This window comes from Kogia breviceps, chromosome 13 (assembly GCF_026419965.1).
Source record: "Kogia breviceps isolate mKogBre1 chromosome 13, mKogBre1 haplotype 1, whole genome shotgun sequence".
Lineage (NCBI taxonomy): Eukaryota > Metazoa > Chordata > Mammalia > Artiodactyla > Physeteridae > Kogia > Kogia breviceps.
Genome location: NC_081322.1, coordinates 62072339 through 62144427, shown reverse-complemented (window position 1 = coordinate 62144427; position 72089 = coordinate 62072339). Strand labels below are relative to the sequence as shown.

General features: G+C 38.5%; 1 pseudogene; it reads right to left on the bottom strand.

Annotated features, from left to right (window-relative positions):
* Positions 1-25525: 25525 nt before the first annotated feature.
* On the bottom strand, positions 25526-63097 carry LOC131767819 (ADP-ribosylhydrolase ARH3 pseudogene; annotated as a pseudogene).
* Between the last annotated feature and the right edge of the window lie 8992 nt (positions 63098-72089).

Here is a 72089-nt window from a genome sequence, read left to right as displayed (position 1 = left end):
GGCCCTACATTCTCCCCAGGTGGGTAATGGAGGAATGGAGTCCCTTTTGTGCCATCTGCCTGGTCACCTCTGACAGCTGGCTCTCCTTTTCTGAGCATCAAAATGTTTGGGGACAGTCTCTGGGGACATGGCAGTAAGACAGGGAAGCTCTGTGACCATCCCAGGGGGCAGGGAAGGGGGAAAGGAGGCAAAGGCTCAAGACTGCATACCTCTGTACCTGCCAACTGGTGTGTCACAGACGGGCTAAAATTACTGACTAGTCAATTATCTGATTAAAGAGACTCTTTCATTTGAGGCTTTTTTTTAACAATCCAGACTGAAACTTAAACCTTATAGAAAGTTACCCCCCCTCCAATTTTTTTTAACTTGGGCATAATCGACATTTGAGGGGGAAATGATAAAAAGGTACAGGGAGAAACACTTTGTTACTGGCTACAGGCCATAAATTGTTCTGGGATTTTCTTTCTCTCCTTTTTTTTTTTTTCCTCTTGGGTCCGACAGCCATGTTATGAACTTACTTGAAACTACTGGCATCAGATTTAATCTGACTTATCTTCACACACACACACACACACACACACACACACACACACACACACACACAGCTACCAGGCTGATGGTATTTTTAAATGCATAGCATCAAATGGTTTTAAAAATTACCAGTGTTCCCCCAAAGCATTTCATTTTTTATTCGTTTTACAATTGCCTTGAAATCCCTTTAAATTACAGAGTTCATGAATTATGTCTGTGTCAGGCAGCATCAGACCTATGTCTTTATGGCTCTTGCATTCCACAGAGGCTGCTGTGGTTTGAAAACAACAGAACAATGTGCTGCTGCTTCACCTGCCGGTAAATGACTTGCCCCGTGGTTAAAGGCCCCAAACCGCACAGCACAAGCTGGGCTGAGCCACTCTGGCCAGGGCTGCCCAGCGGAACCACACAACAATAGGGAAAACATTCCGCATTCATAATTCAACATGCGCTGATCCGACTTCTTGAATTTTTATTAATAATTTCTCCATAGTTTACGCTGTCCTGTTTGCTTTATAAAAAGAAAAATAATACACACCATAACGTTGTGGAGTTAGCAAACAGCCATGCACAGGAAAAAGTTAAAAGACCAGACCTAAACCCCCCCAAAGCATTCTTAATCTCTAAACTGAAGACCAATGGGGGAAAGGGGCGACGCTCAAAAAACAATTGTGCCCCTTTGTTAGAAGAAGGAAAAGAAGAGAAAGAACAGGAGGAAGAGGAGGAGAGAGAGGGAGGGAGGGAGAGCGGACCCAAGAGAAAATCTCACCTCTCCAGTGTCTGTTTCTCAATTCATCAATACATGACCTGCTCTTCACATTAAGCGTCAATGAAGGATTTACACTGAAGAATACGATAGTCACTAATACACATGTCCCCAGAACCTTAGAGAACTGGGTGAAGACAGATGCTGACAAAAGTACATTTTAGTCATTTCATATGTTGTTCCTACCCTACAATCCCCAAGAAGATACACATCTGCAACTTTATTTGTTGTAATTTAATGTCACACCCTCATGACTTGGTTATAGAACAAACGTTAATGTTTACATCTTACTCTGTCTCTGGGACCCCTTTTCCTACACAAAGTACACGGCAACAGCCTGCCTGATGTGTGCCACGCTGGATCGTGAACCATTGCAGTTAGAACCAGAGATACACCTGCGGAACATATTTCTGCTACAGTGTCTGAACATGACTTTGATGTAAACGTATCCTACTGTTACTCATCTACCGACTTTGTCCCCCTTTGTAAAACCTAAGAGATGGCAAAGGAGGAAAGATGTAAAGTATACGTGTAGAGTGGCAGTGTGTTTGTGGGTGTGTGTCCGTGTGTGTCGGAGGGAGCCTCGGCTTTACCGAACCACTAAAAGTATCCTGAGTGCGTTATCACTGAAAAGAAAATGGGTCTTCATTACTAAAGGAGAACATTGTGCTGGAGACCCTGCCTATGCTTCTTAGAGGAAGTAAACAAAAGTACTGTCCTAGATTCTACCTCTGCTCCAAAGGCCTTGGCAGCCCTGACTGTTGTTTTACTGCTCTTACAGGTGGGCACACTGATCCTGCCCATACTCCCAGCAGCCAGCAACTGGCTGTTATTGTCACAGCCTGTGGATGATCATTTGAACTGTCAGGAAAGTCATGTCTTCTGTGAGCTCAAACTTACCACCCTGTGACTACCCCCATTCATTTTTAGTCCTGGAACGCTGCAGAAGAATCGACCTCATCTTCTGTAGAACAGCCTTTGACATTTTTAACACAACTTGTCATTTTCTCGGGTTAAATCAACACATTCTTCCGGTTGTTCCTTATGCGACATAGTTTCCAGACCCTTCACCATCTCTCCTTTGAACGCAGTCCAGTTTGCTGTCAACTTCTCCGCTAAAATGTGGTGTCCAGGACTCCATACAGCACTTCCTGTGTGACTGGCAGCAAAGGACGTTAGACTAATAGTTACCTTGATGTGGATGCTATGTTGCAATTAATAGAGGATACGACTGAGTTAGGTGTTTAGCACGAAGCCACACTCTTGCGTTACATGAGCTTTCATTAAAACCTAAAATATTTTTACACTTACTAGCAAATGATTTGCACCATTGTACACACAAGGAATTGATGATTTGAATCTAAATGTAAGGGGTTATTTTGTTTGTACCATTATATTTCAACTTCTTCGTTCCAACCAATCTGTCTACCTTATAAAATACGTTTGGTGCATTCGTTTTGTTTTCCAATTCTCTAGCTTATCTTTCTAATGTTGTGTCACTTGTCAATTTTGATAAAACTTCCTTCTTTGTCCAAGGCATTGAACAATACAGAAAAGAACAAGTGCCTTTACAGATGAAGGATTCAATGAAGTACTTGATACCTAACGTTCAAAAAATGTTAGTTATTATCGTTAAAACTCTTCAGAGCCCTTCCTCTGGTGGGTATCAATTCTCTCTCTCATGACTGTAACTAATAAAGGCTTGTAAAAAAAAAAGAAAGAAAGAAAGAAACACACACAGAAAACAGAAAAACAGAAATATTATAGAGGAAAGAGAGAGACCATAATATGAAAATAAAGATGCACCCAATTCACTTATCTTGGGAAAGCCACATTGATGTTCCCATGGCAAGTTCCTGGTAGCAGCAATTGCTTCTTTGCTTTATACCATTTCGGCTTAGGGATACAGTTTCAAATAGTGGGGAAAGCTGTATTTATTTATGGTTTAGGTAAATAACAGGATTTGTATTGTGATAACAAACTACAGGATGTTTCCTGCTTCTTAAGCATTTGCATCTTTTTTATTTTTTTATGGTACGCGGGCCTCTCACTGCTGTGGCCTCTCCCATTGCTGAGCACAGGCTCCGGACGCACAGGCCCAGTGGCCATGGCTCACGGGCCCAGCCGCTCCGCGGCATGTGGGATCCTCCCAGACCGGGGCACGAACCCGTGTCCCCTGCATCTGCAGGCGGGCTCTCAACCACTGCGCCACCAGGGAAGCCCTAAGCATTTGCATCTTAAGCATTTACTTGAAGCAAATTCCCTACATGTCAAACATTTAATACTGTACATTTTGGAAAATATTTTAAAATATTATCAAAACAAATGAAAACAACAGTTCTGAAATCTGGTAAATGCTGTAACTTTTTAATTATTTGTTCCTTCAATATGTCTGCTTTTATTTTTATTTATACACAACGTGTATAAATTGCCTTTATAATGTGTGCTTCGGGTATGCATTAAATAAGTCCAAATAAAGGAGGGTTTTATAAACCAATGTACCATCTTTTCTTGTCTGTGTTCCCTATTGCCTATATATGTTGTAGAGAGAGGCAAAGATAATATTCATTTTGTGGAAATTAGAATTCATACTATAGAAGGAATATAGATTTTATATTTATAAGCTTTAGACCTCTTTTTAAAAGTCTCAAATTATATAGCAAAACTAATTTAATCAGCACCCTAGAAGCAAACTGAAAGGGTAGATGATATTTAAGTATCCGAAAATAAATATAAAACTTACACTTCTACCAATTTCTTGTATTTTTCCACTGCTGTAAGGTACTCAAGAGCCTGATTTCTAAGAGACTGTCTGATTTTCTGCCCATAACCATATTTTCCATGTAAAAATAATTTTTATATAAAACAAGGTTCTAATTATGCAACATTTGAATTCATCAAAGTGGCTTCTTAGCTTATGAGAAACATAAATGGACATGAATTCACACCCTCAGGTATAATAGAATAATATTAAAGATTAGTAAAAATACTGGGCCGTGATATTTTTCAAGAGTCCCACAGCTGAGAGATATGGTAGAAAAGGCTCTTTATTATATCATGGCCCCATGTCATCTATGTCATGGTGGAATCTCCACTTTTTCAATCACCTTAAGCAAGCCATGTACCTGTTCTCTGTGTACCTCTGTAGTTGGAGACTGACCAGGCTCCCCCCTGTCACTGGAAGTTCCTTAATCCTGAACCACTGCCTTGTTCACCCACCCTGGGTCCTGAAATTGCTAAGGCTTTAGTAATGGCAGTGAGTGGAAAACAGGAGTCTTCATTGACCTAGGTTCCTCCTCTCCATGACGACTCCCTTCTGGGCCACCTTGGAGATAAAGCACATGGGGTCCCTCTACTTCACTGTTTTCTGCCTTCACCTACTGATGCTTTTGTGACTCTGGTTATTGAGCCTTTTAACGTGAGGTGACATTAGAACTTTTAATATCTGCCCATGCAATGATGGCTGAGAAAACCAATAAGAAAGAAATTCTTCCTAGTTAAGATAGCTGACAAAAAAAGAATAGCTTTAAGTAGATATCATTGCACTAGGGGACAGTTTTGATTTTGTAAACTCTTTGAGGGAACAAAGGGACCAGCTTTTGTTATCCCCACTTTTGTAAATGTGTTTCAGCCTCATTGGTAAGCCATTTTTTTCTGACTTCTGTGTAAATACTTCCTGGAGAATTAATTATTTACGTGTTTCTTTATGAAGATAAAAGGATTTGATTTGTTCATGACTTGATTTTTACTAATTCCTGTATTCTAAACATCTGTTAATCTAGAATTCAAAAATCTCTCCTAGAATCCTTATAAATGTTTCCCATTTGCTTTCTTTTCTTTTATTCATTTGAATATTCCCTTATTTTCATTTGATAAAAAAGTCGACCCACCCAACCTCCAAAAACAGAATAAACAGGTTACTTTTTTGAGAGCTTACAGAGCACAGAAGTGAATATTTTCATTTATTACTGACAATCCTGTAACAAAGTTACTATGTTTATATTCCCATTACAGAATAGGATACTGTGCTTTTCTAAGATTGTATAGCTAAAATTTATGGTACTAGAAGACAAAGTATAGTGCTGTTTAGAGTAACACTGATTCCCTTCTATGTTTCCTTCCCTCAAACCAGCCTTTCAAACTCCAGCATGAACCCATATTTAACACCAGCCTTCCTTAGTGCATAAAGAAGTCCAATTCAACAGTCACAACCCTCAGTGATCATCTCCCATAGGAGACATGCCCGTACTTTCCACTGATGTGCTCAGGGGTGTGGGGTGTGTGTGTGTGTGTGTGTGTGTGTGTGTGACAGAGACAGAGACAGAAAGACAGAGAGACAGAGGGAGAGGGAACTTATTTTTATACTTTTCGAGTGTACACGCAGGGATGGTTATTTACATTTAAAAAGCACCAAAAGAGATGGGGGGAAAAAAAAGATCTCTTTTTCTTTATTGCCAGAAGAAAAAATAAAACATCCATGTTACCTTAAAGCCTGTATGAACATTACAATGTCAAACTCACTGCCCTTTTTCTAACATGCATTCCATTAGGCCATCTTAAAATTTATTCTAACTATAGCACTATACTTTTATGCATTATTGTGTATTTGTAATTAAAGGGTTTACTGCTTTGGCAATTATAGGGAGAATTTAAGCAAAAAACTAAAGTATATTCTACAGAGGACCCAAATTATAGTAGTGACCAGTTGTACATTGATTTAATCTAGACCTCAGGAACAGCAACAGACCTTAAAATATCAACCTTTTATTTGCATAGTAAGGAAGATCAAATATGCACTGTATACAATAAAATCTGAGAAGATGTTGGCATAATGTTGGCAAAATATAGTTATGACAGTGACAGGGTAAAGCAACTATTTAAAAGAATAGGTTCTCTGAATGCTATTGGGTCTTATGCAGCTTGTCATCTGTAGAGTATCAGTAAATGGTAAGAAAATGATATCTTGCCATGTAATAAGGTGTCATTCTAAATTCTACTCATTGCTAGATGGAGTTCTTTAGCAATAGAAGGCATTTAATAGCATTTCTTTGATCTGTACGTAAGAAAACATGGCCTTGAGTGGCTCATCCAAGCAAACATAGATAAAAAAGGTCTGAGCCAGACCTAAACGAGGACTTCTGATTCTAAATCCAGTGTTTCCCACTGCAGCAGGCTCATGTAAAACTCCAAGACACACATTTCAAACAGGATATGCAATTTGGGAAATTTACTTTGAATTATAACCTTGTGCTCTGATTATTTTCCATCAGTGTTTATCTTTGTATGTTTCTCTGTCCCAAGGGTTGTCTCTTTTGGATCACTGTTTTCTGATTTTTCTAAGCGTTCTTGTGTGTCTTTCACTCTATCTCCATAACTGCTTTCCACTTTTAGACCTATCTCTACTTTTGTTTTATTCTAAGTTTTTTTTTCTCTTTTGATTTTCTGAAAATATAAAGTAGCATGACTTCATTATCAAGAACTTGGATGCTTCTTATATATTCCAGATACTTATAGTTATCTTTGATTTCCTTTTTATAATTTTTATCGTTACCTAAGCCCTTTCATCCTTTTGAATATCTGTTTTGAAATTTGCTTTGTAGACTATGAGACTCCTGTAGATTAAAAAAAAAAAAAATAGGTTGAGCGTGGTTAGCATAAAAACAAGACTCTAGTGTATAATCAATAGGATTCAGTGGATAAGTAGAATTTCCAATTGTTATATCAGTTTTAAGCCAAACTATGCATTTTCTAATTCTGGAAGCTTGATTCTTCCAACATGTTTGAACTATTCTCTGGCAGAGAATTAAGTGCTTTGAGAACAGAACAAAAACCAACAGTGTTTATGGTGTGGTGGTGTCTCAGATCCTCAGATATTCTGACACAAACACAGGGCACTTAAAAAGCAAAAGATTTGCTCCACTGGATATATTATGCTTATAAATACACTGTTACCGTGCAAAGTTAGCCAGTGTTTTAGATTTTGATAATTTTACCTAGTTTAGAATTAGGGACAGTGAAGAATTTCGAAAGAGACGAAGCTGAGTTCAAATTCTACTAGAGTCATCCCTTACTAGCCTTGTGTCCTTCAAGCTTCATTTAATTTTCTGAGCCTCCTCTGTAAACACTGCAGGGTTGTTTTGACAAAATAATATACACAAAGTGCCTGGCCCATAATGGGTTCCCAGTGAATGATATGATGATTGATGATGACAATGACAATGACGATGATGACGTTACTGAGATCTCTCATTGATTAAAGGAGAGGAGGAGAAAACCAAACTTTGGGGTAAATCTTAATAGCAGATATAACTAATACAAAATAACATTTGTGAAAATTGTAAAGGGTAACAGCAATTTAGAAAAGAGATTGGTGTTTCATTAAATAAGTTTTCTAAGGGAAAAAATAAAACTTTACCCTTAAAACAAGACCCACAGACACTAATCTGATAAATCTATAAATATGTATATTCAGCCTTGATGTAATAAATAATTTAAAAAAGCAATTTATGGAATTTTACAGACTTATTAATTTGTTAAAATGTTTTCCCCAAAGTCTTTCATTTTGCACTACATGATTAAAAAAACATAAAATCTCTTTTTTAATAGTTCACCATTTGAAGTAAATGGGAATAAAGCAGAGAGTTTGAAGCATTTGAAATTTACTGCACAATGTAGTTTCCAGAAAGTTATTTGTCAAGTTTCATTCTACCATGTTGTATTTGTTTCATGACTTTAAACAGCAGATACTCCAGGGAGAATCTGAGCCCTGGTAAGAAAAGACACGCACATATTCTATGTGTTATGATCCATACATAGAAATGCTTATCCTCAGAGACAATTTTAGAATAAGCAAAAAATCAGACTAAGGCAAGCAGGATAGCAAGCTCTTGTGGGAGAGCAAACTGGTGAAACTATCCGGAAAAACTTTTTTAGATTTTTGGTTATCAAGCAAAGTTCTCCACTGTTGCAATGGGTGCCTTGTTTTGTTTATTTTATTTAGCTCTAAGCCAAAGGTAACCTTGCCAGCAGCCAGTCGTCTCTCTATGTGTTCAACGCTTTACTCGCTTCCCAAGGGAGAAGGGCCCTGGGACCAGGGAGTCACAGCTGGGAAATGGGGACCCTTTTGTGTCCCTCATTGATTCAACTCAGAATGGCTCTCCCCGCGGTTGACGCTAAAAAGGACAATAGATGACCCCTTCTGTTTGTTAAACCCAATGCTGTTATTCCTATTATTCTATTTTTTTTATTTTAAAATTTTAAAATAATTATTTGAATCAAACAACATACCCCTAAAACCGGAAGTAGGGGACATTTTAATACAAACTTCAGTAGAGACATTGTACTCTAGCTCCTTCACATGGGTCTTAAGTGTTGAATAACAGCCTCCAAATAATTATTTCCTCTACCCCACGCGCTTCTCTCTCTTGGTGCGCTGCCCAGGTAGGCAGCCAGTACTAAGTATCTGATAACATGCCTTGTCGGGCCATGTAGAATAATATTTTGTCCCAAGCCCTGTAATCTTTCTCCTTCACATCTAAGGCTCCATGCCCAGCACATCTCGTCTCTTGGGAAAGCCACAGAGCCTCTGTGGCCAAGGGTTATGCTATTTCTACCTCTTCCAAACCAAGATGAAGATGATGTGAAATTTATATTTGCTTATTGCCCACTGAACATATTCACACATTGCAGAAATTCTGAAGAAAATGCAAAGATGCAGTCTTCTCTGAATTAAAAGCCAAATGTCTCCTCAAAGCTAATTTTTTTTAACATCTTTATTGGAGTATAATTGCTTTTACAATGTTGTTGTAGTTTCTGCTGTATAACAAAGTGAATCAGCTATGTGTATACATATATCCCCATATCCACTCCCTGTTGCATCTCCCTCCCACCCTCCCTATCCCACCCCTCTAGGTGGTCACAAAGCACCCAGCTGATCTCCCTGTGCTATGCGGCTGCTTCCCACTAGCTATCTATTTTACATTTGGTAGTGTATATATGTCCACGCCACTCTTTCACTTCATCCCAGGTTACCCTTCCCCTCCCTGTGTCCTCAAGTCCATTCTCTACATCTGCTTCTTTATTCCTGTCCTACCCCTAGGTTCATCAGAAACATTTTTTTTTAGATTCCATATATATGTGTTCACATACGGCATTTGTTTTTCTCTTTCTGACTTACTTCACTCTGTATGACAGACTCTATGTCCATACACCTCACTACAAATAACTCAATTTCATTTCTTTTTATGGCTGAGTAATATTCCCTTGTATATATGTGCCACATCTTCTTTATCCATTCATCTGTTGATGGACACTTAGGTTGCTTCCATGTCCTGGCTATTGTAAATAGAGCTGCAATGAACATTGTGGTACATGACTCTTTTTGAATTATGGTTTTCTCAGGGTATATGCCCAGTAGTAGGATTTCTGGGTCATAGGGTAGTTCTATTTTTAGTTTTTTAAGGAACCTCCATACTCTTCTCCATAGTGACTGTATCAATTTACATTCCCACCACGAGTGCAAGAGGGTTCCCTTTTCTCCACACCTCTCCAGCATTTATTGTTTGTAGATTTTTTGATGATGGCCATTCTGACCAGTGTGAGGTGATACCTCATTGTAGTTTTGATTTGCATTTCTCTAATGACTAGTGATGTTGAGCATTCTTTCATGTGTTTGTTGGCAATCTGTATATCTTCTTTGGAGAAATGTCTATTTAGGTCTTCTGCCCATTTTTGGATTGGGCTGTTTGTTTTTTTGATATTGAGCTGCATGAGCTGCTTGTATATTTTGGAGATTAATCCTTTGTCAGTTGCTTTGTTTGCAAATATTTTCTCCCATTCTGAGGGTTGTCTTTTCATCTTGTTATGGTTTCCTTTGCTGTGCAAAAGCTTTTAAGTTTCATTAGGTCCCATTTGCTTATTTTTGTTTTTATTCCCATTTCTCTAGGAGGTGGGGCAAAAAGGATCTTGTTGTGATTTATATCATAGTGTCTCAAAGCTAATTTTATTGGGTTGTTATGTTACATGTGTTTGTAAAGACTGTATTATGGGAATTAATTTTACTCACCTCTGCTGTCAAATTCAGTAGGTGTTATATTTCTTATATGGACAGATGCAGAACCTTAAATTTATTTGCATATTCTCTGCTACGTATCTTGGTTTTACACATATATTGAATTCTCTTCTTTACATTTAGCCAGACACTCTTAGTCTTATTTTAGAGATGAAAATGGAAGCCCAGAAAAATGTTACTCAAAATACAGTTTGGCTTGGATGCTAAGAAAGATGTTTTAAATGTGATCTTTGATGATGTCTCACCCTAAAACTGCTTTTTTTGTTCTTTTTCTTCAATTGCCAGTGACTTCTCATAAGTGATACACAGGTAAAGGTCATGTTTTTTGGATAACTGAGTTCTTGAGGGATAGGTGGGGAGTGGAAAACTACTGTATTGCTTTCTTCTTCATAGGCTAGCTGCAGAGTGAAAAAGGAGAGGTGAAAATTACCATTATCTTGGTATGCAGACCAGTATTTGATAGTTTCATGGTTCCACCGTACAGAATTCAGGGGAAACTGAGCATCTCAAGTACTGGTCCAACCAACTCAATAAACTCAATATCTTCCCCACCTTTGTTCAACTGCTCTCTTTATGTCATTTACAAATTCATTTATAAAATTATTACTGTATAAATTTATTTCCATATTATCTTCTAGGTACCTTTATGCAAGGTATACCTCACTCTGTGACTTAGAGCAGCAGTCCCCAATATTTTTGGCACGAGGGACTGGTTTCATGGAAGACAATTTTTCCACAGACAGGGAGGATTGTTCAGGCGGTAATGCAAGTGATGGGGAGCGAGGCTGGGCAGCAGATGAAGCTTCGCTCATTAGCCCACTGTTCACCTCCTGCTGTGCAGCCGAGTTCCTAACAGGCTGTGGACCTCCACGGCCCAGGAGTTGGGGACCCCTGACTTAGAGTAGTCTGAGACAGACCTCCCTGAAGATTACATTTGAATGAACCAAATCACATTTATTATCCTGCAGCAAATACAACTTAAAAGGACAGATTTCTCAGCACTCTGATTAAGCATTCTCTAATTTACAAACCTAAAAAATCAAGATGTTGGTACAATTGATTGTCTTCTGGTGCAGAGCACATGTGTTTGCTTCCATCGTACTCCAGTGCTTGAGAGATTAAGAAAAGACCAGGAGCCACTGAGAAGGCTCCTTCAGGAGCTTCCCAAGTGAAGAGAAGACAGGCAGAGAGAGAGGATGGAGTGCTCGAGCAACTGAAGGCCTGGGGGTCAGGAGGGAAGGGGGAGGGGCCAGGGTTAGGTCTTGGATAGAGTCCTGCTGCATTCAGAAACAGTCTCCAACACAGCCGTTTTATCTCAGTCGAAATTTCTGAATCTCCGAGCTTCCTAAGTCACCGGTGGATGAAATGAAGATAGATAGTAGACAAACTAGGGTGAGAAATAACCTTTAAAGTTTCTTTCAACCTAGGGGCAGGACAGGAATAAAGACGCAGGTGTAGAGAATGGACTTGAGGATACGGGGATGGGGAAGGGGAAGCTGGGATGAAGTGAGAGAGTGGCATGGACATACATACACTACAAAGCGTAGGGTGGATAGCTAGCAGAAAGCAGCCACACAGCACAGGGAGATCAGCTCAGTGCTTTGTGACCACCTAGAGGGGTGAGATAGGGAGGGTGGGAGGGAGGGAGACGCAAGAGGGAAGAGATATGGGGACAGATGTATATGTATAACTGATTCACTTTGTTATCCAGCAGAAACTAACACACCATTGTAAAGCAATTGTACTCCAATAAAGATGTTAAATGAAATAAATAAATAATAGTTTCTTTCAATTTTTGCAAATTTTAGATATCCATAACTTTTTTTCTTCCCCTATTCAACTCAATAAACACCGTGTCTCCCAGATGACATATGTAAATCACATTCATGATGCCCCCAAACATTTATATATAACAGGTCTCCAGTTTGACAGCCAGTAGTGAAGTTGACAGTAAAAGGTTGGTTTTATTTCTCTGCTCATGATGCAAGCCTGTGTGAGGTGATAAGACTCCTTATCCCATCCTCCTTCAGCTTCCAGGAATGCAAGGATAGCAGAGCTGACTTCAGCACACTGACCACTAGAAGTTAGCTGTGGGGAAGGAGAGGGCTGGGAGAGGAGACAGGAAAGGTAGTGAATGGCTCTCCTGTCCCACAGTCTACACTCTAACTTGTAGGGAAAGGCCTTTGCAGTCAGTCTCCTAGGGCATTGCTTAATTCCTCTTCCCAGTTTCAATTGTTCATGGGTCAGCAATTGACCTTCTCTACACAAAACAGGATTGAGAAATCACCTTGTGAGATGCAGACTGGGCAAGGCTCCATATCGATGGTCCTGTCCTGAAGCAGTGGGACACAGGGAGAGGGACAGAAAACTCAAGTCACTGGTTCCAGGTCACTAAGACCATCATGACTTCTGCATATCTTGAGAATCAGAAAGTCTGCATTGTATTTTATTGATGGGAGGAACTCTCAAGTTTACCAGTAAAATAAATACAATTTTTCTACTTTCCAGCTGTCTACAGCAAAGTAAGGATTTTTCATTTGTAGGACCAAAGTATGGAAATGGCATCTGATGTAGGACTTCTTTATTTTTCTGCAACTTTTAATTCAGAAGCTCAACTCGTTTCAAACGATTTTAAGGCTAAAACAATACAGCAGTTACAGCTCTCTGACATATTGTTTGTAACCAGAAAAATCAGCAAAGCCAGAAGCTTTCTGCTGTGAGCGCTTTTGTTTCTCCTCTTTTGTTTTATTAACCTCTCCACAGCTGGTGCAGTTGAAAACACTCTTTCATCACATACTTAGCAGAAGTTCAAGTGTAGCTGAGAATGCAGCCAAGAATCTGTCTGCTGGATTCACTGTCAGAATGTCATGTTTCACTTCTAACCTAACTCCTATCTGACACAGCTGACGGAAACAGACAAAGAAAATCCACAACAGGAAAAGCTCTCCGTGGACCCTCTCAAACTGATTATTCCCGAGAAATTGAGGACAAGTTAAGTCTAGCAAAATAGTAATATTTTCACATTCATATATGAATTCAGGATTCACGGGGTTTTTTGCTTGTCCAGTCTTTTATTGATGTAGTAAATAAATAGTCTACAAATCACAGAGCTGCTGGATTATGAAGCAATAATGCACTCTTGTCTGATACTACTTAGAATTTACAAAACAAAATAAAAATTAAAATAGAATAAAAAGCATACCAGATTTCTTGTTTCTGTTTTATTTTAATAAAGTACTTTATATTCCTAATCTTTGTCCTTAAATATCTTTTTGTAATCTAGGGAGTGTTCATGATGATTGAATAATTTAGGTAAATACATTTGTTATTGCTGCAAGGTGATTATATTGGCTGCTAGAATGTTTTCTATAAATGAGATAAGTACTCAAGTTCCTTTTCTTGGAGAAAGGATACATTTTCAGCAGCATTTCCCAAACTGCATAATTCAGGTAAAAAATTGCTTCTGTTATAAGGGAAGTATTTTACATTCTTCTCTAATATCTTTATAGCTTTTTAAATACTTCAATTTTAGTGAATTATTGAAGGGATCATCTCCCAAATCTAGGTACATATACTACTTCTGTTGTGATATTCATAAGTACAATGATAGAAATTAAATACCTCCTAGACTTACTTCCCTGGTGGTCCAGTTGTTAAGACTGCGCTTCCAATGCAAGAAGTGTGGGTTCAATCCCTGGTCAGGGAACAAAGATCCCACATGCTATGTGGCGTGCCCCCCCGCCAAAAAAAAAATAGTGAGAGAAATTAAATATCTCCTAACACTTGAGAAATGGTGATACCAAAGTGAAAAATCATAACACTCTGGCTTATGATGCTTATCTGGTTTATTCATTCAATCAAAAGATAAATATTTGTTAAAAGCCTACTATGTGCTGGGCACTGTTCTAGGGGTTCCTGGGGATACTGTCATGAATAAGGGAGATAAATCTCCAGTGTTCTGCTTAATTTAAGTGGGAAGAGTGAGACAGAAGCTAAAAATACAAACACAATGTGTAGCAAGGAGTTCCAGGCAGAGAATTAAAACAGGGAGGTGAGAGAGAGAATAGCTGGCAAAGCTCCTTAATGTTGAGCGGTCAAAAGAGTTGCCCTCTACAAAGGAGTGAGGTTACAGCTCAGTTCTTCCCCAAGATAAGAAAAAAGCAGCCACATGAGGATTCGAGAAGAAATATCTAGTTCAAAGACTGTGAGTTGAGGAATCCAAAAAGATCTGGAAGGCTGAAAAGTTTTGGCTTTTATTATAAGGGTAATGGAAAGTCCTTTGGGGCATTCCAAATAAGGGAATAACATGATCTGATTATTGTATTTAAATCATCACTCTAGAAATTAGGAGGATAGTGGAAACTAAGAGGCCCTGGGAGCAATGATGGTAGCTTAGACTGAGTGGCAGCTGATATTTGGCTGTCACACACAGATAAAGTCATGATACAATGTGCGGTTGTTAAGATATGGAATATTTCCCTACGGGCTGATAAGTAGCCTTTGTCCTGTGTCCCCTGAATGCTGCCGCCTTCCTGTCGCAAACTTTCTACCCTGTCTCAGGACCTGCAAATTGCCTCATGATGGAGTAATGGAAGAATGAAGATCTGACGTAGCAGAGAACTTACAGACTTCAGTATTCCTGCTAATGGTCCAAACTCCTGCCATATATACTGTTACATATTTTGAATATAACTGCTTGTGTAGGAATGGAAACACTCATTTTACAAGTATTTGTTGAGCACCTATGAAATAATAGATAATCTCCTAGACCCTAGGAATGCTAGCCCTAAATGAAATAACCAAAACGTTTATACTGCAAAGAAGTTGACAGATTCTGGTTGTTTTAGAAATAAAGTCAATAAATTGCCAATGAACTTGATGTGGGGAAAAGAAAAGGAGAGAAATCCTTCCAGGTTTGTTCCTCAAGCAACTGGTAGATGATGGTGCTGTTTATTTAGATGGGGAAAGTGAGAAGGAGGTTTACGAAGAAAAACCTTTTCTCATGCTTCAGAGCAGACCTCAATTCACAGAACATATACAGAAAGGCCAACGGGAAATCTTTGAAAAGAACATTGAATCACTTATCCAGCTATGTTCCAATTCTTCATCTGTAAACCTGGAACACTAACCTCTACCACACATACATACTTCAGAGGGTTGTGATCATGATACAACGTGTTAAAAGATATGAAGGTTTCTATTTTCTCCAGAAAACTGTGGATCACTATCACTAAAACATCATGAAGAACTTCACACAGATTTCTGAGAATCACCATTCTTGGTTTTTCCATTCTCTCCCCGGATAGGAATGTAGGAGACAGGAGACTCCAAGGATGGGCATAGAAGAGCTAGCACGCTGGTAGGTAAGACCAGCAATTAAAAGCTCCTAAAAGTTAAGAGATGGTCTGTGTATTAATTTTTACCACTTCAGGAGTGGCTTCTCAATGAATCATTTTCTTATCATAATGAAAAGCTCTACCAATTTTGATCTCATTTTATATTGGATTGCAATTAAACACTCTTATCTGATGTAGTTGTAAAAATCAAGATGAGGAAAAAAAGTAATGTAATTCACATGCTTCATTCATGCTTTGTACATTTTAAATCTGCGTCTGTAAGGCATGGATCATCTATGCGCTACTTACCTTCCAGAGTTGTGGAAGGAATCAAATGAAATAGTGCATGTGAGTATGCTCTTCAAATGTTTGTTGTTACTAGACCAACAGGACATATAGTATATAGTGGAAAAACTATTTGCAGGCTACAAAGAGTTGGTTATTTGTTTTATATCTTCTTACCTCACCCCATGGAAACCACAGCATCTTGTATTTATTCCAAAGCATTTACTATCCTTCACTGGATTAAATGAATTATTATTGAAGACAGCAGATGACAAGAATATCATGTGTCTAATTTACTGTACCTAGAGGTTTAAGTTCAAAGCTTTGGCACAATTCCTAAGGTACTCTGCACCCTCCACACCAAACCAAACAACCCTTAAAAATTTCAGTAGTTCAAATTCTCCGCCAGTATTTCTCAGCTGCTTCTTTTTCCCTCTCTTAGGCAATGAATAACATAACTTTCTGAAGCTTAATAAAAATTAGATAATATGGTATCGTAGTGCTTAAAAACATAAAAATTGGAGTCAGGCTACTGGGGGTTGGAAACCTAGTTGTGTGACTGACCTTGGACAAATTATTTAAGCATTTTTGTGCCCATGAAAGATGGGAAAATTGATAATACCCATCTCTAGGGTTGTCACGAAGAATAAATAAGTTGTTAGATGTAAACTTCTTATAACAGTGTTTGGCCATAGTATGAATTCAATGAATGTTAGATATTATTATGTCCTCAGAATATGACATGGCATCTACAATAGCAAAAAAGAAAAAAAAAAGAAATTGGGGTAGAAATATCCATGTAACCATATCTTAATACTAGTGTGTAGAAAAATACTATAAAGGATCTTTGTCACTGAATCAATTAAGATCTAGAGCTTGATTAGAAAGCTGATGTATAAAACTCATTGATGAAACAAACATTGTGATATATACACCGTGTACCAGGGACTGTGATCACGCAGGGAGTATAAATGCAAACATATGCACACCCTTCCTCAAGTAATTCACACTGTGGTGAGAAAATCTGATTAAAAGTGAGTGAGGGGCCTCCCTGGTGGCGCAGTGGTTGAGAGTCTGCCTGCCGATGCAGAGGACACGGGTTTGTGCCCTGGTCCGGGAGGATCCCACATGCCTCGGAGCGGCTGGGCCCGTGAGCCATGGTCGCTGAGCCTGCGCGTCCGGAGCCTGTGCTCCGCAACGGGAGAGACCACAGCAGCGAGAGGCCCGCGAACCGCAAAAGAAAAAAAAAAAAGTGAGTGAGGACATCATTTGTTGATGCCCACCTAGTTCCCTAGTTCCAAACTTCTGTATATAACAACACAATGTGAAAGATGCTAGAACAGAGAGAAGCACAGAGTATACTGTTGTAGAATTGTGAGCAGGTTGTATAGCTGGGGGAAGCCTTTGTACAGGGCCCTGAAAAAAGGAGGGGCTTGAAACTGACTTGTGATAGCAGACAAAATAGATCAGAAAGCACTTCTAAGAAGATATGATGCTAAATCTGAGTCAAAGGATAAGAAGGAGCTAAGTAGGTAGACAGAATTGGGGAGGAAGGGATAGGTATTTTCAGGCACATAAAGTAGATACATGGAAGCATGAGATAACATGACCTAATCTGGGAATTTGTGTAATTAAATATGGCCAAAATGAAGAGTGCTTCTGGTGGCACTGAAGGAGTTGAGAATGGAGAGTTTGTCACCGGTCAAACCTTACAGGGTGTGGTGTATGAGGCTTAGAAGTTCTATCTTGGTGCTGAAGGTAATGGCGTGGCTTTGAAGGGTTTGAACAAAGGAACATCAAAATCAGATGTGTTTTCAAAATATCTGACTGACAACATCCCCATCTCACCCCTAGCATTTCTATTCCTTTGTCCTCCATGGCGCTTATCACCACCTGACATATTATTTGATTTGTGGGTTGTCCGTCTCCCCCTGCCATAATGTAAGCTCCATAAGGACAGATAGATAAGTTACTGTCTTGCCTTAAACAATCATTAAATAAAGAGCAGATAGAGCAAACGTCACACAACTTCTCACTTTCAAACTCGTACATTTATTTGTTGCCTTTTCTTCAAGAACCTCTTTTGGTGGAGTAGCCAACATCCTATAAAAATGATTAAAACATTTAATAAAGATTCTCCTTGTGCTTCCTTTCACTTGGCATGAAGGAAAGCCACTTAAACACTAATGATCCATTCTGACTTCTTTTTCATTTAAAGAGGCTTAGCATCTAGAATTATGCAAAATAGATGTCCAAGTCCAAGTGCTTTTATAAACAGGTAGAAATAGCACAATAAAATAGCTTTATTTGACAACATTTTAGTTACTGCCCCAAAATAATACTTATGAAAGCTTATCTTTTCTATGAATATTTTTTTACTTTAAGGAGTTCAGGAAGAAATGTAACACAATGAATACTAAATTAGTACATCTTACAGTAAGAGTGTTTTAATCGTCTGTAACTTTAATTCCTTAAATTTATATTAAACTCTTTAAAACAGATGAATATTTGCATATTCAAATAATTAGTTAATTATACTTTGTAAAGTGTTAACCTGGGCAATTCAGGGGGCCCAACCAAGACCCACCAAGTTTTCCAGAATTAGGCATGCTCTCACTTGTTTCATCAATGTTTCCTTGCCAGTTGGGAAACAATTAGTTGGGTTTCACTGTGCATGATGGGTCCGAGCTGCATTGGGACCTTTATTTACTTCCTGCCCTTGATCATCACTCTTATCTCCTGACTCATTTTGAGTTGGAAAGTTCCATGCTTGACTCTGTCAACCCACATCCTGCTGTCTAAAAACACAGGATGTAGTTTTCTCTTGCTGTCTCAGAGCATTTTATTCTGCTCATCTCTCACTCTTTGATGGCTTCCAAGACCCTCTCTTTGGTTGTATCGTTTGAAAGAATACATCCGGGCCCTTCCTGACCAGCCATGTTGACTGATCCTGGTGTCCACTGTACCTGTATCTACTAGGTTTCATTTTCCCAAGTCGAAATTTTGTAAACCACAGTGAGCTGCTCTCCATCATCGGTTCAAAGCAATCCCCTATTAGTTATTGCTGTCATTGGCTTAATATTTAGGGAGGTACATGGGCTTCTATTCCTTGGGAAATATCTTGGCTGGAATGTGATCTTCAGAGTTTAAAATTCAATCCATTGTTTACTGTGACTCAGAAGCAATTACTATTCCCACCCAAAAGAAAACTCGTCTGAAATAACTATCCTTTAAAAAAAAAAAAAAAAAAATTAGGAAAAGTTGTTATTTTTAAAAGCCAAACATTTAAACATTATTACTGAAGGACTTTAAAACATATTATATGTCTTTAATGTTGAATGAGATAATTAAGTGCTTAAATTCCATCCTGCAAACTAAAAATGATGAAAGAAAAAAAAAAGAAAAAGAAGAGAAAAGAGTAAAAGGAAAAGATTAGGGTTAAAAGTAGAACTCCAAAAAATAAATGAAGAGTGCTTTGTATCTTAAACGATATTAAATGGCTGTGCTGATGTCACCTTTTGAAATGTCAGGAACTGTGAAAAGTCTGAGACGTTTACTTGTAAGTTAACAGGTTAGAGGGTCACAGTTTCATATATGCTGTCAGAAGACATGAGACTCCTGGGTCAAAGACAGAAGACTTCATTACTCAGAGCACAGCAGGTAGCATGAATCTCATGTTCATGTTAGTTCACCTTTTACCCTAAGTCCCATGGGAGTGATGTAGGTGGGTCTAGGTGGGTGCTGCATGCATAGTGAGTATGTATCACAACTGAGGAATTCTAAGCTTAGGAAAACCCCAGTCTTATCAGGAGTTGCTAACAAATCTACCCAACCTTTTCTAGAGGGAGTTCTTATCTTTATTATCCTAGTTAGAAAACAATTCTGCCCTCTATTCCAAAAGGATCTCTCTTTGTTCACGGTAGTATGGAACAAAAGCTGTCACAAGACTTGTAGAAATGCCATGGAGAGTTGACCTGAACAATATCCATCCCTTGATGTAGTCTTTAAAAATATAAACATATTTAAGGACTATCACTCAACTCTATAAAACATATTGCAGAGTTCAGCAACAAACACAACCACTATTAATTCAACAAATATTTTGACCTCAAAACCAGCAAATAGTCATTATCAGCAATAAAAAGTTTGACATGTTAAGCACTGTTTTGCATGTGCCGCAATGTAAATTTGTTCCATAAGACAAGATGTTCAAGTAGTTTATATGATCTTACATCAAGGTAAAGCATTCCTATGAATGGATATAAAGTAAAGAAATAATAATGACAATAGTGAAGATTTTACAATTATATACATTTCTAGGAGTCAGTGTTTTTTTATCTTTATACAGGAAATTGAAGGGAAAAACTATTACATTAAAAATGTAAAACAGAATATGTAATGACTGTCTTATACCTTTCCATTTTCCTTATAATTCAAATACCATTTGCTTGCTCCTCACTCTTAGCTAACTCTTCTCTTATTTCACAGAGAAAATAGAACAAATGACAAGAAAATTATCTCATTTACAGCCACCAAATTTACCAACCTACTTACCCATGCCCGTCCTCTTTGTCTTCCCTCCTGTTAAACTGAATTAACTCCTCCTTTTTTTCTTCTAAGATTCTTTTTACCCTGGATTTTTCCTCTTCCAGCTTCTTCAGAGATTTTTTTTCTTGCAATTTTCCCCTTTCTCTATCCTGTACCATGAATACACTTCTTGTTATTGGCTTATTCTTATCAGCATGTGAAACATGCTTCAAAAACTCTTAAGAAAAACCTCCCTGTACTTCATGTCCTCCTTCAGTTGTCTCCCTATTCCCCCACTTCCTCAAAAGAGGTCTCTAAGTAATCTTTGTCTCCACTTCCTCACTTTCCTGTCTCCTCAGTCAATCATCCTTTCCTCCCCACCACTCCACTGAGACAGCTATTGTCTAGGTCAACATTTGTAGGTACCATATAGATACAATTTCAATTCATGATGCTAGATTAGTATGAAGTAGACAAAATTCTACTTAAAAACACAACAATCAGCTACCTAATTTGTGAAATGCAAACAATATCTGTCTTCCCTAGCTCACAGGGTTGTTGTGAATCAAATGACATAATGCAAGTGAATATTTCTGTAAGCCACAATGCATCACACACGTAAGTATGATTTTCTAGGCTATGAATCAAAGGCATGGTTTTTGGTAGTTTTTATCTAGTCTTAGTGAAACTCAAAGAACTAGAATAGAGTAGATTGCCCACAGTCACTTGTTGAACAAATAAATGCATGAACAAATGAATAAATGAAAATGCTTGGTTTGGTGGAGACTCTGAGTGGAAGCACCCAGCTAGAGTGGCACTAAAGGACAGAGCAGGGTCTAGAAGATATAAGCAGAAAAGTCATTCCTGGAAATTATATATATATATATATATATATATATATATATATATATATATATATGTTCATATATATATGGATCACTTTGCTGTACACCAGAAACGAACACAACATTGTAAATCAAGTATACTTCAATAAAAAGAAAATCATTCCTTCCATAATGACATGCAGAATCCCATCTTCCACCAAAATTATCTAAGAGCTTGAAAAACTATTAAGGCTTCATTTTGTTCAAGAAGTTGTCTGACCTTTCAAAGGATCCTTCTTGTCTAAGTTTGTGTTTAACTGAGGAGCTATCTCATACAGCCACACACAAGTAAAGAAAACAAATATATACATATAAAACATGCCTTTTCTGCTTAGCCAAGACTAAAACATCAAGACTAATCAACACCATCAATTAAAATGTAAAATGTGACAAATGATAAAAATATATATTTTGTATTATCTGGAGCACCATTGCTTTAGGATACAGTTCAAATAAGCTAATGAAGACACTGAGACCCTGAGCTAGATAAACAAGAGCCAACTTTGCAAAGTAACTCTTAAATTATGATGGTCTCCTCTCTAGAAAATGTTTAAATTTTGGCAACTCAGGTTATGATGTTCTCCCAGATTTTGAAAGCTTTTCCACACAGTCTAATGAGGAAGTTTGAGGCATGACTTATCAGTATTAAATCAAAAATAAATGTGCTGTTTTCAGATATTTCCTTCGGGGTTGGCCGAAATCATTCTACCATGTAACAGTTTATGGGGGAAAGCAAGAAAGCTTGACTTACATACAGCGCTGCCACCAGAGTAAACAGTGCCTCAAACCAAGGAAATTTAAAGCACATGCCTTACTGGCAGGTTTAACTTGCTTTACAAACCTGAACAGCCATCCCTGTTATGAAAACCCATTTCTGCTTTGGTAACTAACATTTAATCATAAAGACGAAATAAATATATTTGTGCACGTAAACATATGGTAATTATAATTTTTGTCAAAGAACTCAACTTTCCAGTGTTCCGTATGGGAAATCATTGAAGAAGTGATGATCATGACAGAGAACCATCATAGAGAAATGTTAACAAAGCAGTATCAGTAAAGAACTAAGACACATGCTACTTTCTAGACTAGAGATACACATATATGGACCTGAAATATAAGGTGTATTGTTTTGTCAACATATTTGCTCTTTCTACATATCTTATATACTGCCCTCCTAACTTATACTATACAAATCTTTGGCTGAATACAGACTTGGAGCATCAAGGAGACTTGGATTCAAATCTTAAACCTGCCACTTGCTAAAAGGCATGTTCTCTCGCAGGAACATTTTGAAGATGGCGTCTGGCATTCTTGGAAACTCCTGCCACCCAATCTCTTGGTTCTGACTTTATCCTATCAGGGTGCTATCACGTTGAATGCCTGTTGGTGGTGTAATTGTTTGTTTTTGGCCATTAGGCTGCAAGCTGTGTAAGGGCAGGAAGCCTGTCTATCTCGTGTAACACCATGTCCTCAACATCTGTATAATCCCTGGTTCTTTCTAGCTACTTACTTGTTGAATGAATTAATGGATGAATGAGTGACACATAGCATTGCTTCTCAGCCTTTTCATTCCTTTCAAGCCCACTTAAAATCATCTTTACATGAATTTTTTTCTATACTGACATTTCCACTGTATTTTATTGTTCCAAATTACTTGGAGCTCATTATTGGATTATTGATTTGGACCCTTGGTCTTATCCATGTTCGTCATCCTACTTGAGTAGGAAAATCAGGTTTTATAAACTTATTTCCTATTGACCTTGAAAATAAGGGGCAGAGCATTTAAAAATGACGTGCAAAAAAAAATCATTTCACTATCAAGTCAGGAAAAGAAACTGAAAAAAAGATAGTATACTATCTTTAGTAAAGATACTCCCAGACATTTTCAAAGTTCTTCTTCTTGAATTTTATGTCAATCTCCAGTGTTGCTGATGATGTGAAGAAATAACACCTTGATCCACAATGGACAGAGTCCATGAATGTGATAATTATGGTAAGTAACTCTGTAATCTCTATTAAAAGCCTTACCAATGTTCACCCTCTTTACCCAGCAATGTCACTTCCTTGACTTATCCTAAGAATCAGAGATGCCCCAAAGACTTCTGTGTGGGGATGTTATATGTGAGAGTGTTAATTGAAAATAAAGTAAAAGTATAATAACATGGGGGGGTTGACTTAGTACAATGGAATGCCAGGCATTTATCAAAATTCATGTTACAGAGGGATAATTATACCTGAAAATTATCAAAGAGAAAAAAATCACAAAGAAACATGTTAAGTGAAAATTACCCCAATTATAAATATATATTTGTATAGAAATGTACATATTTTAAATAATATATTTATATTATATTCATTATTCATCCATATGTATATAAAAAAACTAGAATAAAATACACTATAAGTTAGGTTTTATGAGGTTATGCTGCAGTAACAAATAATCCTAAAATTTAGTGCCATAACAATAAAGGTGGGACTTCCCTGGTGGTCCAGTGGTTATGACTTAGCCTTCCAATGCAGGGGGTGCAGGTTCGATGCCTGGTCAGGGAGCTAAGATCCCACATGGCTTGAAGCCAAAAAACCAAAACATAAAACAGAAGCAATATTGTAACAAATTCAATAAAGACTAAAAAAAAGGTCCACATTTAAAAAAAAATTTTTTTAAACAATAAAGGTTACATTTCATGCCAGCAGAGAGTCAGTATAGCTCTCCTTCATGTGTCCTCTTTGTCCTACTATTTATTCTTAAAGAACATCCCTTCTTTAGTACTTTGTTTTTCTCGTGGCAGAGAGAAAGGGCCAAGGAGAAACCATGTGATGATTTTAAAGATTCTACCTAGAAGTAGCTCATATTTCATTGGCCAAAGCAAACCCTAGGGACAAGACTGGCTTCACTGAGGCCAGAGGAATAATCTCTCTCAGAGAAGACCCTGCAAATCACATGGGAAAGCAGTGAAGGTTAGAAAAAATATATAATTTACCACAATAACCACTGTCTCCTGGTGGTGATAATACGGCTAATTTTTGTTTTCTTCTTCATACTCCTATATATGTTTTTTTTTTTCAGAAACAGACTCGTGTTACTTTTAAAAGTAGAAAATAAGTCACACACAGAAAGAAATCTGTTGTATCACACCACGTGGTTCACCTCCCACTTCACTGCCTCCTGATTGAGTTATATACCGTCATCTGTGGTCAAGTGAGTTCTGATGTATTATTGGCTATGGGTGTTGATCTAGTTGGTCTGCCATTCTTTCTCGATGAGTCATATGTAGACTTCCTTTCAACACATTATGGCCCTATAAAATATATCTATAAACAATATCAATTACATTACTGAAGAGTGACTATTGGTAGGGTATGTAACCCAGTGGTTCTCAGCCAGAAACAGTTCTGCCCCCCAGAGGATATTTGGCAATGTCAGAAGACATTTTTGGTTGCCACAACTTGGTGGGGTCAGGGGGAGGGTGGTCTTCTGGCATCTAGAGGGTAGGCGAGGGGTGTTGCTAAGGGAAGTCCCCTTCACCCGTCCCCCCCCCCCGCCAAATTACCTGCCTCAAAATGTTAATAAGTACCAAGATTGAGAAACCTTGTGATCCCATGATTCATACTTTAAAGGGAAGACTGGGAACCTTGCAAGTGCTTTGATATGTAAGTCTTACAGCTCAGCCTTCAGACGTGGATGGTGGTTTCTTATGGGTTGACAATCACATAAATATAATCTATGATTGATGATAGTGCTGTGAATCAGGTTTATTGACCAATCAACATACACATTCATGTATCTTACCATCAGGACTTATGGTCTAAATTAATATTTACAATAATTTAGAAATAATGTCTGGGTGATGACTGTGAGCCCGAGTCTTGGGAGAAATTGTTCTGCTATTTTGCACAGGAAATCCTTGCTGACTTGAGGAGGAGTATTTGGAAAAAAAGCAAGGAATGTTGTGATGGTTTGTCAGTCATGAGTAACTTCAACTCCTACAGTTATTACCATCATTTGTGTACATGTCTGTCACTTTACCACTTTACCTTCATCTGTTATGTATTTGGGAGATGAAGGAGAACAAGAGTGACATCACCACAATATTCAGATATATCTTGTAAAATTTGTCTTACACATTCTGTTGTCAAGGGTTATTAATTGACTACAATTTTTTTTTTTGGGGGGGGAGATTTAAAAAACTGTTTATTGCTCTTTGACTTCGTCTGGAAGCTGTTAACAAGACCCATGACAGCCAAGGGCCAGGTGTGCATCTAGATCAGCTAGATTCACATGTCCACCTCCTGATCTGTATACACTTGGCACTCAGGGGCCCTGTGCAGTCAAAGGCAGGCTTCCTGGCAAATTGGTTAAATCCCAACAAGGAGAAGTGATGCTGCAGATCATTTCCACCTCCCCAAATCCCATGTCCTAGATAATAAAGGAAAACGCCACAAGTACTGCTCCAAAATAAAACCAGGCCCCGTCCCTTATGTCTGACAGAAGAGCCAGGAGCACCGAGTCTCTGCAGAAGCCAGGAACCCAGCACCAGAAGGCACCCGTTCCTCCCTCACTGTTCAGTGACCTCCCCAAAGGAGTCCCCAGCCCCAAGGGGGCACTCCGGCCACACTGCAGGAAGGCCGAGGCAGGGAGCCAAGCCTAAGGGAGCCCAGGGTTTCCAATCGGAGCTGTAGTTGGTCCTGCTGGGTATGGCGGAGCCCCAGCAGCTGTGGCCCTCACAGACTCTTCGGGAAGACCCGGTGCAGGCTCTGGGCCAGGACATCAGTCTCCTCATAGCCCTCACAGCTTTGCTGCCAGTGCTCAGGCATAGTTCCATGCCATAGTAGATGCCAGCAATGGCCCCGGCCATGGTGGCAATGGCGTCTATGTCCCCACCAAGTGAGATGGAATAGATGAGAGTCCTTTGGAGGCAGAGGGGATCTCGGGGTCGGGCTCCATGCAGCGCAGGAAGCAATAGATGGTGATGGGCACAGATTCAAAGGCAGCGATGCCATTCCCTAGCTCGGACACCACCTCCTCTCTGGTCACTGCGTTCTGCTCTAGAAGCTCTCCAATCTTCTTCAGTTGGCTGGAGTACGATGCTCCTCCATGCCCAACTCCCGGGCATCTGACACGGACTGGGTGTCACTCTCCAGCTCCTCCATATGGGCCAGGAGTTGTCCAAGGAAGTGCTCACTGGACGACTCACCCTGCAAAGCCAGGTGCACAACCAGGGCCTGCAGGATGGCACCCTTGTAACCCAGGGAGGAGGCGTGTGTCAGCTGGGCCGAGAGCTGGGCAAACTTCTGCATATCCTGGACGCTGTTATAGGCCAGGGAGATGCCGGCCCCCCGCGTGGCGCCCCCGTTGCCGTTGGAGCCTTTGCCATTAAACTGGGCCGGGATGGCTCAAAGCCATCACGGCACTTGGGGCTCAGGAGCCTCCTGAAGACGAGGATCACTGGAGCACCATAACCCCCGTCAGGGTCTTTCTTGTACTCCTGAGCAAACCTGTGAGCCATGTCCACCTCGTCGAAGGCCCCCTTGGCCAGCAGGGGCTGCACCAGCGCCCGGGCCACGGCCGTGCCGTCGGTGTAGCAGAGTGCTTCTGGCCGCGCGCTCCCCGGCAAGCCTGGGTCCGGCTCCAGGTCCTGGACCTGACGCAGGACTGAAGTCAGGTCGGCGGTGTCGCGCACCTCGTTGACGGCGCCCACGCAGTAGTCCCCGAGCAGCGCGCCCGCCAGGCAGCCTCGGAAGCTGCAAAGGGAACGGGCCGCCGCCGCCATCCGCGCGGACCGGCCGCCGTTTGACTACAAACTTGATTCTAAATTTAAAACAAATGTTACACGAAGGTCTCAGTTTAAGAGATGATTTAATAATAGGTTTCATGTATAAAATTATTTTTATACACGATACGATAAGATACGACCTGTGCTGTCTTTACTTCATCTTGCCACATCTTTCCCTATTCCCTATCCTAGAAATTTCATCCCACCAAAACTCAGAGCCTTCTTTTTGCCATCTGCCTTATGCTGGACTTCCAAATCCTCACAGAACAGTCACTCCTTCCTCCCTAGTATGTGTATCAGCACGGCCGTGCCTGCAACACCTCCCATTACATCACAGTGTCTAAGCTTGCCTTTCAACTAGATGGGCTTCTAAGAAAAAGCAAAGAGAGACTGCTTACATCTATCTTTGAAACCAAGAGATTTACATAACGTCCGGTTCATGGCAGGTGTCAATCAACGGTAATGTGTTAATGAATTCCCCCAGTGACCAGGTTTAATTCTAGAGAGGGAAGAATATATTAGCGCTATTTTTATATTAGGGGATGAATGACTAGCTTTTCAAAAGAGCACATAGGCTGACTCAAAGGAATGACTATCTGGTGGTGACATTGTGCTAGGGAGACAGTAGAATAGAAGAGATAGTTTGAGGCAAGAGAGGCTTCCTAGGTTCCTCAATTCATTACTCAACGGCAATGACCTACTCCAACATGACCAGGTCCTGCTGTGCTCTAAAGAAAGAAAGTATATCTAGGACATTGTCCTTGACGATGTGAGTTCTTCAAACTGGAAAATATTTTTCTTAGAATTATTGCTGATGAAATTCTAACACATGTTGCAATCACATGGCTGAAAAAATATTTGACCACATCTTAACAATACCAGTTTGATTTAAGAAATTATTATTGATACTTTTAGCATACACCTGTAGCTATAGAACCTAATTACCAAACATAGGGTGAGAATTCTTCTAAATTTCAGTTTATTAAGTTATAGTTTTAAAAATACTATAAAATATTGATTGTCCCTTTTATATTTTTCAGCTCCAACATTCCTTTAACTCCCCAAAAATACATATTCTGGCAATAATTTCTCTTTGTCCCTTGTTGCTCTTAGATCTTAATGGCTACACTGTACACTTGGAGATCTTGGTAGTATTCGATTTAGTGTTTTATTTCTTTTGTTTTGGTTTTTTTCCGGTACGCGGGCCTCTCACTGTTGTGGCCTCTCCCATTGCGGAGCACAGGCTCCGGACGCGCAGGCGCAGCGGCCGTGGCTCACGGGCCCAGCCGCCCCGCGGCACGTGGGATCCTCCCGGACCGGGGCACGAACCCGCGTCCCCTGCATCCGCAGGCGGACTCTCAACCACTGCGCCACCGGGGAAGCCCCGATTTAGTGTTTTATCATACTCTTCCTTCTATTGATCACTAACACTGTCTTCTATATGCCGTATCTCCCAATGAAAGTTCCTTGAAAGAGGGGTTGAGTTGCAGACAGCCATTCTTAATTTACAAATGGGTTGTATTCCCAAAGTCATACATGTTTTCAACATATATTTATTGATCACCTATTCCCATTCCAGACTCTGTGTTAAATATAGTGAATAAACACAGCCTACTCAATTGGAAGCTGATTTTTTAAAAATTTAGAATGCATTATTCCACAGAAGCGGTACTTTTAAAGGAGGTTAGCTTCCCAGATGAACCCCAGAAATCAATTTATATATCATATAGTTCTATTACTTTTATTCTTTGTTCCTAGTTCCCAATCCTGTACTGCAAAAGTACTAACTTCCCAGTACTAACTTCATTCTCTCCAATAAGAATAAAATTTAAGTTGTGGCACACAAAAATATTTTCCACAAATGGCAGCAAACAAATAGTATTTCAATACTGCAATGAACAAAACAGGAGCTGAGACTCGGCCTAGCTCCTACGGTAGATCTCAACTACTCAAGAGTCCCTGAGCACGTGACTTTCTCCTGACTGTTCCTATGGAGTCAAAAGTGTAGCCAGACTGAAGGGAAAGATCCTTACCCTGTTTGAAAGAGAGGATGTTTTTTGTCTCTCTGCCGCTACAAGTGACCCAGGAAGGGATAGTCCTGACTACCCCTGGCTGTTCTCTCACACCCAGGAGAGGAAACAGCCTGGATGGTCCCCGGCAGAGCGTGACAGTGCAAAGAACTCTGGCCCCAATGCCGTCTCCAAGTTACTAAACTAGCCAGCCCTGAAGTCTCACTTACTTCTGGGATTTCTAGGATGTAATATTATAATTTTCTTTTATCTGAAGCCAGTTTATGTCAGGTTTGTATTACTTGCAGCCAAAACAATTCTAAACAACCCAGTATCAAACATTTTGGATTAGAGAACACTGTAATCTTCTATTCCTCTTATTCTAATCCTAGCAATGAGTCCATCTATAATTTCCTAGATCTGATTTTTCTGAGGTGTATTGGACAGATATCCCTTGCTTATAGAGGAACAACTTTTTGTTATGATTAGAGTCCTCACTTTTTTCCCAAACCAGAAAAAAAAAATTATTCAGTTACCAAAGGAAGAAAATGGCAGGAAGCCCCAAAACAAGATATTTTTCTTTTTCCACTTCAAATGATGCTCAAATCTTAGCCAGTTTCTTTTCAACAGTTCACCACCACCTCTAAAAATCTATGTGTGCCCTGCATTGGTAGCTGCCCTGAATTCCAAATTACCCTGCACACCCGTTCCTAATCATGGAGATCTTGATTGGAACTAAATTTGTTCTCTGTGCAGAAATCACTTATGTTCCAAGAGCAGTTTCTCCTCTGGTCAAATTAGCTGTGTAAATATTACGAATAAAAATATATGTAGGGGCGAGTGGATTACAAAAAGGCATTTCCTTATAAATGATCCATGTGACTCCAAATTAGAATGTGTCTTAAAAATAGGGAGAGCCTGGGAAAGATTAGTGGACCAAAACAAATGGTGCCCATAAACTGCCCCAGACTTGTAGACCAAATTCTCAACAGTGTAAAGCTTGAAAAAAAAAAAAAAAAAAAGGGAAGAAACATGGGAAAGATGGAGAGAGGAAAGTTTTAGGTATAATACTTTTAAATCCTAAAATACAAGCTGGATTTTGAAAAACAAGGCTGAGGTAGATTGGGCAGTATGTGTAGATTGAGGCTTTCTTTGGCTTTTTCCAAATTTCTTTCTGCCTTTAAGATGTTTCCATCCTATTGAAAATTATTTAATTCATCCTTTCAGAATTTTTTTAAACAACTCACGTATTTAAATTTGTATAGTACTTAGAAAGGGAGTAAACAAAACACACCCAACATCTTTTATTATTATATAAAGCCTGGAGAGGTTCTGTCTTCTCCTATGAAGAGTGTGGTGCTGTCTTCTCTTATGAAGATAATCAACCACATTATACAAGGCTTAAGGGCATAAAAATACACATTTGTAACACCATAACATTCTGCTGCTTTCCTTGGGAAAATCATATTTATCCTTGAACATGACACCTTAATACAGGGGGAAAGGTCAGCAGCAGAATATTGTTACTCATTTTCTCTTGTCTCCTATTATACCATTCACTTGGAATTTGTTCATTTCATCTTCATCTGAGAAGCAGAAGTAAACAAATCTTGCTAACTAACTGTTCAGTCTTGCAAAACCAGCTAACACTGCTTATCCAGTGCTGGAATCTTAGGCAACGATGATTATACTTTGATGCTATAATGTTCAGGAATCCTGTGGGCCAAAGGAAAAATATATATACATATATAATTTTGCCAGAAAAAGTTTCTTCTTGGAAAATTACCAAACATATGCCTTATTCCATTTGTATATTTTTAAAATAAAACGACTACCATGAATGGTAGTTAATGAGTGACAAGTGGTGAGCTGACTGTGGTTCAGAATGAACCGTCTTATTAGAAAACATATAGATACAAATTATACTTCAACACATACCCGAAATATTTTCTAAATCCATACATCTAGTCCCCTGGGTTTAACTCTTATGCAAATCAATAGCTGAGTTTCTCGATGATCACATAATAAAATCATGCTAGTTCAAATTTAAATGTTAATTACTGAAATATGCATCCTACAAAATTAGATACTGTTAAAAATTACTCTTCTTATGAAACTGCTTGAAAAGGAAGGGCGCTGTGTGTGGATGTGTGTTTGCTTTTCAAAGAGATGAGGTATCTATTAGATAAGTGTGACAGGGAAAGATATTCCTTCTTGGCCATATTACATAATGTCTTCATTTTTCTTTTTATTTAATTTTTTTTATTTAAACATTTAAATTCAAGTCTAAATTCATCTGCCTTCATGTCAAATGTACTACCACTCTCGCACTAATCCAATGGGTTTCGCACTTATCCCAAACAATCGTTTTCCCTCCAGACCATCTTTGAATTTATCCTTCCATATGCCTCGCTCAGTGCTGCCATTCTTATTATTATGACTTTTTTCCTGCTTCTGAAAAGCTGCAACATTTAGGACCATCCCACCACCACTTCTGTTTTACTTGTCCTCATTCTTTGCATTTTAACTGCCTCTTCTTATGTAAACAACTTTTTGGCAATCAAGCCTATCTGATATATCTCACATGTCTTCATTACCAAACCACACATAAAGTCATCCCTGGCAATTCAGCTCTTAATTGCTCTGATTCACTAACATTAGTGCTTTTTGCCTAACCACACTATAGATCTACAGAGAGCAAATAATTTGATCCTCTTGTAACATAGTAACTTGAGCTACTGCACCTTGTACATTGATTGATTCTTCATAATTATATTTTCTGAAAATTCTAGCTACAGAAACTTGTCCCACAATATACTTTAATGGAGAAAGACAAGTAGCAAAATAGGATATATATTTTAATTCATGTTAAAAAATGGTATATTTTTACATTTCCATAGACTGGTAAAGTTCTAGAAAGATACTAGACCCCCATACTTCACAGTAACTACCTCTGAAGAATAAATAAGTAAGCAGGACTTTGGTAAGATGGCGAGAAGTGATGGGAACTATAAGAGACTTTAATTTTCCTTTGAAAAAATATTATAATGTTTGTTTTAATTTTATACAATGAACATTATTGTTTTCATAATTTCAAAACTAGCAAAAAAGGACAGAATTAATAGGTATTGTATGTATAACTTCCATTTTTATGAATACTCCTTGTTTCTAGAGGTGCTGCTTAGCAATTCTAAATCACAAGGTCTGACCTTTCCCCCAGGAGACCTCTGGGAGTGACAGTTCAGCCAGTTCAGCCACAGCTAATACATATGCACTGAAAAGCTCACCAGATCATAGCAATCTGTTCCCTCTGAAGAAAAAGTACCATATGGAGATAAATGTATTGATGATTCATAAACTTTGTATAACTTCTGTTTGTTTGAATCAATACCTTGTAATGCAGGGGAGTATATAAATTGATCAGTGATACTTCCTATATCTGGTAATTTTTTTTTTTTACATGTCTTTTTAACTTATGTCTCATTAAATGTGTTTGTTGTTTACAGCATTGTCTTTTTGATTTCCAGCTTACTTCCTGAAAAGCAGACCCTGTGACTCAGATTTGGGTACAGCTGGTTTACTTGGGAAAGTGAGGCCAGGAAACTTACATGAGAAAATTAGAGACGTGAGATGGGAGAAAAGTCAGTGAAGTTTGTGCAAATAGGCAAATAACCCCAGTAGAAAACTGGGGCTCAGTTGTCCTGAAGATGCTCTGAGAAATATTTTCCTTGGGGATGAGAAGGCTGAAAGATTTGTACAATGATTTCATGTTTTTTTTGTTTGTTTATTTTTATTTTATTTTTTATTTTTTGATGTGGACCATTTTTTAAAGTCTTTATTGAATTTGTTACAATTCAGCTTCTGTTTTATGTTCTGGTTTTTTGGCCATAAGGCATGTGGGATCTTAGCTCCCAAACCAAGGACAGAGCCTCACCCCCTGCATTGGAAAGCAAAGTCTTAACCACTGGACCACCAGGGAAGTCCGTGGTAATTTTTTTTTTTTTTATGCTGATTGGAGTTTAATTGCTTTACAATGTTGTATTAGTTTCTGCTGTATAACAAAGTGAATCAGCTCTATGTATACATATATCCCAATACCTCCTCCCTCTAGCATCTCCCTCCCACCCTCCCTATCCCACCCTTCTAGGGTGTCACAAAGCAACAAGTTGATCTCCCTGTGCTATGTAGCTGCTTCCCACTAGCTATCTATTTTACATTTGGTAGTGTATCTATGTCTATGCCACTCTCTCACTTCATCCCAGCTTACACTTCCTCCTCCCCATGTCCTCATGTCCATTCTCTAAATCTGCGCCTTTATTCCTGTCCTGCCACTAGGTTCATCAGAACCATTTTTTAATAGATTCCATATATATGTGTTAGCATACGGTATTTGTTTTTTCTCTTTCTGACTTACTTCAATCTGTATGACAGACTCTAGGTCCATCCACCTCACTACAAATAACTCAATTTCGTTTCTTTTTATGGCTGAATAATATTCCATTGTATATATGTGCCACATCTTCTTTATCCATTCATCTGTTGATGCACACCTAGGTTGCTTCCATGTCCTAGCTATTGTAAATAGTGCTGCAATGAACATTGTGGTACATGTGTCTTTTTGAATTATGGTTTTCTCAGGATATACGCCCAATAGTGGGATTGCTGGGTCATATGGTAGTTCTAGTTTTAGTTTTTTAAGGAACCTGCATACTCTTCTCCATAGTGACTGTATCAATTTACATTCCCACCAACAGTGCAAGAGGGTTCCCTTTTCTCCACACCCTCTCCAGCATTTATTGTTTGTAGATTTTTTGATGATGGCCATTCTGACAGATGTGAGGTGATACCTCATTGTAGTTTTGATTTGCATTTCTCTAATGATTAGTGATGTTGAGCATTCTTTCATGTGTTTGTTGGCAATCTGTATATCTTCTTTGGAGAAATGTCTATGTAGGTCTTTTGCCATTTTTGGATTGGGTTGTTTGCTTTTTTGATATTGAGCTGTATGAGCTCCTTGTGTATTTTGGAGATTAATCCTTTGTCAGTTGCTTCTTTGGCAAATATTTTCTCCCATTCTGAGGGTTGTCTTTTTGTCTTCTTTATGGTTTCCTTTGCTGTGCAAAAGCTTTTAAGTTTCATTAGGTCCCATTTGTTTATTTTTGTTTTTATTCCCATTTCTCTAGGAGGTGGGTCAAAAAGAATCTTGCTGTGATTTATGTCATAGAGCATTCTGCCTATGTTTTCCTCTAAGAGTTTTATACTGTCTGGCCTTACATTTAGGTCTTTAATCCATTTTGAGTTTATTTTTGTGTATGGTGTTAGGAAGTGTTCTAATTTCATTCTTTTACATGTAGCTGTCCAGTTTTCCCAGCACCACCTATTGAAGAGGATAACTTTTCTCCAATGTATATTTTTGCCTCCTTTATCAAAGATAAGGTGACCATATGTGCGTGGGTTTATCTCTGGGCTTTCTATCCTGTTCCATTGATCTATATTTCTGTTTTTGTGCCAGTACCATATTGTCTTGATTACTGTAGCTTTGTAGTAGTCTGAAGCCAGGGAGCCTGATTCCTCCAGCTCCGTTTTTCTTTCTCAAGATTGCTTTGGCTATTCAAGGTCTTTTATGTTTCCATACAAATTGTGAAATTTTTTGTTCTAGTTTTGTGAAAAATGCCATTGGTAGTTTGATAGGGATTGCATTGAATCTGTAGATTGCTTTGGGTAGTATAGTCATTTTCACAATGTTAATTCTTTCAATCCAAGAACATGGTGTATCTCTCTATCTGTTTGTACCATCTTTAATTTCTTTAATAAGTGTCTTATAGTTTTCTGCATACAGGTCTTTTGCCTCCTTAGGTAGCTTTACTCCTAAGTATTTTATTCTTTTTGTTGCAATGGTAAATGGGAATGTTTCCTTAATTTCTCTTTCAGATTTTTCATCATTCGTGTATAGTCATGCAAGAGATTTCTGTGCATTAATTTTGTATCCTGTTACTTTACCAAATTCATTGATTAGCTCTAGTAGTTTTTGGTAACATCTTTAGGATTCTCTATGTAGAGTATCATGTCATCTGCAAACAGTGACACTTTTACTTCTTCTTTTCTGATTAGGATTCCTTTTATTTCCGTTTCTTCTCTGATTGCTGTGGCTAAAATTCCAAATCTATGTTGAATAATGGTGGTGAGAGTGGGCATCCTTGTCTTGTTCCTGATTTTAGAGGAAATGGTTTCTGTTTTTCACCATTGAGAATGATGTGGGCTGTAGGTTTATCATATATGGCTTTTATTATGTTGAGAGAAGTTCCCTCTATGCCTACTTTCTGGAGATTTTTTATCATAAATAGGTGTTGAATTTTGTCAAAAGCTTTTTCTGCATCTACTGAGATTATCCCATGGTTTTTATCCTTCAGTTTGTTAATATGGAGTATCACATTGATTGATTTGTGTATATTGAAGAATCCTTGCATTCCTCAGATAAACCCCACTTGATCATGGTGTATGATCCTTTTAATATGCTCTAGGATTCTGTTTGCTCATATTTTTTGAGGATTTTTGCATCTATGTTCAACAGTGATATTAGCCTGTCATTCTCTTTTCTTGTGACATCTTTGTCTGGTTTTGGTATCAGAGTGATGGTGGCCTCGTAGGAGGAGTTTGGGAGTGTTCCTCCCTCTGTTATATTTTGGAAGAGTTTGAGAAAGATAGGTGTTAGCTCTTCTCTAAATGTTTGATAGAATTTGCCTGTGAAACCTTCTGGTCCTGGGCTTTTGTTTGTTGGAAGATTTTTAATCACAGTTTCAATTTCATTACTTGTGATTGGTCTGTTCATATTTTCTATTTCTTCCTGGTTCAGTCTTAGAAGGTTGTGCTTTTCTAAGAATTTGTCCATTTCTTCCAGGTTGTCCATTTTATTGGCATATAGTTGCTTGTAGTAATCCCTCGTGATTCTTTGTATTTCTGCAGGGTCAGTTGTTACTTCTCCTTTTTCATTTCTAATTCTGTTGATTTGAGTCTTCTCCCTTTTTTTCTTGATGAGTCTGGCTAGCGGTTTATCAATTTTGTTTATCTTCTCAAAGAAGCAGCTTTTAGTTTTATTGATCTTTGCTATTGTTTCCTTCATTTCTTTTTCATTTATTTCTGATCTCATCTTTATTATTTCTTTCTTCCTGCTAACTTTGGGGGTTTTTTGTTCTTCTTTCTCTAATTTCTTTCGGTGTAAGTTTAGGTTGTTTATTTGATATTTTTCTTGTTTCTTGAGGTAGGATTGCATTGCTATAAACTTCCCTACGTGGTATTTTTTTTTTATATCATAGCCTGGAACAATTCCTTCTGAGAGATCAGGCCTATGAATAATCATTCTGGGTGAAAGAATGTTTGACTCAGTACCATCGTCATTGGTAATTTTAGATTTGTTCTAGGGCAGCAGTTCTCCAACCTTTTTATCGAGCATCAGAATCACCAGCAGGCCTTACTAAAAAGATTACTGGTCCCTCCCCCAGAGTTTGTTTTGTCATAGATGAATCTGCATTTCTTACAAGTCCATAGGTGATGGTGATGCTGAGGCTGCTGGTCCAGGACTGCTATTCCGTGGGTACTGAGGTTAATTTTTGTCCCTAATTTTTCAAGTCCTTTGTTCTTTATTTTTCAAAGTCCAATCTTCCCAAATTTAAAGGCTATGCCTTTTTGATTCAAATGAAATTGATGTAAAGTAAATCAGCCAATTAAAATTTCAATACTACAGTAGAATCTCTGGAGCCCGGTAGTTGCTGGGATTTATTTTCTTTCTTTACTTTGATAAATTTCTCTGCCTTAGCACAACAGAATTTCTAAATTACCATTTACCTCCTCAGTACCTCCAATGTCTTACTAATTAACCAAAAGCAAAATTCCTTGAAATCATATGGGTAGGTTAAAAAAGGAAAAAACAAAATCTCCTAAAAAAAAAAAAATCATCATCATCACCATTCTCATCTACTTGGAAACAGATATCTCTCATGAATGGAAATGCCAAAACCCAGACAACTTTCCCCACAGCATTTAAAGACTTTGGCATGTTTCATGATCAGTGATAGAACAGCTTTATTTCAAATGAATTGGAGCTCATTTGTTTGACGAAATAATTGGCAGTAATATGAAAGTTGCATATTCTTGCTATGATCTTAAGAAGATTTTGTTTACTTGAATATTTGTTGAGTTAGTATTCATAAGATGCCTCCTGTCTGTAAGACAGAAATACACGAGTTGCTCAGGAAGACAGCCTTCCCTGGCCTAGGCGTAACAGAAATATCTCTTTGGGGACTCATAAAGAAGACACTGATAAACAACACACTTAAGATCATTGATTCAGTAAAAACTACAGGGACTTCCCTGGTGGCACAATGGATAAGAATCCGCCTGCCAATGCAGGGGACATGGGTTTGAGCCCTGGTCCTAGAAGATCCCACATGCCTTGGAGCAAGTAACCCTGCTTGCCACAGCTGCTGAAGCCTGCGCGCCACAGCTACTGAAGCCCGCATGCCTAGAGCCCGTGTTCCACAACAAGAGAAGCCACTGCAATGAGAAGCCCGTGCACCACAACGAAGAGTAGCCTCCACTCACCACAACCAGAGAAAGCCCATGCAGAACAACAAAGACCCAACGCAGCCAAAGATAAAATTTAAAAAAAATTTTTAATTAAAAAAAAAAAAAGACTACAATCATTTCCTATGAATGCTTCTCCTCACCTGCCTCAGTGCTTACTGAGGGCATGATGCCAAATGCAGTTCAGTAAATTCCACTGGGTGACAAAACAGTTTGGTAAAGTATACAACTGTCTGGTAGACTGGCAAATGTTAGAAAAATTGAAGACGTGGATAAAATGCATATCCTTTGGGTGTTATTCTCCAAATATTATTTCTTGAGACAAAAATCTATGATAAGAATTGGGCAGCTGGAGAGGAAGAGGGGAGGCAGCGATAAACACAGCGAGAGACTAGGGGTGTGCACCTTCCTGCCGGTGCTGCTGCCCTGGTGGTGGGTGTTGTTATCACTGTTGTGGGAGGCGTTGCAGTAGGCGGCAGCTTGGAGTGAGAGAAGAAGCGATTTATTCCTCGACTCTTCATCACGGTGCAAATGAGCAAGCAACCCTGGCCTTGTTTGGAGCCACCCTTGGTCTTTTGGCACCAGCTGTGTGTACTCTCCATGGGAGAATTGTTAAGTTCAAAGCCTGCTGGATAAGGGCTCCAGCTGATTAAATGGCGGATTTTCTGTTGACCTACATGTTAAGCCCAGGTCCACTCCTGGGAAAAGCTTTTGCCAGGTAAAACTCATGAACGGCAAGGTACCTAAAAGGGCATCTTGCATGGACTGTCCAGGGGCAATTTCAACCCCTTTGTATTGACCTTTACAGAGATGCCTGAAGACCTGCTCCACACACATTTAAATACTACCATATATATTCTGAGAAACATAAAGAGGAAAGAAAGAAATGCCATATTCTGCCATTGTTTACGTACACTCTTAAACAATTTGTGTGTTGTGAAGTAGAGAAGTGGGAGTATGTCCAAAAAGGACTATGTATCTTTGTAAATAGAATATAAATGGATCCAGAAATGTCTGTGAAGAGGGCCCAAGAACACAGTACTTCCAAATAGTGCATCCTAAAACCAAAATTTTTGCCACCTTCTCAATCCTTCCCTCTCAACCATATGGCTCCAAACAGGAAGATGTATTTTCAATAAGTAGGGGTGTGTGGTTATCAAGAACACCAACCAAGGGAATTCCCTGGCAGTCCAGTGGTTAGGACTCCAAGTTTCCACTGCAGGGGCCACGGGTTTGATCCCTGGTCCAGGAACTAAGATGCCACGTGGTGCAGCCAGAAAAATAATAATAATAAAATAAAACTTCATTTAAAAGAGTGTCAGCCTAGTCCTTTTATGGGCATGTAAACAGAGGACTCAACTGCCCAACCCAATTGCTGGTGTCTTAAATATTCCTTTTACTTTGGGACAGCTAACTGAAGAGTTTCTTTAGGGTCTCATTTTCTTTCCAATTTCTACTTAATAGCTACCCTTTCTTTCTAAGATAATAAAGAAATAGGAATTTCTTAATTTTTTATTTGGGGAATTTAAAAACCTAATTTGAGTTTGACAACTTTCAATCGGATTAACACTGTAGTCCAGAAAAAGAGAGAGAGAGAAAGAAAGAAAAAGAAAGGAAGGAGGGAAGGAGGGAAGGAGGGAAGGAGGGAAGGAGGGAAGGAAGGAAGGAAGAAAGGAAGAAAGGAAGAAAGGAAGAAAGGAAGAAAGGAAGAAAGGAAGAAAGGAAGAAAGGAAGAAAGAAAGAAAGAAAGAAAGAAAGAAAGAAAGAAAGAAAGAAAGAAAGAAAGAAAGAAAGAAAGAGAAAGAAAGAAAGAAAGAAAGAAAGAAAGAAAGAAAGAAAGAAAGAAAGAAAGAAAGAAAGAAAGAAAGAAAGAAAGAAAGAAAGAAAGAAAGAGAAAGAAAGAAAGGGCAAACAACTTATTGCTCTGGAAAGACCAAAGTAAGAATAGATTTTTGTCTCTTTAAATTGTGTTCCTATGAGTACTATCTTTGGTTGAGATGAAATATAGACATTTATTGTTCACACTATTTAGACATGGAAAGTAGACACCAAATTGAGTTTTTAAATGGTATTATAAAACTCTGTGCAGAGAAAGTCAAACATGTTAACTTTTTTTGAGTTGACGTGTCATGTCAGTCCCACTATATATTGTGTGGTAAAAACATCAAGCAAGATAATAGAACATTTTGTATTCAATTATCCATTTTATGAAGCTTATTTCTCTTAAACATTTCAAATAAAATACTGTTAACTAGAAATTCTGTTTAAGCAGCATACATTTCTGGAAGTTGGGAAATTTAACCCATTCTTATTTGCATCTTACACAAACCTGGCACAAAACCCAAACTTTAGAACCAAACTGCCTATGATTTATTCCTGTCGATGCCATTCTCTTGTTGTTGGAGCAAACGAGCTGAGTTCTTTATGCCTCAGTTTCCTCCTCAATAGATAAAGATAATATTAGTGGCTACCTCATAGATCAGTCAGTGGGAGAATTAAATGTGTTAACGCATGGAAAGATATTAAAACAATGTCTAGCACATGCTCAAAACTTTCTTAAAGTAGTACTTTCTTATTTCATAATAGTAGTACTTTATGAAATGTATATTCCTTAGACTCTGTATCTTTTTTTAATACACTTTGTCTGAATGCTTTTTTAACCCCACAATCTTCTTATTTGCCCACACATTTTTATTATGCGTAAGTCTGTAATACTTAGACCAGATGAAAAAATAATTTATGAAAAATCAGGAGTCTTAGTTTACTGATAGCAAATTTGCATTTCTCAGAGGACTTGACCTTAGTTCTTGGGTCCTGAAGGTGTCCAAAATATAGCTTTGATCCTTAACACAGAAGGAACCATATATGTTTGTATAAACAGAGAAAGGAAAGTAGACATTTCCAAATGGGCAAACTTTTCAATAATCTTGTTCACAGTCACAAAATGCCCTTAAATTGCCCTCTAACCCCCTAAAAGCATGCCTGTTTGAACAGAAAAGAAATTCAAAAATAAGAAGTCCAATTGAAAAGTGAAAGGAAAAGAGGGGAACTCTTCTGACTACTTTCACTAGTTATTAGACATTCGTGCCAATATTATTGCTGTCCCCTGCCGTCCCACCTCAAAAGAGGAAAGAAAAAGTTACCAGAGGTAGAAAATTGCTTCTGGCATTAATCCCTCTAGCTGAGATCAAGAATACACCTATCAGTAATCTCTTCTGGAATCACCATCATTATTCATTTCAGTACCATGATGAAAATGCACGGAGAAAAAAAGGCTTGTGGGCCACTTTCAGAGAAACTCACAGAAGAAATAAACTGAATGAACATCTATGCCTACTAAAACCCCAATTTCATCCAACTAGATTAGGAAGCAGAAGCAAGGCCCCGTTTTCTTAGACTATTTACTCCCTTGAGGGTTTTGCCAGAGGTAGACTCCTAAGTTATCAAACTCAGAATTTTCCTCAATTCCTTCTTTTTCCAGTTAGCTTCTTGCGGTTAACTCCATTGCTAACTTACAGCGATAAACACCTGGAGTCTATCAAAAACAGAGAGGTTTATTCAGTGGGTACAGCCCTGCCTGGTGCACACCCTGAGCAGAAACAAACTACATAATATAAGACTTGAGCAGGAATATGTTTTTTATGATGTGCCAGCATAAGGGGGATCAAAGGCTAAAGCCAAATAAATAGCAACTGGGCACCAGCAGAGGAAACATATTTAGACTTTAAAATAATCAGAAACAATCCCAAAGAACACTAACACCTTCCACATTCAGCAGTCATATTTTCCCTCTTTTTATACAGGGCTTAAACCTGTCAAGAGTTTTTGAAGCTAATCACTGAAACTAAAGTAGAATCCTGCACTTCACTGAGGTTGTGACAATAACCAAAAAGACTGGGCACGGATAGACGGACCCTTCCCCCAACCCCACCCCAGCTTCTTCAAGCCAACCCCCCACTTCCCTATTGGCCCATTATTGAATTTACCTTGGCCACGTTATGGAATTTGCCAGCTGACATTAATCCATTTATTGAGCTTGACTCCTCCTTATCTAAAACATCTCTAGGCAAACTGAAACAATCTGTCTTCCATCCACTGATTGGCAGGGCAAATTTTTCCAGGTGGTACGGCCACCTCCCCTCAAATGACTTGCCAACCTTATTTCAGTCTGGCAGAATGATAAAAACAAGATCAGGGCAACCATTGTTCACTACCATGTTTAGTACCTGCAATGTATTTACATAAACAATTTTAAAAGATTAGTCTTCTTGAAAAACGTTGAGGATGGTGTGCCCAAGCCAAGAGGAGGAGGTCGATGTGAGAGGACAGAATTGACAGGCTCAACCCTGCGGGCAAAAAGCTACATCTGTATTTGATTTGTCAGGGATTTACATTAGTGAAACTTTAACTCCGCAGATGATACATAAGATTACACTTACAGAACAAGCTTATGCAAATATAGCTTAAACGCCATGGTATGTGGCCCAGACAGTGAATTTGGCAGATTTCATTGAGTCTGGTGGCTGGATCTAATAAATTCATTTACATGAAGGATTAGAACATCTGGAAAAGTAGCATGGCGGTTTATTGAAACATAAATAACATTAATTGAAAGGTTACAGGTATGCAAAACATTTCATGCAGGCGATGCAAAATGTTATAAAGCTGTTTCCCTATTCCACTAAAGAAAAGAGAAAAATATCTCGCTAATATAAACAGAAAGGGGAATTTCCAGGATCTAATTTAAATGTCCCTTCAGATAGTAAGAGTGAGAGAGGCAGCCCACTTCATCCTTCTTTGTAATAAGCCCTCTTTTCCACCTCGGGTCTGTGCTGCCCTCCTGATACACATCTCAGGCACTAATTAGCAGCAGCAAGGTAGTGACATAATTAAATTTAGTTTCAGTTACAAATCCCCAAACTGTCATGCCATTTTGCAGATGGAAAAGCATGGTTGAGGTCTCCAGCTACTTCTTCAATGAATTTATTTTTATTTTAGCACTGTAATGTATACTCACTGGTAATGTGGATTGCTGGTTAATGTCTCGTGGAGTTGGTTACCATAAGCATAATAACAAATTACCCAGAGGAAAATGAGCAAAGATTGATATCATATGATTTAAAAGCTGAGAGGAAAGCTCAGGTGGTTTACAATCAGTTGAGTACCTCAAGATTAATTTATAACTTGATAACCCATTCAAATTCCCCTTCATCATTTATTCTCAAATAGAAAGATGGCTTAACTGTTCAGTCACCCAAAATGCCTCCTGCCCATAGCAATAGCAAGACATTCCTTTTAAAAGGATCGTTTTCATTATAAGTCATTAGCAAAATGCTGACTTTGAGAACTCATGTAAATGAGGAAGCAGGAAATCTAGTATTCTCTCAGGTATGGAGACAGCGTGGAGCCCACTTCAGAAACTCTATGTGGATTTGACCTAAAGCAATCAAGTACAGAGTTGTTTGACCAAAATTGAAAGAGAACCCTTGGCAATTTTTTTTAATGAAAAACGAGATTTAATGCAGTGATTGATATACTTTGGAGAATCATAGATTTAAAAAAGAGAGAGAAAAATATTCTAGATGATCTTGTTTCCGATAATAATAAGAAAGTGGACCACATGATTTTTGCCTTTAAAGCAGCTGATAGAATCAGAAAATAGAAGAAATGTTTACTGACCATTCACATTTCAACTCCCACCATCAGAAATACAATTCATAGAATGTGTAGAATTTTGATACTGCTCTTGAAAGGGTTTCTCTCATAACCAGTAACTGAAATTGGTCAAGTGCAATATATTGGCACAGTAAATTTATTTTTGTATGTAGATTTTTTTTTAAAAAAAGACATTAAAAAGCAAAGATTTTTCTTAAATAGCTAAGCATAATAGACACATTGCAAAAAAAAAAAGTCAGCTTTATTAATTACCATGACTCTCCAAAAAATAGTAAATTTGCTATTTCCAGATTTTCACACAGAAGTGTCATTTGGCTGCACGGTGATAGAATATAAAATATTCATCAGGGAATATATTTTAAACAGATTGCCCTTATCAATGTAGTTCATCCAATAGGCTGTCTAACTGCTGCTCTTCACACGGGACAGCTGGCCAACAGTACTGCAGGGATATCAGGAAGCATACCATTATGTATACTGGTATAGGGGAAAAAAGTATTACTTATAAATGAATCCAATGCTTAAAAGAGAGGTTGTGGCCACCTAACAAAAAGAAGTATAATCTTCATAATACTAATCAGGCCTTAGTGGTCATAGTAATTTATGCTGTAATCAGAACGACCAATAATAGCCTACCCATCCAATTAAACCCTCAGGATAATTCAGAAGGATCATTTCTGTAGATACTTTCAGAAAAGTGTCTTAGACAACAAATATCACGATGTTCATCGATGTTTTTGCATATTATTGACACTGGGACGGCAGAGCTAACAGGAAGTGCTCACTGACTTCCTCTAAATCATTGAATGAGGTTTCAATAAGAGTTCCTCAGCCACATGGGATTTTAGGAGAAAAAGCCACAGGTGATGAGCATACATGGAGCTCACAGAGGTCAAATTCAAGGACTTGTTTCCTATGACAAGTCATCCATAGTATTTGTGAGTTTGACCTAAGTCAATGAGACTACCTACTGCATTTATGTGATTGTGATATTATCTAGATTTTAGAAAAGGTGCCAAGCACCCACAGTACTTAAAAAACAGTGCTGCACGTTTGCAAGGCACCATGATTGAACAAGAACAACTTATGTGTAACAAAGTGATGAAGCAAAAGGCAGGTTTGGTGTACAGAGGATTCTGGTTGTTGACTGTTCACTAGTTTGGATACCTTGGACATCATATTCAATGTGTCTTACTTTCCTCAGCTATAAAGTGGGAATAATAATAATACCTACCTGATGGTACTGCAGTAAGTATCAAGTGACTTTATATATATATATATATATATATATATATATATATAAAACCCTTAAAGTTGTGCTTGGAACATATACAAGTCTTTGTTTACTGCTGCTATTGCTACTGCAACCTATGTGCCCAGTGGTGCACAGCATATAATAGCTACAACTTTCCTATAACTTCTACTGTCATTTATATAAGGAGCTGAATAATGGCGATAGGTTGCAGAGAATTCTTCAACAATGTAAACTCATTTAATTCCAAAACAAGTAGTAGTAACCAGAGGCCTGTGGACAGCTCACCAATATGGAAAAAGGAAAGAAGCATTTCTTAAAGAGAAATCTTAAGATGACTAAGAATGACTGGTTTCTGAGACATACAACAGAGTGAGAAGAGCCTTAGACTAAAGATAATCATTCGTAAAAGTCAAGAGAATGAAAAGAAAGATAAAATTGAAAGGAAAAAAAAAATATTTGTCAAGGGAACGAGGTAAGAACGGGTGAAGCACCATTGAACCCGGAGATTAAAAGGAGAGTATATAACCATTAAAAGGACGTGACTTCCCCAAACCATCTTCATTGGAGTTTTCGGGAAGCAAGGTTCTGAGAAGTACTGATATATTGTCAAATCAACCAAATTGTACAGAATCTATTTAAAACTCAATTTTAAGTCCAGAAAGATATGTAAATTACACAAGCATTATCTTAAATAGAATGAAGGAGTTAAGTTCAAAATAGTTTTGAAAGCAACGAATGTTAAAAGATATCTGTTTCCACGACTTCAACAGTTACTGCCCTACATGCACACAAACTTCATCATGACCTCTCCTGGGCATCTGACCCATAACAATACCTGGACTCAGGCATCACTAGCCCTTCGTCTCTTTCACTGCTCACTCCTCCAAAAATCTCCCCCTTGTTTGTCCGCAAATGACATCACTATAGTACCAAGTGTCCAAACTCAATGCCTCCCTTTCTCTCTTGCAGTCTCCTCCTTAAACAGTAAATTCTGTTGACTCTGCCTCCTCCATTTTTGTCACATCTATATAGCCCATCCCCTCCTAGCCACTGCCTTGTCCAAGACTTACGATCACTTCATCCACCTGCTTAAAGTCACCCACTCCTTTGCCTGTAAGTGGAAGTTCAAACTCCTTAGTATAGCATATGTGGTTCTTTACAATATCCAAGACAGGCATGGGGATTCTTACTTGGGCTGATGTTTTGCTCGTCTGTGATGAAGAGTGCTTTACTTCTCTGGAATTTTTTCTTCTCAGTCTAGATCAGAAAAAATATGACAAGATAAAGAGCACCTCACCAATCACATTGCTCCCCACTGAGTCAGTTCATCAAACTTCTCTCTATTACACAACATACCATGAATTTTTCACAACTCTGGACATTTGAACATGTTATTTCCTCTCTTTCCAACTAGCGGGCTCCCACCCATCCTTCAGGATTCAGCTCAAATGTCACCTGCTCTATGCAGCTTTCCTCAACTTCCCAAGGCAAAGCTTATTCCTCTTCACTGTGTTCCCACAGCATTGTTGGACCTTTCTCATGAAATCTATTTTTCATTTAAACTCTCAATAGCCAGGACCTCTAAGTCCAAGTACAATTCATGGTATATACTTAATGTATGTCTAACGCACAACTAAATCTAGAGGTGTCTAAAATGATAGTTCCATCAGAAGCAGGTAACAAAGCAAATGTATCAATTAAAATAATTCCTTAATGGTGGATGGAAATCAGTTAAACAGAAAAAGATTCCCGGAAAATATGGTTGGCACAAAACATAGTTAAAAATTAGCCTAGGGCTTCCCTGGTGGTGCAGTTGTTGGGAGTCCGCCTGCCGATGTGGGGAATGCGGGTTCGTGCCCCGGTCCGGGAGGATCCCACATGCTGTCGAGCGGCTGGGCCCGTGAGCCATGGCCACTGAGCCTGCACGTCCGGAGCCTGTGCTCCGCAGCGGGAGAGGCCACAACAGTGAGAGGCCCGCGTACCGCAAAAAAAGAAAAAAAAAAATTAGCCTAAAAAAGTCTCAGAAGAAAAATTTTTATTTCAAATCATTATTTACTTGTGGTTCTAACCTTGAGAACACTTTATGTGCATGAATGTATTCAGACTTGTGGTGAAAAATCTAAGTTTTTCATTGTCTGGTATAAACCAAGGAGTACACCAACTACCCCTTACCTAACCCACACTTTCCCCAGTCACTTTTTTAGTCTTCTATCTGGTCCAAAAATGTGTCCATTGTTAACCTTTCACCCTACTTCCAAATCCCCTGCTTCTATCCACATTCATGGGCAAAAGTGGGTGGCAGTAACTACTTGGCACTATCACAAAACTAGAGTAGAAAAAAGGAATGAGAGGCCGGTTCCTGATGGCCCAGCCAGTTGAGGACATTTCTATGACCCAGCTGGGATATTGGGAGGGCAGTTACTTTAAGGACTTCAGCAATAAATTACCTTCCTTGCCCCCATATTTAACTTCCAGCCATGCCAAACAATTCCAGTGATTTGTTTCACCCTTTCTTACATTAACCTGAATGCTGTCTATGTGAAGACTACACTCATCTGTACACATATGCCAGGCCTACCATCAGGAGAGCCACTTATATTTCCAGCCCCAAACATCAGTAACATTCATTCTAGTCATTTCCATAATACAATTCTGTAGTTTGACACCTGTCCTGAGGTTCTGTGATTGACTGTAAAGAAGGCTGGTAGGTCAATTTTAAAACATGGCCTCAAAATTCTTGACGTTCTCCTGTTGAGAGGTGGGTCTATGTTCCTCACTCTTGAATCTAGTCTGTGTGATTTCCTGACCCACAGCCAGAGGAAATGCTGCTGTGCTTTTGTGCTCAGACCTTAAGAAACTGGCAACTTCTACTTCCTGTCTTTTGGGACTCTTGCTCTTGGAACATAGCCACCATGCCCCTAGGAAGCTCAAGTAGCTCATATAGAGAGGAACTAAGGCCCCCAGCTCACAGCCCTGGCTGAACTCCTAAACTGACAGCCAGCACCATCTTGCCAGCTGACAAAGATTCTTTGCTTGAACAAACTTTAGTCAGGCTCCTGAACATTTTCCTGGGCCTGTCTGTGCACTTCCTTCTAAAATCTAGTTTTATCAAGGACCCTGTTAAGTCAGTTTAACCAGAATGTCTTCTACCCCTGATATCTGATCACCCTTAATATCTGATCAGGTTTCTCATCTGCCATCATTCCCCAGGTGATGTCTGATCACCGTGGCCTGTCTTCAGTGGAAATCCTTTTAGGTTAGTTTAGCCAGTATCCCCCTTACCACTGATGTTTCTTTTTAGTAAATTTCCATCCACTGACCTCAACCCTGCTCCTTGGCTACAAATTTCCACTTGCTTATGTTGTATTCAGAGTTGAGCCCAAACTTTCTCCCCCACTGTTAAAGCCCACTGCAATAGTTTCTATCCTTATGGTGATAGTCCTGAATAAACTATGCCTTACCAACATTAACAAATGTGACTGAATATTTTTTTTCTTTATCACAGCCAATATGAATGAGTCATCTTGAAAGTAAATCCTTCAGACCCCATCTAACTTCCCCATCAGATGCTGCATGGAACAAAGAAGAGCTGTCCCTGCTAGCTTTGCCCACATTGCAGATTGGGGACCAAAATAAATGACTTGTTATTTTAAGCCTCTAAGTTTTAGAGTGATTTGGGAAAGAGCATATGTAACTGATAGAGCAAGTAACTGACTAATGAATGACAAGTGCTCAATTCCAGACCAAGTTTTCATATAAGAAAACCATACTGGATTATTTAGGTATTTTGCTTAAAAAAAAAAAAAAAAAAAAAACAGTTATTTTTTTTACTTTTTATTATGGAAAAGTCTAAATCATATGAAAATAGTGAAATGAGTCTATCTATCATGCATGTACCCAAGACCCAGCTTAAATAATTATCAACTCATGGTAAATCCACCATGAATTTTAAAGCAAATCCAAGACATACCATTTCATTTTTAAATACTTCAGAGTGTGTCTCTAAAAGACAGCAGTTCATTTTAAAACATGACAATACATTTTCACATCTAAAAGAAAAATTCACAATAATCTTTAACATTTCCTTAATATTACCAAATATCCTATCACTATTCAAACCTCCCCCATTGTCACTTAAGTGTTTCCTTTTGTTTCAGTTTGCTTCTTAGGATCTACACAGAGCATTTAGTTTGATTCATCACTTGTGTCATTTAAAAATCTATAGGTTCTGGAGATAGGTTCAAGATGGTGGAGTAGAAGGACATGTGCTCACTCCCTCTTGCAAGAGCACCAGAATCACAACTAACTGCTCAACTATCATCAACAGGAAGACACTGGAACTCACCAAAAAAGATACCCCACATCCAAAGACAAAGGAGAAGCCACAATGAGATGGTAGGAGAGCACAATCACGATAAAGTTGAAAGCCATAACCACTGGGTGGGTGACTCACATACTGGAGAATAAATATAGCACAGAAGTCCACCCACGGGAGTGAAGGTTCTGAGCCCCATATAAGGCTTCCCAACCTGGAAGTCTGGCAACTGGAGGAGGAATTCCCAGAGAATCAAACTGATTGCAGGACTTTGACAGGACTGGGGGAAACAGAGACTCCACTCTTGGAAGGCACAGAAAAAAAATACTGTTCACATAAGGACCCAGGGGGAAAGAGCAGTGATCTCATACGAGACTGAGCCAGACCTCCCTGCTAGTGTTGGAGGGTCTCCTGCAGAGGTGGGAGGTGGCTGTTGCTCATCGTGAGGACAAGGGCACTGACAGCAGAAGCTCTGGAAAGTACTCCTTGACGTAAGCCCTCCCTGAGTCCACCAGAAGCCTGACCAAAGAGCCTGTAGGCTTCAGTGCTGAGTCACATCAAGCCAAACAACCAACAGGGAGGGAACTCAGCCCCACCCATTGGCAGACAAGTGTATTAAAGTTTTACTGAGCTCTGCCCACAAGAGCAACACCTAGGTCTACACACCACCAGTCCCTCCCATCAGGAAGCTTGCACATGCCTCATCCACCAGAGGGCAGACAGCAGAAGCAAGAAGAACTACAATCTTGTAGCCTGTGTAATGAAAACCACATTCACAGAAAGATAGACAAAACGAAAAGGCAGAGGATAATGAACCAGATGAAGGAACAAGATAAAACCCCAGAAAATCAACTAAATGAAGTGGAGGTATACAACCTTCCAGAAAAAGAATTCAGAATAATGACAGTGAAGATGATCCAGGACCTCAGAAAAAGAATTGAAGTAAAGATCAAGAAGATGCAAGAAATGTTTAACAAAGACCTAGAAAAATTAAAGAACAAACAAATAGAGATGAACAATACAATAACTGAAATGAAAAATACACTAGCAGGAATCAATAGCAGAATAACTAAGGCAGAAGAACAGATAAGAGACCTAGAAGACAGAATGTTGGAAATCACTGCCATGGAACAGAATAAAGAAAAAAGAATGCAAAGAAACAAAGACAGCTTAAGAGACCTCTGGGACAACAATAAACACACCAACATTCACATTATAGGGGTCCCAGAAGGAGAAGAGAGAGAGAAAGTACCTGAGAAAATATTTGAAGAGATTATAGTCAAAAACTTCCCTAACATGGGAAAGGAAATAGCCACCTAAGTCCAGGAAGCGCAGAGAGTCCCATACAGGATAAAACCAAGGAGAAACCTGCCAAGACACATAGTAATTAAATTGGCAAAAATTAAAGACAAATAAAAATTATTAAAAGCAACATGGGAAAAATGACAAATAACATACAAGGGAACTCCCATAAGGTTAAGAGCTGCTCTCTCAGCAGAAACTCTACAAGCCAGAAGGGAGTGGCATGATATATTTAAGGTGATGAAAGGGAAGAACCTACAACCAAGATTACTCCACCCAGCAAGGACCTCTTTCAGATTTGACAGAGAAATCAAAAGCTTTATAGACAAGCAAAAGCTAAGAGAATTCAGCACCACAAAACCAGCTCTACAAAAAATGTTAAAAGACCTTTTTTAAGTGGGAAACACAAGAGATGAAAAGGACCTACAAAAACAAACCCAAAACACTTAAGAAAATGGTAATAGGAACATACATATCAATAATTACCTTAAATGTGAATGGATTAAATGTCCCAACCAAAAGACACAGGCTTGCTGAATGGATACAAAAACAAGAGCCAGATATATGTTGTCTACAAGGGACCCACTTCAGACCTAGGGACACATACAGACTGAAAGTGAGGGGATGGAAAAAAATATTCATGCAAATGGAAGTCAAAAGAAAGCTGGAGTAGCAATACTGATATCAGATAAAATAGACTTTAAAATAAAGAATGTTACAAGAGACAAGCAGGACACTACATAATGATCGAGGGATCAATCCAAGAAGAAGATATAACAATTATAAATAGATATGCATCCAACATAGGAGCACCTCAATACATAACGCAAATGCTAACAGCTATAAAAGTGGAAACTGGCAGTCACACAATAATAGTGGGGGACCTTAACGGCTCACTTACACCAATGGACAGATCATCCAGACAGAAAATTAATAAGGATACACAAGCTTTAAATGACACCATAGACCCGATAGATTTAATTGATATTTATAGGACACTCCACCTGAAAAGAGCAGATTACACTTTCTTCTCAAGTGTACACAGAACATTCTCCAGGATAGATCACATCTTGGGTCACAAATCAAACCTAGGTAAATTTAAGAAAACTGAAATCATATCAAGCATATTTTCTGACCACAGCACTAGGAGATTAGAAATCAATTACATGGAAAAAAATGTTAAAAACACAAACACATGGAGGTTAAACAATACATTACTAGATAACCAAGAGATCACTGGAGAAATCAAAAAGGAAATCAAAAAATACCTAGAGACAAATGACAATAAAAACATGATGATCCAAAACCTAGGGGATGCAGCAAAAGCAGTTCTAAGAGGCAAGTTTATAGCAATAGAATCTTACCTCAAGAAATAAGAAAAATCTCAAATAAACAACCTAACCTTACACCTAAAGGAACTAGAGAAAAAAGAACAAACAAAACACAAAGTTAGTAGAAGAAAAGAAATCATAAAGATCAGAGCAGAAATAAATGAAATAGAAACAAACAAACAAAAAAAAACAATAGCAAAGATCAATAAAACTAAAAGCTGGTTCTTTGAGAAGATAAACAAAATAGATAAACTTTTAGCCAGACTCATCAAGAAAAAGGAGAGGACTCAAATCAATAAAATTAGAAGTGAAAAAGGAGAAATTACAATGGACACCACAGAAATACAAAGCATCCAAAAATACTACTACAAGCAACTCTATGCCAATAAAATGGGCAACCTGGAAGAAATGGACAATTTATTAGAAAGCTTAAACCTTTCAAGACTGAACCAGGAGCAAAAAGAAACTATCAGCAGACCAATCACAAGTAACGAAATTGAAACTGTGATAAAAATCTTCAAAAAACAAAGTTCCAGGACCAGATGGCTTCACAGGTGAATTCTATCAAACATTTAGAGTACAGCTAACACCCATCCTTCTCAAAATCTTCCAAAAAGTTGCAGAGGAAGGAACACTCCCAAACTTATTCTACAAGGCCACCATCACCCTGATACCAAAACCAGACAAAGATACTATAAAAAAAGAAAATTACAGACATATATCACTGGTGAATATAGATGTAAAAATCCACAGCAAAATACTAGCAAACAGAATCCAACAACACATTAAAAGGATCATACATCATGATCAAGTGGGATTTATCGCAGGGATGCAAATCACATATGCAAATCAATCAATGTGATAAGCCATATTAACAAATTGAAGGATAAAAAACATATGATCATCTCAATAGATGCAGAAAAAGCTTTTGACAAAATTCAACAAGGATTTATGATAAAAACTTTCCAGAGAATGGGCATAGAGGGCACCTATCTCAGCATAATAAAGGCCATACATGACATACCCACAGGAAACATCATTCTGAATGGTGAAAAACTGAAAGCATTCCCTCTAAGATCAGAATCAAGACAAGGATGTGCACTGTCACCACTATTATTCAACGTAGTTTTGGAAGTCTTAGTCAGACAATCAGAGAATAAAAAGAAATAAAAGGAATACAAGTTGGAAAAGAAGAAGTAAAACTGCCACTGTTTGCAGATGACATGATACTCTACATAGGTAATCCTAAAGATGCCAACAGAAAACTACTAGAGCTAATCCATGATTCTGGTAAATTTGCTGGATACAAAATTAATGCACAGAAATCTCTTGCATTCCTATACACTAAAAACAAAAGATCAGAAAGAAAAATTAAGGAAACACTCCCATTTACCATTGCAACAAAAAGAATAAAATCCTAGGAATAAACCTACATCAGGAGGTAAAAACCTGTATTCAGAAAACTATAAGATACTGATGAAAGAAATCAACGATGACACAAACAGTTGGAGAAAGTTACCATATTCTTGGATTGGAGGAATCAATATTGTGAAAATGACTATTCTACTCAAAGCAATCTACAGATTCAATGCAATCCCTATCAAGCTACCAATGGCATTTTTCACAGAACTAGAACAAAAAAAATTTAAAATTTTTTGGAGACACAAAAGACCCCGAACAGCCAAAGCAATCTTGAGGGGAAAAGAACAGAGCTGGAGGAATCAGACTCCCTGACTTCAGATTATACTACAAAGCTATAGTAATCAAGACAATATGGTACTGGCACAAAAACAGAAATATAGATCAATGAAACAGGATAGAAAGCCCAGAGATAAACCCGTACACCTATGGTCAACTAATCTATGACAAAGGAGGCAAGGATATACAATGGAGAAAAGACAGTCTCTTCAGTAAGTGGTGCTGGGAAAACTGGACAGCTATATTTAAAAGAATGGAATTAGAACATTCCCTGACACCATACACAAAAATAAACTCAAAATGGATTAAAGACCTAAATGTAAGACCAGACACTATCAAACTCTTAGAAGAAAACATAGGAAGAACACTTTATGACATAAATCACAGCAAAATCTTTTTTGACCCACCTCTTAGAGGAATGGGAATACAAACAAAAATAAACAAATGTGACCTAACGAAACTTAAAATCTTCTGCACAGCAAAGGAAACTATAAACAAGATGAGAAGACAACCCTCAGAATGGGAGAAAATATTTGCAAACGAATCAACGGACAAAGGTTTAAGCTCCAGAATATATAAATAGGTCATGCACCTCAATATTAAAAAAACAAACAACCCAATCAAAGAATGAGTAGAAGAACTATATAGACATTTCTCCAAAGAAGACATACAGATGGCCAAGAGGCACATAAAAAGCTGCTCAACATCACTAATTATTAGAGAAATGCAAATAAAAAGTACAATGAAGTATCACCTCACATGGGTCAGAATGGGCATCATCAGAAAATCTACAGACAAATGATGGAGAGGGTGTGGAGAAAAGGGAACCCTCTTGCACTGTTGGTGGGAATGTAAATTGATACAGCCACTATGGAGAACAGTATGGAGATTCCTTAAAAAACTAAAAATAGAATTACCATATGATCCAGAAATCCCACTACTGGGCATATACCCAGAGAAAACCATAATTCAAAAAAACATATGCACCCCAATGCTCATTGCAGCACTATTTACAATAGCCAGGTCATGGAAGCAACCTAAATGCCCACTGACAGACAAATAGGTAAAGAAGATGTGGTACATATATATACAATGGAATATTAATCAGTCATAAAAAGGAAAAAAACCTGGGTCATTTATAGAGACGTGGATGGACCTAGAGACTGTCAAACAGAGTGAAGTAAGTCAGAAAGGGAAAAACAAATATCGTATATTAACGCATATATGTGGAATTTAGAAAAGTGGTACCGATGAACCGGTTTGCAAGGCAGAAATTGAGACACAGATGTAGAGAACAAACGTATGGACACCAAGGGGTGAAAGCGGGGCACAGGTGGGATGAATTGGGAGATTGGGATTGACATACATACACTAATATATATATAATAGATAACTAATAAGTACCTGCTGTATAAAATAAATAAATAAAAAAATTTAAAAAATAAATAAATAAAATAAAAATCTATAGGTTCTCCTTCTAGTTTTATTTTTCCCTTTATTTTATTTATTGGAGAGCCCTAGTCACTTGTCTTGCCCAGTGTCTCATATGCTGGATATTGCTGACTGTATCTCTACGGTGGTTTAAGTTCCTCTGTCCCCTGTGTTTGGGTGGTTGTATTCAGGAACTTGGTATACTCTCGTTAGATTTTTTTTTTTTTTTTTTTTTTTTTTTTTTTTTTTTTTTTTTTTTTGCGATACGCAGGCCCCTCACTGCTGTGGCCTCTCCCGTTGCAGAGCACAGGCTCCGGATGCGCAGGCTCAGCGGCCGTGGCTCACGGGCCCAGCCGCTCCGCGGCATGTGGGATCTTCCCAGACCGGGGCACGAACCCGCGTCCCCTGCATTGGCAGGCGGACTCTCAACCACTGCGCCACCAAGGAAGCTCTCTCGTTAGATTTTTTTAATTTTTAATTTTGCTAAAGATTGGTGCTTTGAAGGTTTTTTCAAGACTTCAAATGTTTGGGTCTTGAAAGGTACATTATATGTTTGTCTTATTACTGTGAGAGCAAAGCCCAGCTCAGACTTGGTTATGAAACCAGTTACAAAACCTCCAGTGGTCCTGTGACAGCAATATAGGCTCCTTAAACACAGGTCAGATCTTTTAGGTAACTCTGAACTATCCCGCTGGCTGGTTTCCACAAAACAAATTATGTGAACAGTAAACAAGGATAAATACAGTAAAATAGCTGTCTTCAAGAAGATCCTACACCATTGGGATAGAAATGTAAAATTTACAGAATGATGTGGCAACTGTAATAACAGAGATAAACAGTGTTGTGGGGATACCTGACTGAGGTTTCATCTCCTTTAACAGTGAATGAAGCATTCCCTAGGTCATGGGCAGAGGGGTGTTTAGAGTGGTGGCTGACACCATGGATTTGGGTACAAGCTACTCTCTGGTTTCAAATTCCAGCAACTCCAGTTCAAGTCATCAAACCTCTGCTTGCCATGGCTTCTTTATCTATGAAATAGGGATAATAGAATAATAACAATAGATTATTGTAAGGATTAGCAAAATTAATGCATGTAAAACACTTAAATCAATGTCTATGATACCCTAGATATTTATTTTTATTTAAGTTACCATGAAAGCATGTGGATCTAATAAAATGTTCTAAGTCTCTGTTGAGATGCTAGACTACTAGATCCATACCAAAGACTCCGTTTATTGCGAAAGTCTTCATCTTGGCTGCAAAAGGCATGAGTCTGGTGTAGATTTCTCCATACTATTACAGAATATCTAGACACAGGGCCAGCCCCATCCATAGGCAGAGTAAGAAGTTGCTGATTCAGAATTGTTTAAGGAACTTGCCCCTACTCCAAACAAACTCTCTTCCTACTTGCCCACTGGAATGGCTCTGGATTAAGAATTTCAGGATACACAGACTCATATGGCTGCAATGGGGTAATACCTCGAAATCATTACCGTGGCAGAGATTCATTTCTCAGATTAGTCATTTCTTATTCCTCAAGACCTTCTTTGAGTAATCAGATGGAGAAATCAATTTGATTTTAGGAGGAGGTCATGAGTGTTCTAGGGCTTGAAATGTGCCAGCAAAACAGATCCAGGGACTTCCCTTGTGGCCTAGTGGTTAAGAATCCACCTGCCAATGCAGGGGACACGGGTTTGAAGCCTGCTCCGGGAAGGTCTCACATGCTGCGGAGCAACTAAGCCCGTGCGCCACAACTACTGAGCCTGCGCTCTACAGCTCTCAAGCCACAACTACTGAAGCCTGCACGCCTAGAGCCTGTGATCCACAACAAGAGAAGACACTGCAATGAGAAGCCCACACACTGCAACGAAGAGTAGCCCCCACTCGCTGCAACTAGAGAAAGCCCACATGCAGCAATGAAGACCCAACGCAGCCCCCCAAAAAATAATAAATAAAATTAATTTATTAAAAAATAAAAAACAGATCCATGTGATGCAATAAAATAAAAGGCAATCAGCACTCAGTGAGTAAATTGAGATGAGGTATCTCAGAGAGGTGTGAGCAGGTACACTGAAGATGATCTTCACAGCATAGTTTATGAAGGCTAAGTTTCCTGCAACTTTTGCTTCCTTTCATGCCATCCCCTTCATATGTGTCCCATCATGTATCTAATGTTCCTTTGTACAGCTAGTAAATTTTTCCTTAGCCAAAACTATACTCAGAAAAAGCATCTGAAAGTAGATGCAAACTACTTATCCCTTGATTTTTAAGCCTTCTTTTAACTCTAGAGTGAAAATTTTTACTTCTCTTTAAAGAAGTTCCAAGCATTTTGGAAGGAGTTAGGCTTATTTTTACCTTGAAGTCTTCCTCATGCCCTTGGTGTCAAGGGCTGTGTTATCTGAGATATTCAAACTTAAAAGAAAAAAATCTGTGTGTCCTGATGAGACAGGATACGTTACATAGGTATTTAATCACTTAAGAAAGATGTCCAGGCTTAAAAAATAGAAACAACAATATGATCAACCTGAAGACAGGTCTCTCTGCCTTAGGAAGCTGTAGACCTTGGGCTCTCACCTGCAGTACAAACGCTTGCAATTAGCTCTCAGCTTTCTCTGTTGCTTTGGGTTCCTCATATATCAAATAGCTTCACCAGAGTAAAAGAGAGAGAGTGATCTGGTTTAGAGAGAACCCCACCCCCCAAAAAAAGATTTATTCTAGTTTAGTCTTGTCCCCTGATTGGGGGAGGTTGTTAGGGAATGGGGAATCGAAAATAAGGAACTAAACTATGTTTGGACAAAAAAAGTTTTCTTATATAAACAAAAAATGTATATATATATATATATATATATATATATGTATGTATAACTGAATCACTTTGCTGTATAGCAGAAATTAACATTGTAAGTCAACTATACTTCAATTTTTAAAGTTTTCTGATTGTTTTGTTTTTTAGATCATAAACTCTACTAAAGAAAAAGAGATGTTATTAGTGTCTGCTTTGGATTTTTTAACCTGGGTTAAACAAATTTTTAAACACAATTTTGAAATACTCTTTAACAATTTCCATAGCCAATCATTTTACTGGCATCTCCTAAAAACAGGGAAAATTTTTTGTGGCACCAATTATAATACCTAACAATTCCTGGAATTATTTTAATGACAATTAGCCATTCAAATGTTGGTAGTTATCTCCACATGGAAATCTTTGCATAGTTCTTTCTTGTCTGTCAACAAGAAAATAATTTTTAAAATAAAAATGTCTACTTTTGATAGTATGTATTTTGTTTAAACTCTTTAAAAAAGAGTAGGGCTTCTTCCTCAGTTCCCTGGCATCCTTTGGAGTAATGTTGAAACATATCATTTATTTTTCTCATTTGCTTTTAGGTATCTAAACTACTAATGAAGAGACAGTGACATGCTTGGAGCAAATCATTTTTAACACCTCCCCCATCAACAAAATTATCCCCAGTTGTAATCATGTAATGAAACAAAAATATGGTCAGAGAAAAAATGTAAGTAGTGAATTTTTCTTTTATTGAAATTTGTATATGTTTCATGGTTTTTTAAAAATAAAATAAATATTAAATTTCAAAATATGGGAAAATGTAATGAATTAAAATTTTTATACATTAAGTGTATATTTATAAACTAATGTATTTTTTTGAAAAAGAGAAAAAAGTTTACACCTGCATATTAGTCAATGACAATAGTGAATAATAAACAGCACATTTTCTGTTTTGGAAGCTTAGCTTCTGTAAACTTGTGAATAATTTTATCAGAATTGACCTTTGTATAATCATAAGGAACATAGTTAGATTTTTTAAATCTATCTTTGCTTGGAGTTGATTAAAGAACAATTTTATTAATTTTAACTTTGGAAAGTGTCTTTCACATAAAGAAACAAATATACAAATAGGAAAATTCTTAACCATAAGGGTAAGTGTGACAAAGAATCATAAAAATCCCAATTCACAATAAATTCCAGAAACTGCAGTTCTGCTTTTGTTTCTTTGGAATCAGGTTTAGAGGCTTTCAAATGTTTCCACGGGTTGAAATTTTAAAATATAAATAAAAACTAAGTGAATACACAGAATGACAGAATTAAAGTAATTCAATTTCTATTTCTTCCTCTTAGCCATCACCATCCTCTCATCATTTATTTCTTTTTTTTTTCATCATTTATTTCTAACTCAGTACTTTAAAAACAAGAGTACATAGTACCACAGGAATTGTGAACACAAACTGTGCCAAAACTGAGCTAGAAGGATTTGGAACTCTTAAGAAATTGCTCTAAAACTGAATGTGTGTAGCTGAGTCTCTGTGTCTTGGGACTGGACTATAAAACTGGAAGTTTTCCAAATGAACTTTTATGTAGAAAATGATGTTTATCAAAAAATAAGTAATTAAAATGTGCTAATTTGAAGCTCACACATGTATGTAATTACAACTGAACAGTAACTGTATCAATTGTTTAAATTTAGACAAAAGATTTTTTGGGGGGAGTACTTTATAGCTAACTTTATTTAGGATTGCTAGCAAGTGGTGATAATAAAAACCAGATTGACTAAAAGTTGGTTGTATTATTATTTTTAAATTTTCTAAGGGTAGCACAGCCCTGTCTGCCTTCCCTCAAAGCAGACTGCTCCCACCACCCTGGTTTTGATACACCACTGAGGAAAGAATAGTAAGTAGAGATTAATCTGCATTTTGTTCTTACTATATAAGAGAATAATGATAATATTTGCTTAAAACTATCAAATGTTCAATAATAATACTATTGTTTCTAATGTTTTTTCATATTTGTGCTCAGTGGACTTAAGGGTAATAGATTAGTGCTAAGTCAGAAAGTAACAGGTCAAAATTTTGACACTTCTTAGAAATAGCTGAATATTATCACATAACCTTTAGAAAACGTCTTAATGGTGTATGGAGGGTTAACAAACAGTAAGCACCCAGTAAACATGGCTGAATAAATGAATGAATTGTGCAAACACACTGCTGCCAACAGTGATGGAAAAAGTTGGAAAGATAGATAAAGGACATCTCATTCAGGTTAAGATTTGTAAACTCATCCAAACTTCCTGTCACTTGATTTTTCTTTTCTCTAGTGACCAGAGATGACCCTTTTCTTGGTTCTGCATCACATGCAGAAGGTCAGATCAAAAATGTATGTAGTGGTGGGAACCTACAAGATGACAGAGGAGTAAGATGGGGAGATCACCTTTGTGGCGAGCATTGCCCTCTGAGGAAGGCGCCATTAAGACCCTCATAAGCCTCAGGGCCCGATTGTACTCTCCTTGGTATGCATCCTGGACTTTATGGTATGAACGTAAAAAAGGAGATGGCCTTTGGCCAAATCGCTCCAGGGACCTGCTCAGTTACTGGGAGTCTCTGGTTGTTCCCTAAGGCTAGGAAAAGCAACCCTGGAGGGGAAATTGGTGCCTTTGAGGGAGAAGCCGAGAAGCCAATCAACCAGCTGATGCCGATAAGGCGTGACTAAGCCGAGAAGCCAATTAACCAGCTGATGCCGATAAGATGGTGACTAAGCAAATTCCCTGCTTTAGGGGTATATATATGGCTATGCTTTGTTATTAAACTTGCCTTGCAATCGTCAGTTGCTTGTGCCCTTCTGATCCCATACCTTGGTGCGTTCAGTTCCCTACCCCCTCTCGTCGATTGTTGCTGCACTTTGAGGACCCGCCTCGGCTGGCGGCAAGTGGCGCCCGAACAGGGACCTGACGAGAGGGACATCTGAATCTCAGTAGGTGAATCCCCGGAGTGAAGAGTGAAAGTGTGGCCACATAGTAAAGTTGATAGTAACTCGGGGAAATAGTCAGAAGTAAAAAAATATGGGACAAGAAGTATCCAAGAAGCGACCTGAAATCACTGATCAAGAGAAGGAGTTGTCCACCAGTGCTTTCCAGGCTTTTACAGCTGGAAATTATGATGTCTGTCTGCAACATCTTACCTGCCTACAAGATATAAACAAAGACGATTATAAAATAATTTTGAATACGGCAGTAGCTGAGTTTTTCAAAAGTAACCAGACAACAACAGATAGTTTAAGACAGACACTTAACCAATTGAAGAATTGGGTGCACTCGGCTGTTGAAGAAATGGATGGACTAGATGATCTTAAAAACAGTATGTTGTATTACAATCAAGCAGTCATCCTGTATCATGTCCGACAGTATACAGAAGGCATATCCGTTGGTGAAAAACTTTATCAGTTCATAGAACCTTTTGAAGAAAAATTTGCCCAAGCAGTGTGTTTTTTGCTCGTAGACCTGTATATATTAACCTACCAAGCTGAGAAAGCTTTACATCTTCTTGCTGTTCTAGAAAAAATGATTTCACAGGGCAATAATAACAAAAATGGAAAGAATGAGACTAGTAAAGATACTATTTTTGTGTTGAAATATATGTAGGAGAACAAGGGACTTTACTGGCCGGCCATAGTTTAAAGGTAGTTAAAGCTGTTACAAGTTTGAAGTTTCCCTCCTTTTTTCCTTCTGATTTTCCCCAATCTGATTTTGAATTCTCAAATCTGGTGCACCTTAAATTATAATAATGGTACCATTTTAATTTCATCAGTTTCTGTTACTAATAATAGTTTGGTTTTTTATAAGCATTGGGATTTTGGGAAGTTTGCATTGTCTTATTCTTATCAACCGGTTATTACTTGTGTTACACCCTCATATGCCTTGCTAATAGGAGATTTACAGATTGAGTTTACTTCTGGTTCCTTAGGATATAATATAACTTGTCAGAATTGTATTTTTAGTACTTGCATTCTGCCTATGAAAGGAACTTTTTCTGTTATGATGTTAAAACAACCTTCCTATGTAATGCTGCCTGTAAATATTTCTGAACCATGGTATCATAGTACTAGCATGCAAGCTTGGCTAGAATTATCTGAAGTTTTAAAAAGACCTAAATGATTCACTGGAATATTAATATGTAGCATATTAGCCTTAGCCACTTTAACAGCCACAGCCGCTACCGCCGGTTTAGCATTAAGTAAAACTGTACAACAAGCACGTTATGTTAATCAATTGTCTTAAAAATACCAGTATTGCATTAGCATGACAAAGTCATATTGATACTCAACTAAAAACTGAGGTTGATGAGTTAAAAAATGCTCTCATAGGTTTAGGAAACCAAATTATGGCTTTAAAATTGAAAATGCGTTTGATTTGCCATGCTAAATATACTTGGATTTGTGTGACTCAACACGCTTATAATGAAACTGACTGGGATTGGAAAAAAGTAAAAATGCACTTTTTAAGTGTATGGACTGATGGACACATTAGTTTGGACATACAAAAACTTAATGCGGAAATACAAGCAATTCAAGAAGCTCATCTACAAGAAGACAGGCCCCAACAATTAATTCAAGGACTCTTGGATCAGCTTCAATGGTTAAACCCAATGCATTGGTTTCAAAATGGACTCACAGGATTGATTACCGTGGGGTCATGTGTATTGTTGATGTTAATTGCCTTACCTTGTTTGTTACGCTTTGTTGTTGGCCGTCTCGCTGCTCTTCGTCAGGAGGTGTAAGGGTTGAAGTTGCATTATCAAGCTTTAAAAAATAAAAGAGGGGGAAATGTGGCGAGCATTGCCCTCTGAGGAAGGCGCCATTAAGACCCTCATAAGCCTCAGGGCCCGATTGTACTCTCCTTGGTATGCATCCTGGACTTTATGGTATGAACGTAAAAAAGGAGATGGCCTTTGGCCAAATCGCTCCAGGGACCTGCTCAGTTACTGGGAGTCTCTGGTTGTTCCCTAAGGCTAGGAAAAGCAACCCTGGAGGGGAAATTGGTGCCTTTGAGGGAGAAGCCGAGAAGCCAATCAACCAGCTGATGCCGATAAGGCGTGACTAAGCCGAGAAGCCAATTAACCAGCTGATGCCGATAAGATGGTGACTAAGCAAATTCCCTGCTTTAGGGGTATATACATGGCTATGCTTTGTTATTAAACTTGCCTTGCAACCATCAGTTGCTTGTGCCCTTCTGATCCCATACCTTGGTGCGTTCAGTTCCCTACCCCCTCTCGTCGATTGTTGCTGCACTTTGAGGACCCGCCGCGGCTGGCGGCACACTTTCCTCTCCACAAATACATCTACATGTGGAAAAACTCCTACAGAACACCCACTGAACACTGGCAGATAGATCTCAGAATTCCCAAAAGGCAAGAAAATCCTCACGTACATGGGTAGGGCAAAAGAAGAAAGAGAGACAAAAGAATACAGATGGGACCTGCACCTCTGGGAGGGAGCTGTGAAGGAGGAAAAGTTTCCACACACTAGGAAGGCCCTTCACTGTTGGAGACAGGGAGTGGGTGGAGAGGAAGCTTCAGAGCCATGGAGGAGAGCGCAGCAACAGGGGTGCAAAGGGCAAAGCGGAGAGATTCCCACACAGAGGATCACTGCCAACCAGCACTCACCAGCCTGAGAGGCTTGACTGCCCACCCACCAGGGTGGGTGGGGGCTGGGAGCAGAGGCTCGGGCTTCGGAGGTCGGATCCCAGGGAGAGGACTGCTGTTGGCTGTGTGAGCACAGCCTGAAGGGGGCTAGTGCGCCACAGCTAGCCAGGAGGGAGTCGGGAAATGTCTGGACCTGCCTAAGAGGCAAGAGACCATTGTTTCAGGGTGTGCTAGGGGAGGGGATTCCTTTCCCTTCTGCCCACAGAAGGCAGAGCACCACCTAAATGAGCTTCAGAGATGGGCGAGAGCCACGACTATCTGCTCAGACCCCACAGATGGTCATGAAATGCTAATGCTGCTGCTGCGGCCACCAAGAATCCTGTGTGGAAGCACAGGTCACTATCCACACTCCCCCCTGCCCCCCAGGAGCCTGTGCAGGCCACCACTGCCAGTGTCCCGTGATACAGGGACAACTGCCCCGGGAAAACATACGGCAAGCCTCAGGCTGTTGCAACGTCACACCGGCCTCTGCTGTCACAGGCTCGCTCCACATTCCAATTATAACTACAGTACCCTTCCCTCCCCCAGGCCTGAATGAGCAAGAGCCCCCGAATCAGCCACTGCTTTAACCCCCTCCTGTCTGGGAGGGAACAGATGCCTGAGGGCGACTTACCCACAGAGGTGGTAGGGCCAAAATGAAAACTGAACACCAGGAGCTATGCAAACAAAGAAGAGAAAGGGAAATTTCTCCCTGCAGCCTCAGGAGCAGTGGATTAAATCCCCACAATCAATTTGTACCTGCATCTGTGGAATACCTGAATAGGCAACGAATCATCCCCAAACTGAGTTTGGTGGACTTTGGGAGCAACTGTACTCGGGGTTGGCTGTCTGCAACTGATTTGTTTCTGATATTTATGTTTATCTTAGTTTAGTGTTTAGTGCTTGTGATCATTGGTGTATTTGTTTATTGGTTTTGTTGCTCTCTTTCTCTCTTATTTTTATTTTAATATTTTTTAATCTTTTTATTTATAGTTATTTTTTTCCTTTCTTTCTTTTTTTCTCCCTTTTCTTCTGAGCCATGTGGCTGACAGTGGCTTGGTGCTCCAGCCTGGTGTCAGGCCTGAGCCTCTGAGGTGGGAGAGCCAAGTTCAGGACATTGCACCACCAGAGAGCTCCCAGCCCCACATAGTATCAATTGGCTGAGAACTCTACCAGAGATATCCATCTCAACCCTAAGATCTACCTCCACCCAACAGCAAGCGAACTCCAGTACTGGATGTACCATGCCAAACAACTAGCAAGACAGGAACACAACACCACTGATTAGCAAAGAGGTTGCCTAAAATATACTAAGTTCACAGACACCCCAAAACACACCACTAGATGCAGTCCTGTCCGCCAGAAAGACAAGATCCAGCCCCTCACCAGAACACAGGAACCAGTCCTCTCCACCAGGAAGCCTACACAAACAACTGAACCAGCATTACCCACTGGGGGAAGACACCAAAAACAATGGGAACTACTAACTTGCAGCCTGTGAAAAGGAGACCCCAAACACAGTAAGTTAAACAAAATGAGAAGATGGAGAAGTATGCAGCAGATGAAGGAGCAAAGTAAAAACCCACCAAACCAAACAAATGAACAGAAAATAGGCAGTCTACCTGAAAGAGAATTCAGAGTAATGATAGTAAAGATGTTCCAAAATCTTGGAAATAGAATGCAGAAAATACAAGAAACGTTTAACAAGGACCTAGAAGAACTAAATGGCTAAACAAACAAATGATGAGCAACAAATAAATGAAATTAAAATTTCTCTAGAAGGAATCAATAACAGAATAACGGAGACAGAAGAATGGATAAGTGGCCTTGAAGATAAAATAGTGGAAATAACTACCAAAGAACAGAAAAAAGAATGAAAAGAATTAAGGACAGTCTCAGAGACCTCTGGGACAACACTAAATGCACCAACATTCGAATAAAGGGGGTCCCAGAAGAAGAAGAGAAAAAGGAAGGTTCTGAGAAAATATGTGAAGATTATACTTGCAAACCTCCCTAACATGGGAAAGTAAATAGTCAATCAAGTCTGGGAAGCACAGAGAGTCCCATACAGGATAAATCCAAGGAGAAACACACCAAGACACATATTAATCAAACTATCAAAAATTCCATACAAAGAAAAAATATTAAAAGCAGCAAGGAAAAGGCAACAAATAACATACAAGGGAATCCCCATAAGGTTAACAGCTGATTATTCAGCAGAAACTCCGCAAGCCAGAAGGGACTGGCAGGACATATTTAAAGTGATGAAAGGAGAAATTCTACAACAAAGACTACTCTACTCAGCAAGGATCTCATTCAGATTTGATGGAGAAATTAAAACCTTTACAGACAAGCAACACCTAAGAGAATTCAGCACCTCCAAACCAGCTTTACAAAAAATGCTAAAGGAACTTCTCTAGGTGGGAAACACAAGAGAAGGAAAAGACCTACAAAAACAAACCCAAAACAATTAAGAAAATGGTAATAAGAACATACGTATCAATAATTACCTTAAATGGAAATGGATTAGATGCTCCAACCAAAAGACATAGACTGGCTGAATGAATACAAAAACAAGACCCATATATATGCTGTCTACAAGAGACCCACTTCAGACCTAGGGACACATACAGACTGCAAGTGAGGGGATGGAAAAAGATATTCTATGCAAATGGAAATCAAAAGAAAGCTGGAGTAGCAATACTCATATCAGATAAAATAGACTTTAAAATAAAGACTATTAAAGAGACAAAGAAATAGTGATCAAGGGATCAATCCAAGAAGAAGATATAACAATTGTAAATATTCATGCACCCAAATACGATCACCTCAATACATAAGACAAATGCTAACAGCCATAAAAGGGAAAATTGACAGTAATAAAATAATAGTAGGGGACTTTAACACCCCACTTACACCAATGGACAGATCATCCAAAATGAAAACAAATAAGGAAACACAAGCTTTAAATGACACATTACACAAGATGGATTTAATTGATATTTATAGGACATTCCATACAAAAACAACTGACAACACTTTCTCCTCAGGGATCATGGAACATTCTCCAGGAGAGATCATATCTTGGGTCATAAATCAAGCCTCAGTAAATTTAAGAAAATTGAAATTGTATCAAGTATCTTTACCGACCACAATGATATGAGACTAGATATCAATTACAGGAAAAAAAACTGTAAAAAATACAAACACATGGAGGCTAAACAATATGCTATTAAATAACCAAGAGATCACTGAAGAAATCAAAAAAATACCTAGAAAAAAAGACAATGAAAACACGACAACCTAAAACCTATGGGGTGCAGCAAAAGCAGTTCTAAGAGGGAAGTTTATAGCAGGATAATCCTGCCACAAGAAACAAGAAAAATCTCAAATAAACAACCTTAAGGGTTGTTACACCTTGAGGTGTAACCTTACACCTCAAACAATCAGAGGAAGAAAAACAAAACAAAACAAAAATACAAAAGTTAGGAGAAGGAAAGAAATCATAAAGATCAGATCAGAAATAAATGAAAAAGAAATGAAACAATAGCAAAGATCAATAAAACAAAAAGTTGGTTCTTCGAGAAGATAAAAAAAATTGATAAACCAGTAGCCAGACTCACCAAGACATAAAGGAAGAAGACTCAAATAAACAGAATTAGAAATGAAAAAAGAGAAGTGACAACTGACACTGCAGAAATACAAAGGATCATAAGATTACTACAAGCAACTATATGCCAATAAAATGGACAACCTGGAAGAAATGGATAAATTCTTAGAAAAGTACAACCTTCCGAGATTGAACCAGGAAGAAATAGAAAATATGAACAGACCAATCACAAATAATGAAATTGAAACTGTGATTAAAAATATTCCAGGGGCTTCCCTGGTGATGCAGTGGTTGGGAGTCCGCCTGCTGATGCAGGGGACACAGGTTCGTGCCCCGGTCCAGGAGGATCCCACATGCCACGGAGCGGCTGGGCCCATGAGCCATGGCCGCTGAGCCTGTGCATCTGGAGCCTGTGCTCCACAACGGGAGAGGCCACAACAGTAAGAGGCCCACGTACCGCAAAAAAAAAAAAAAAAAAAAAAAAATTCCAACAAACAAATGCCCAGGACCAGATGCCTTCATAGGCTAATTCTAACAAACATCTAGAGAAGAGCTAACACCTATCCTTCTCAAATTCTTCCAACATATAGCAGAAGGGGGAACACTCCCAAATTCATTCTACAAGGCCACCATCATCCTGATACCAAAACCAGACAAAGATGTCACAAAAAGAAAACTAGAGGCCAGTATCACTGATGAACATAAATGCAAAAATCCTCAACAAAATACTAGAAAACAGAATCCAACAGCACACTAAAAGGAACATATACCATGATCAAGTGGGGTTTATCCCAGGAATGCAAGGATTCTTCAATATATGCAAATCAATCAATGTGAACTCCATATTAACACATTGAAGGGTAAAAACCATATGATAATCTCAATCGATGCAGAAAAAGCTTTAGACAAAATTCAACACCCATTTATGACCGTCCAGAAAGTAGGCATAGAGGGAACCTACCTCAATATAATAAAGGCCATATATGACAAACCTACAGCCAATATCATTCTCAATGGTGAAAAACAGAAAACATTTCCTCTAAAATCAGGTACAAGACAAGGTTGCCCACTCTCACTGCTATTACTCATCATAGTTTTGGAAGTTTTAGACACAGCAATCAGAGAAGAAAAGGAAATAAAAGGAAACCAAATCAGAAAAGAAGAAGTAAAACTGTCACTGTTTGCAGATGATAGGATAGTATACATAGAGAATCCTAAACATGCTACCAGAAAACTACTAGAGCTAATAAATGAATTTGGTAAAGTAGCAGGATACAAGATTAATGCACAGAAATCTCTTGCATTCCTATACACTAATGATGAAAAATCTGAAAGAGAAATTAAGAAAACACTCTCATTTACCATTGCAACAAAAAGAATAAATACCTAGGAACAAACCTACCTAAGGAGACAAAATACCTGTACTCAGAAAGCTATAAGACACTGATGAAAGAATTAAAGATGATACAAACAGCTGGAGAGATATACCACGTTCGTAGATTGGAAGAATCAACACTGTGAAAATGACTATACTACCCAAAGCAATCCCTATCAAACTACCAATGGCATTTTTCACAGAACTAGAACAAAAAATTTTACAATTTGTATGGAAACACCGAAGACCCCGAATAGCCAAAACAATCTTGAGAAATAAAAACAGAGCTGGAGGAATCAGGCTCCCTGACTTCACACTATACTACAGAGCTACAGTAATCAAGACAGTATGGTACTGGCACAAAAACAGAAATATAAATCAGTGGAACAGGAAAGAAAGCCCAGAGATAAAACCATGCACATATGGTCACCTTATCTTTGATAAAGGAGGCAAGAATATACAATGGAGAAAAGAAAAACCTCTTCAATAAGTGGTGCTGGGGAAACTGGACAGCTACATGTAAAAGAATGAGATTAGAACACCTCCTAACACCATACACAAAAATAAACTCAAAATGGTTAAAGACCTAAATGTAAGGCCAGACATGATAAAACTCTTAGAGGAAAACACAGGCAGAACACTCTATGACATAAATCACAGCAAGATTCTTTTGACCCACCTCCTAGAGAAATGGGAATAAAAACAGAAATTAAAAAAGGGACCTAATGAAACTTAAAAGTTTTGCACAGCAAAGGAAACCATAAACAAGATGAAAAGACAACCCTCAGAATGGGAGAAAATATTTGCAAACAAAGCAACTGACAAAGGATTAATCTCCAAAATATACAAGCAGCTCATGCAGCTCAATATCAAAAAAACCATACAACTCAATCCAAAAATGGGCAGAAGACCTACATAGACATTTCTCCAAAGAATATATACAGATTGCCAAAAAACACATGGAAGAATGCTCAACATCACTAATCATTAGAGAAATGCAAATCAAAATACAATGAGGTATCACCTCACTGCTGTCAGAATGCCCATCATCAAAAAATCTACAAACAATAAATGCTGGAGAGGGCGTGGAGAAAAGGGAACCCTCTTGAACTCTTGGTGGGAATGTAAATTGATACAGTCACTATGGAGAACAGTATGGAGATTCCTTAAAAGACTACAAATAGATCTACCATATGACACAGCAATCCCACTACTGGGCATATACCCTGAGAAAACCATAATTCAAAAGGAAGCATGTACCACAATGTTCATTGCAGCACTATTTACAATAGCCAGGACATGGAAGCAACCTAAGTGTCCATCGACAGATGAATGGATAAAGAAGATGTGGCACATATATACAATGGAATATTACTCAGCCATAAAAAGAAATGAAATTGAGTTATTTGTAGTGAGGTGTATGGACATAGAGTCTGTCATAAAGAGTGAAGTAAGTCAGAAAGAAAAACAAATACCATATGCTAACACATATATATGGAATCTAAAAAAAAAGGTTCTGATGAACCTAAGGGCAGGACAGGAATAAAGAAGCAGATGTAGAGAATGGACTTGAGGACACAGGGAGGGGGAAGGGTAACCTGGGACGAAGTGAAAGAGTGGCATGGACATATATACACTACCAAATGTAAAATAGATAGCTAGTGGGAAGCAGCCGCATAGCACAGGGAGATCAGCTCAGTGCTTTCTGACCACCTAGAGGGGTGGGATAGGGAGGCACAAGAGGGAGAGGATATGGGGACATATGTATACATATAGCTGATTCATTTTGTTATACAGCAGAAACTACAACATTGTAAAACAATTATACTCCAATAAAGATGTTAAAAATAAAAAATAAAAACAGACAACACACTCCCTTAAACTCAGCATAAATTGTATCTGTCTAATTTTAATTTCATTTTATATTTTATTGCTTCTATTTTATATATTTAATTTTTTTACCATTATATATGCTCAAGGCAGAGGTAAAGAAGGAAAAAGAATATTGAGTTTAGAACCACTGGGGTCCTACGGCTTACAATTCAAAGTTAAATTAAAAAAAAAAAAACAACAGGATTCTCTGAGTCAAGAAATATGTTTTCATTTTGGTAAAGGAAAACCAGTGGTTAGTCCTAATGGGCTGAAGTATCCAAAGATGCCTCTCTGGCTTAGAACCTAGTCTTTTCATAGGTTTCCAGCTTTATTTCCTCTGTCTCCCTTGAAATCTCCATGAACCTCTCTTCTAATACATCAGCCCACACACCAAGCCCTGAAAAGAGATGTGGTTTGTTTGTTTGTTGTTTCATTTCTTGGTTGTTTCTCCTGTGTCCTCCCCAGTAAAGCCTGGAGAATAATAGTACTTCAGCCATGGGGCTTAGCAAGCGGTTGTTGAGTTAAACTCTGTGAAGTGCTCCATGCAGGGTCTGACACAAAGAACTCGATGTGTGCTAGGAATGATTATAGCAGACATTTGATATGAGTCCATCTTATTGAAGTGACATTCCTAGGATTCAAACTGTGACATAGCTCACAGTTTTCAAGACAGCTTTTTAAGCTTTTTTTAAAAAAAATATCTAGCTAAATCATTAATATTTTACTCTGAATTATCTTTAGCATAAAGAAAGTTTGAGAATTAGTTGGTGACTAGCAATGGCCTTGACTTTGATATACACTTCTAATCCTGGTAAATATTCTGATGAGTAGCACACAAAAATTCACAGGTTTTGAATAAATGGATTCCATTTTTATGTGCAGTATATGCAATATAGTCCATATCCAATTTTATGTGCAGATGAGCAGGTAAATTTACAATGAGAAAACAAGACTATTTACTTTGATCTGTTTTACTTGTATCAAATGAATACCTCTGCATCTCCTATTAACATCTTTTTTTTTTTTTGAGGTTACATCTTTTATTTCATATGTTAAAAAACAGGACAATAGACCCAAAATGGAGTCACTTATGCCAAGACCCACTTCCCCAACCAATACAATTATAGTTTTTGCTTTTCCAGAAGTGGAATATTCAACTAGTCAATTAGGAATCTCCTGATCAGCATTAGTTAATCGTCTGCCTGATAGACCCCTGCCATCCCCTAAAGGAAATTAGCCTGGCAATAACAGACCCAGTTTTGCCTGGTATAACTTTCTTGTTCCTGTATCCTTCTGGCTATGAAAGTCTTTCATTTTGTACAGCTCCTTAGAGCTCCTTTCTATCTGCTACTTGGATGCTGCCCAATTTAAATCATTTTTTCCTCAAGATAAACACTTAAATTTTTTTAAATGTATGTATTAAATGATGAATCAGTGTGTATTATAATTTAATTTTCAGTAACTTTTACATCACAATATATCCAGACTCAGTCAAGAAATACATATTTTCAAAGTTGGAAGGGACACCATACCTTCTGAAGTACTGAAATAACTTCAAAGTAAGTTCAATTCTCCCAAGAGCTTTATGAAAGCAAGCATTCTTATCACTCACAGGTTTTACAGATAAGTACTCTGAGCTTCCAAGATATTATCTGGCTTAAGGTCAACGGCTCATAGGTGGCGGAAGTAGGTTTGATCTGTGGTTTTCGATTCTAGAGGGAAGAGGGAAGGTTGACATAGCTACCAAACACTAAATGTTGGACTAGCAAATTCTATACTTTCAGAAAATCAAAGGAACTTGGGGTGGGATGGATTGGGAGTTTGGGATTAGCAGATGCAAACTGTTATATATAGAATGGATAAACAACAAGGTCCTACTGTATAGCACAGGGAAATACATTTGATATCCTGTGATAAACCATAATGAAAAAGAATATGAAAAAGAATGCATGTATATGTGAATCATTTTGCTGTACAGCAGAAATTAACACAA